General features: G+C 33.1%; 1 protein-coding gene and 2 long non-coding RNA genes across 6 annotated transcripts; 1 reads left to right on the plus strand and 2 right to left on the minus strand.

Annotated features, from left to right (window-relative positions):
- The first annotated feature begins 21065 nt into the window (after positions 1 to 21065).
- On the plus strand, positions 21066 to 42870 carry LOC135092657 (uncharacterized). Of its 4 annotated transcripts, none has more exons than XR_010262978.1 (3): positions 21066 to 21220; positions 23193 to 23305; positions 42532 to 42870. It is a non-coding gene; the product is annotated as an uncharacterized LOC135092657 (long non-coding RNA). The 4 variants fall into 4 exon arrangements; XR_010262974.1 differs by having other exon boundaries at positions 23193 to 23299; positions 42532 to 42859; XR_010262979.1 differs by lacking the exon at positions 42532 to 42870 and adding an exon at positions 26282 to 26753.
- On the minus strand, positions 21360 to 26288 carry LOC135092665 (uncharacterized). Its single transcript, XR_010262991.1, has 2 exons — positions 25943 to 26288; positions 21360 to 22016 (listed from the first exon to the last, which is right to left on the minus strand). It is a non-coding gene; the product is annotated as an uncharacterized LOC135092665 (long non-coding RNA).
- Positions 42871 to 43203: 333 nt separating the features above from the next.
- Positions 43204 to 45609, minus strand: LOC135092670 (uncharacterized). Its single transcript, XM_063991278.1, has 2 exons — positions 45243 to 45609; positions 43204 to 43539 (listed from the first exon to the last, which is right to left on the minus strand). The coding sequence occupies exons 1-2, from the start codon at positions 45291 to 45293 to the stop codon at positions 43261 to 43263; spliced, it is 330 nt and encodes a 109-aa protein (XP_063847348.1). The 5' UTR covers positions 45294 to 45609; the 3' UTR covers positions 43204 to 43260.
- Positions 45610 to 62345: the final 16736 nt, after the last annotated feature.

The following is a 62345-nucleotide window of genomic DNA, read 5'->3' on the forward strand; positions in this document are numbered from 1 at the left end:
TTTGCATGCAATTTGGGGTTTTGGTAACTAAGATACTAAAATGCTGAAACTCCTGAATAACACTCTAAATTGAGAAACAGAACAACATTACTAAATGCGTGTGTTTTGAGTGTTTTTCAAATTCTTAGTTACCAAAACCACAGATTTTATGTGAAAGTAGCTTTATGTGGGAAAAAAAATGACATTACCAGGAAAGTGTCTTTTAAGTGTTTTTTTTTTTTTTTTTTTTTAGCATGATAGGCAATAAAGCACTAAAAAGCAGGGCAATCATATTACATGGGATTAAAACTAACTTTTACTAACAACTTGCCTTTAAGTGTTTTTGAGCTCCTTACATACCAAATCGCTAAAACGAATGCAAAACACCCTTTATGGAGAAACAGAATAACATTTCCAAAAACATGTATTTTGAGTGTTTTTGATCATGTTACCTATAAAAACTCTTAAATACATGCAAAGAACCTTATGTTTGGGAAATTAAAGGGCATTTCCAGAAACATGCATTACGAGTGTTTTTAAGTTCTTTAAGTATCATTTAGCTAAAACCCATAAATAACACTGTTATAGAAAAATAAATAAATAAATGAATAAAAAGATAGGAATTTATTTATTTTTTTTGTTATTCATCTTCATAGGTACCAAGATGCCAAAATTCTGGCAAAATTCAGGAAAATTTTGTGAAAAAAGAAAATTATGAAAAAAATTTAATTTTAGCTTTTTTTTCGGACTGTTATGTACCAAACTCTAAAGTGCACGCAAAGCCACCTATATGAGGAAATTAAACGACTTTACCAGAAACCTGTCTTTTGAGTGTTTTTCAGCATGTTAGGCACCAAAACGATATATAATATGGAAGTCACTCAATATGGGAATCTATCACAAAATTACTGAAAAAGTGTCTTTTCAGTGTTTTACGTAGAAAAACGCTAAAACGGATGCAAACCAACGAATATGAAGAAATAGAATAACATTAGCAAAAAAGGTATATTTTCAGTGTTTTTGAGCTTCCTATCTACAAAAAACGCGAAAATGGATAGAAAGCACTCTATATTGAGTTACAAAAGGACATTATGAGAAACTTGTTAAATGAGTGTTTTATAGTTTCACAAGAACCACAAGGAAAAAAACGGAAAAACTCGTGTACGAGTATATGGATAAGTTTCTTACATACCAAAATGCTGAAACTGAGAAATAACACTCTTAATTGAGAATACAGAACAACCTTACGATATGCGTGTATTTTGACTGTTTTTGACATTCTTAGTTACCAAAACCCTAAATTGCATGCAAAACTAGCTTTATGTGGTAAAAAAATGACATTACCAGAAAAGTGTCTTTTGAGTGTTTTTGAGCGTGTTAGGCAATAAAGCACTAAAAAGGAGGGCAATCACATTACATGGGAATAAAACCATCTTTTACCAAGAACTTGCCTTTAAGTGTTTTTGAGCTCCTTATATACCAAAACGCTAAAACGCATGCAAAACACCCTTAATGGAGAAACAGATTAACATTACCAAAAACATGTATTTTGAGAGTTTTTGATCATGTTACCACTAATAACGCTCTAATACATGCAAAAAACCCTATGTCTGGGAAACGAAAGGACATTAGGAGAAACGTGTATTATGAGTGTTTTTAAGTTCTATATGTACAAAAAAGCTAAAACCTCTTTAAAGAGAAAAAACAAGTAAATAAATAAATAGGATTTTTTTTGTTTTGTTATTCTTCTTCATAGTTACCGAGATCACAAAATTCTGGCAAAATTCAGGGATTATATGAAAAAAGAACATTATCAAAAAAGTTAATTTTAGCTTTTTTTTCGGACTATTATGCACAAAACCCTAAAGTGCATGCAAAGCCATCTATAAGGGGAAATTAAACGACTTTACAAGAAACCTATGTTTCTAGTGTTTTTCAGCATGTTAGTCACCAAAATAATTAACAATATGGAATTCATTCTATTTGGGAATCCAAAACAAAATACTGAAAACGTGTCTTTTCCGTGTTTTAAGTAGAAAAATGCTAAAACGGATGCAAACCAGCCAACATAAAAAAAAAAGAATAAGATTACCAAAAAGGTATATTTTGAGTATTTTTGAGCTTTTTACAAAAAAAAAAAAAAAAAAACGCGAAAATGGATGGAAAGCTCTCTATATTGGTTAACAAAAGGACATTACAAGAAACGTGTATAATGAGTGTTTTATAGATTCTCAAGAAGCACAAGGCAAAAAAACGCAAAAACTCGTATATATCGAGAAGTTTCTTAGATACCAAAATGGTGAAACTCCTGAATAACACTCTTAATTGAGAAACAGAACAACCTTACCAAATGCGTGTATTTTGAGTGTTTTTCACATTCTTAGTTACCAAAACCCCAAATTGCATGTGAAAGTAGTTTTACGTGGAAAAAAAATGACATTACCAGAAAAGTGTCCTTTAAGTGTTTTTTTTTTTTTTAGCATGATAGGCAATAAAGCACTAAAAAGCTGGGCAATCATATTACATGGGAATAAAATTAACTTTTACCAAGTGTTTTTTCTAAGTGTTTTGAGCCCCTTATATACCAAAACGCTAAAAAGCATGCAAAACACCCTTTATTTAGAAACAGAATAACATTACCAAAAACATGTATTTTGAGTGTTTTTGATCATGGTACCTATAAAAACGCTTAAATACATGCAAGGAATCTTATCTTTGGGAAACAAAAGGACATTTCGAGAAACGTGTATTATGAGTGTTTTTAAGTTCTTTAAGTACCAAATAGCTAAAACCCACAAATAACACTCTTTAAAGAGAAAAAAATAAATAAAAACAATAAGATTTTTTTTTTTATTTATCTTCATAGGTACCGAGATGCTAAAATTCTGCCAAAATTCAAGAAAATTATGTGAAAAAAGAACATAGCGAAAAAGTTAATTTTAGCTTTTTTCTAGGACTGTTATGTACAAAACCCTAAAGTGCATGCAAAGCCACCTATATGGGGAAATTAAACGACCTTACCAGAAACCTGTCTTTTGTGGTTTTTTTCAGCTTGTTAGGCTCCAAAATGATAAATAATATGAAAGTCACTAAATGTGGGAATCCATCACAAAAATACTGAAGAAAGTGTCTTTTCAGTGTGTTATGTAGAAAAACGCTAAATCGGATGCAAACCAACGAATATGGAGAAATAGAATAACATTACCAAAATGTATATTTTGAGTGTTTTTGACCTTATAACCTTCAAAAAACGCGAAAATGGATGGAAAGCACTCTATATTGGGATACAAAAGGACATTACGAGAAACGTGTATAATGAGTGTTTTATAGTTTCACAACAACCACAAGGCAAAAATCGCAAAACTCGGTGTATATGGAGAAGTTTCTTAGATACCAAAATGCTCAAACTCAGAAATAACACTCTTAATTAAGAATACAGAACAACCTTACCAAATGCATGTATTTTGAGTGCTTTTCACATTCTTAGTTACCAAAACCAAAAATTGCATGCGAAACTAGCTTTGTGTGGGAAAAAAAATGACATTACCAAAAAAGTTCCTTTTGAGTGTTTTTGAGCTTGATAGGCACTAAAGCACTAAAAAGGAGGGTAATCACATTATATGGGAATAAAACCAGCTTTTACCAAGAACCTGCCTTTACGTGTTTTTCAGCTTCTTACATACCAAAACGCTAAAACGCATGCAAAACACCCTTTATGGAGAAACAGAATAACATTACCAGAAACATGTATTTTAAGTGTTTTTGATCGTGTTACCTATAAAAATGCCTAAATACATGCAAAGAACCCTATGTTTGGAAAATGAAAGGACATTACGAAAATCGTATATTATGAGTGTTTTTAAGTTCCTTAAGTACCAAAAAGCTAAAACCCACAAATAACTCTTCATAGAGAGAAAAAAAAAATTGTTATTCATCTTCAGAGGTACCAAGATGCCAAAATTCTGTCAAAATTAATTGTAAAAAAAAAATCATTATAAAAAAATAATTTTAGCTTTTTTCCGGAGTTATGTACAAACTCTGAAGTGCATGCAAATCCACGTCAATGGGGAAATTACACGACTTTACCAGAAACCTGTCTTTTCAGTGTTTTTCTGCAATCTCAACAATATTATTTAAAACGTGTCTTTTCAGTGATTTTCGTAGAAAAACGCTAAAAGGCATGCAAACCAACCAATATGAAGAAATAGAATAACATTACTAAAAAGATATATTTTGATGTGTTTTTGAGCTTGTTACCTACAAAAAATGGAAAAATGGATGGAAAGCACTGTATATTGGCAAAGAAGAGGACATTACGAGAAACGTGTATGAGTGTTTTACAGTTTGACAAGAACCACAAGCTAAAATACTCAAAAACTCGTATACATAAAGAAGTTTCTTACATACCAAAAATCTGAAACTCATTAATAACACTTTTATTTTTGAAACAGAAATACTTTACAAATGTGTGTGTTAGAATAGTTTCTTACATACCAAAATGCTGAAACTCATGAATAACACTTTTAATTAAGTTACCAAAACCCCATATTCCATGCAAAACTAGCTTCACGTGGGAAAAAAAAAAAAGATATTACCAGAAAAGTGTCTTTTGAGTGTTTTTGAGCGTGTTAGGCAATAAAGCACTAAAAAGCAGAGGAATCAGATTACATGGGAATAAAAAAAACTTTTACTAAGAACTTGCCTTTAAGTGTTTTTGAGGTAATTACATACCAAAACGCTAAAACGCATGCAAAACACCTTTTATGGAGAAAGAGAATAAAATTACCAAAAACATATATTTTGAGTGCTTTTGATCATGTATCTATAAAAACGCTTAAATACATGCAAAAAAAACTTATGTTTAAAAAACGAAAGGACATTACGAGAAATGTGTATTATAAGTGTTTTTAAGTTCCTTAAGTACCAAGAAGCTAAAACCCACAAATAACACTCTTTATTTAGAAAAAAAAAGTAAGAAAATAAAAAAATAGTTTTTTTTTTTTTGTTATTCATCTTCATAGGTACCGAGATCCCAAAATTCTGGGAAAATTCAGGGCTATTATATGTTTAAACAAAAATTATCAAAAAAGTAAATTTTTTGTTTTTTTTTTTGGACTGTTTTGTACCAAACCCTAAAGGGCATTCAAAGACTCCTATATGAGGAAATTAAACGACCTTACCAGAAATCTGTTTTTTGAGTGTTTTTCAGCATGTTAGGCACCAAAACGAGAAATAATAAGGAACTCACTCTATAGAATCCAAAACAAAATTGCTGAAAACGTGTTTTTTTCTTTCTTTTACGTAGAAAAACGCTAAAACGGATGCAAACCTACCAATATCAAAAAATAGAAAAAAACATTACCAAAAAAGATATATTTGGAATGTTTTTGAGTTTGTTACCTACAAAAAACGCGAAAATTGATGCAAAGCACTCTATATTAGAAAACAAAAGGATTTTGCAAGAAAAGTGTATAATGAGTTTTTTTTTATAGTTCAAAAGAACCAAATGCAAAAAACACAAAAACTCGTGTATATGGAGAAGGTTCCTAGATACCAAAATGCTGAAACTTATGAATAACACTCTTAATTGAGAAACAGAACAACCTTACTAAATGCGTGTATTTTCAGTGCTTTTCACATTCTTAGTTAACAAAACCCCAAATTGCATGCGAAACAACCTTTTGTGAGAAAAAAATGACATTACCAGAAAAGTGTCTTTTAAGTGTTTTTGAGCGTAATAAGCAATAAAGCACTAAAAGCAAGGCAATCATATTACATTGGAATAACACCAATTTATACCAAAAACTTGCCTTTAAGTGTTTTTGAGGTCCTTATATACCAAACCGCTAAAACAAACTTTATTTATTTATTAAAGTTACATTTAACGCTGGTCAGACTTCATCTAGACTACGCAGTCCTATTCTGGTCACCACATCACAGGAAGGATAAAGGTCTTTTAGAATCACTTCAAAGGAGAATGACTAAAAGGATACAGGGGATGAGGAGTATTCCTTACGAAGCGAGATTCAAGCTGTTAAATTTACATTCTTTTAGAGAGACGTAGGTTAAGAGTGGATCTGATAGAAGTCTTTAAGTGGTATATGGGTAGGGGAACATAAGGAGAATTCTTAGAATCTGTAACCATGATAGAACAAGAAAAATAGAACATCAAGTTTTCAGGCTTGAGCCTGAAAATTGATGTTCAAAAAGGAAACAGGAAGGAATTGGTTTTCAAATACAGTAGTAGATGATTGGAACGGACTTAGTAATCAAGCTGTTAGTGCTGAGGCATTTGGCAACTGTAAGAGAAAATTACACATTTATAGATGGGGATGATAGTGGAAATACGTAGGCATACTTCATACAAGTACTGCCACGTGTAGGACTGATGCCTTCTTGCATATTTACTTATTTCTTATGTTCTTATGTTCTTATTACCAAAAGCGTGTATTTTCAGTGTTTTTCAGCTATTCCGTGAAAAATAAAATGTCAAAATGCATGCAAAGCACCCTAAATGACGAAAAAAAGGGACATTACGAGAAACGTGCATTATAAGTGTTTAAGAGATTCTTAGATTCCAAAACCTTGAAACTCATGAATAACACTCTTAATTGAGAAACAGAACAACCTTACCAAATGCGTGTATTTTGAGTGTTTTTCACATTCTTGGTTACCAAAACCCCAAATTGCATACGAAACTAGCTTTATGTGGAGAGAAAAAAAAAAGACATTTCCCGAAAAGTGTCTTTTGAGTGTTTTTGAGCATGTTAGGCACCAAAACAGTAAATAATATGGAAGTCACTCTATATGGGAATCCAAAACAAAATCACTTAACACTTGATATTTCAGTGTTTTACGTAGAAACACGCTAAAACGGATGCAAACAAACCAATATGAAGAAATTGCCAAAAAGGTATATTTTAAGTGTTTTTGAGCCGGTTACCTACAAGAAAACGCGAAAATGGATGCAAAGCACTCTATATTGGGAAACAAAAGGACATTACGAGAAACCTATATAATGAGTGTTTTATAGTTTTACAACAACCACAAGGCAAAAGTTTCTTAGATACCAAAATGCTGAAACTCATGAATAACACTTTTGATTGAGATACAACAACCTTACCAAATGCGTGTATTTTGAGTGTTTTTCACATTCTTAGTCACCAAAACACGAAATTGCATGCGAAACTAGGTTTATGTGTGGAAAAAATTATATTGCCAGAAAATGTCTTTTGAGTGTTTATGAGCGTGTTAGGCAATAAAGTACTTAAAAGAAGGGCAATCACATTACATGTGAATAAAACAAACTTTTACCAAGAACTTGCCGTTAAATATTTTTGAGCTCCTTACATACCAAAACGCTAAAACGAATGCAAAAAATCCTTTATGGAGAAACACAATAACATTAAAAAAAAACATGTATTTTGAGTGTTTTTGATCATGTTACCTATAAAAACGCTTAAATACATGCAAAGAATCCTATGTTTGGGAAACGAAAGGACATTACGAGAAACGTGTATTATAAGTGTTTTTTTAGTTACTTAAGTACCAAAAAGCTAAAACCCACAAATAACACTCTTTATGAAGAAACAAAAAAAGAAAAAGAAAAATAAAAATAAATAAATGAAATAAAAGAAAATATTTTTTTTTTTTTTTTTTTTTTTTGTTATTCATCTTCATAGGTACCGAGATGCCAAAATTCTGTTAAAATTCAGGGAAATTATGTGGATAAAAGAACATTATCGTAAAAGTTAATTTTAGTTTTTTTTTTCGGACTCTTATGTACCAAACCCTAAAGTGCATGCAAAGCCATCTATATGAGGAAATTAAACGACTTTACAAGAAAACTGTCTTTTGAGTGTTTTTCAGCATGTTAGGCACCAAACCGATAAATAATATGGAAGTCACTCAATATGGGAATCCAAAACAAAATTATTGAAAACGTGTCTTCTCAGTGTTTTACGTAAAAAAACGCTAAAACGGATGGATGCAAACAGACCGATATGAAGAAATAGAATATTACCAAAAAGGTATATTTTAAGTATTTTTGAGCTTGCAACCAACAAAAAAAATACGCGAAAATGGATGCAAAGCACTCTATATTGGGAAATAAAAAGACATTACGAGAAACGTGTATAATCAGTATTTTATAGTTTCACAAGAACCACGATGCAAAAAACGCAAAAACTAGTGTATATGGAGAAGGTTCATAGATACCAAAATGCTGAAACTCCTGAATAACACTCTTAATTAAGAAACAGAATAACATTACTAAATGCGTGTATTTTGAGTGTTTTTTCACAATCTTAATTACTAGAAACCTAAATTGCATGCAAAACTAACTTTATGTGGGGAAAAAAAATATTACCAGAAAAGTGTCTTTTGAGGGTTTTTGAGAGAGTTAGGCAATAAAGCACTAAAAAGGAGAGCAATCACATTACATGGGAATAAAACCAACTTTTATCCACAACTTGCCTTTAAGTGTTTTTTAACTCCTTATATACCAAAACGCTAAAAGACATGCAAAACACCCTTTATGGAGAAACAGATTAACATTACCAAAAACATGTATTTTGAGTGTTTTTGATCATGTTACCTCTAAAAACGCTTAAATACATGCAAAGAATCTTATGTTTGGGAAACGAAAGGACATTTCGAGAAACGTGTATTATGAGTGTTTTTAAGTTCTTTAAGTACCAAAAAGCTAAAACCCACAAATAACACTCTTTATAAAGAAAAAAAATTAAAGAAAAAATAGGATTTTTTTTTATTCATCTTCATAGGTACCGAGATGCCAAAATTCTGCCAAAATTCAGGGAAATTATGTGAAAAAAGAACATTATGAAAAAAGTTTTTAGCTTTTTTTCGGACTGTTATGTACCAAACCCTAAAGGCACCAAAACCATAAATAATATGGAAGTCACTCAATGTGAGAATCCATCACAAAATTACTGAAAAAGTGTCTTTTCAGTGTTTTACTTAGAAAAACGCTAAAACGGATGCAAACCAACGAATATGGAGAAATAGAATATTACCAAAAAGGTATATTTTAAGTGTTTTTGAGCTTCTTACCTTCAAAAAACGCGAAAATGGATGGAAAGCACTCTATATTGGAATACAAAAGGACATTACGCGAAACGTGTATCATGAGTGTTTTATAGTTTCACAACAACCACAAGGCAAAAATAGCAAAAACTCGGTGTATATGGAGAAGTTTCTTAGATACCAAAATGCTCAAACTCAGAAATAACACTCTTAATTAAGAATACAGAACAACCTTACCAAATGCATGTATTTTGAGTGCTTTTCACATTCTTCGTTACCAAAACCAAAAATTGCATCCGAAACTAGCTTTATGTGGGAAAAAAATTACAATACAAGAAAAGTGTCTTTTGAGTGTTTTTGAGCGTGATAGGCACTAAAGCACTAAAAAGGAAGGCAATCACATTATATGGGATTAAACCAACTTTTACCAAGAACATGCCTTTACGTGTTTTTGAGCTTCTTACATACCAAAACGCTAAAACGCATGCAAAACACCCTTTATGGAGAAACAGAATAACATTACCAGAAACATGTATTTTGAATATTTTTTATCATGTTACCTATAAAAACGCCTAAATACATGCAAAGAACCCTATGTTTGGAAAATAAAAGGGCATTACGAAAATCGTGTATTATTAGTGTTTTTAAGTTCCTTAAGTACCAAAAAGCTAAAACCCACAAATAACTCTTTAAAGAGAGAAAAATTTTTTTTTCTTTGTTATTCATCTTCATAGGTACCGAGATGCCAAAATTCTGGGAAAATTCAGGGCTATTATATGATAAAACAAAAATTATCAAAAAAGTTAATTTTAGTTTTTTTTTTTCGGACTCTTATGTACCAAACCCTAAAGTGCATCCATCCTATATGAGGAAATTAAACGACCTTACCAGAAATCTGTTTTTTGAGTTTTTTTCAGCATGTTAGGCACCAAAACGATAAATAATAAGGAACTCACTCTATATGAGAATCCAAAACAAAATTGCTGAAAACGTGTTTTTTCTTTGTTTTACGTAGAAAAACGCTAAAACGGATACAAACCTACCAATATCAAGAAATAGAAAAACATTACCAAAAAGGTATATTTTGAGAGTTTTTCAGCTTGTTACCTATAAAAAAACGCGAAAATTGATGCAAAGCACTCTATATTAGAAAACAAAAGGACTTTGCAAGAAAAGTGTTTAATGAGTTCTTTTTTATAGTTCAAAAGAACCAAAAGGGAAAAAACACAAAAACTCGTGTATATGGAGAAGGTTCCAAGATACCAAAATGCTCAAACTCATGAATAACACTCTTAATTGAGAAACAGAACAACCTTACTAAATGCGTGTATTTTGAGTGCTTTTCACATTCTTAATTACCAAAATCCCAAATTGCATGCGAAACCACCTTTATGTGAGAAAAAAAATTACATTACCAGAAAAGTGTCTTTTAAGTGTTTTTGAGCGTGATAGGCAATAAAGCACTAAAAAGCAGGGTAATCATATTATATTGGAATAACACCAGTTTATACCAAAAACTTGCCTTTAAGTGTTTTTGAGCTCTTTATATACCAAACAGCTAAAACGCATGCAAAACAAACTTTATGGAGAAACAGAATAACATTACCAAAAACATGTATTTTGAGTGTTTTTGATCATTTTATCTATAAAAACGCTTAAATACATGCATAGAACATTATGTTTGGGAAACAAAAGGACATTACGAGAAACGTGTATTATGAGTGTTTTTTTTTAAGTTCCTTAAGTACCAAAAGCTAAAACCCACAAATAACACTATTTAGAAAATAAAAAATTAAAAAATTAAAAAAATAGGAATTTTATTTATTTATTTATTTATTTATTTTTTTTTATTATTCATATTCATAGGTACCGAGATGCCAAAATTCTGTGAAAATTCAGGGCAATCATATGATAAAAGAATATTATCAAAAAAGTTAATTTCAGCTTTTTTTTCGGACTGTTATGTACCAAACCCTAAATTGCATGCAAAGACAAAATTAAACGACCTTACCAGAAATATGTGTATTGAGTGTTTTTTTTTAGCATGTTAGGCACAAAAACGATAAATAATAAGGAACTCATTCTATATGGAAATCCAAAAAAAAGTTGCAAAGCAACCAATATCAAGAAATAGAAAAACGTTACTAAAAAGGTATATTTTGAGTGTTTTTCAGCTTGTTACCTACAAAAAACGCGAAAATTTATGCAAAGCACTCTATATTGGTAAACAAAAGGACATTGCAAGAAAAGTGTATAATGAGTGTTTTATAGTTCAAAACAACCACAAGGCAAAAAACGAAAAATCTCGTCTATATGGAGAGGTTTCCTAGTTACAAAAATGCTAAAACTCATGTATAACACTCCTAATTGAGAAACAGAACAACCTTAATAAATGCGTGTATTTTGAGTGCTTTTCACATTCTTAGTTAACAAAACCCCAAATTGCATGCGAAAATAGATTTGTGGGAAAAAAAAGACTACCAGAAAAGTGTCTTTGGAGTGTTTTTGAGCGTGATAGAAAATAAAGCACTAAAAAGGAGGGCAATCACATTACATTGGAGGAAAACGAATTTTTGCCAAGAACTTGCTTTTAAGTGTTTTTGAGCTGCTTATATACCAAAACACTAAAACGCATGCAAAACACTTTATGGTGAAACAGAATAACATTACCAAAAACAGGTATTTTAAGTGTTTTTGATCATGTTACCAATAAAAAAGCTTAAATAAATGCAAAGAACACTCTTTTTGAGAAACGAAAAGAGATTACGAGAAACGTGTATTATGAGTGTTTTTAAGTTCATTAATTACCAAAAAGCTAAAAGCCACAAATAACACTCTTTATTAAGAAACTATAAATAAATAAAAAAAATAAAATATTTTTTTCTTTCTTATTCATCTTCACAGGAACCGAAATGCCAAAATTCTACAAGCCAAAAAACGCAAAAACTCGTGTATATAGAGAAGTTTCTTACATTCCAAAATGCTGAAACTCTGGAACAACACTCTTCATATAGAAACAGAACAATCTTACTAAATGCGTGTATTTTGAGTGCTTTTCACATCCTTAGTTACCAAAACCCCAAATTGCATGCGAAACCAGCTTTATGTGGGGAAAAAATGACATTACCAGAAAAATGTCTTTTGAGTGTTTTTGAGCGTGTTAGGCAATAAAGCACTAAAAAGCAAGGCAATCACATTACATTGGAATAAAACAAATTTTTAACAAGAACTTGCCTTTAAGTGTATTTGAGCTCCTTATATACCAAAACTCTAAAATGCATGCAAAATACACTTTATGGTGAAACAGAATAACAGTACCAAAAACATGTATTTTGAGTGTTTTTGATTATGTTAACAATAAAAACGCTTAAATACATGCAAAGAACCGTATTTTGGGGAAATGAAAGGACATTACGAGAAACGTGTATTATGAGTGTTTTTAAGTTCATTAAGTACGAAAAAGCTAAAAGCCTCAAATTACATTCTTTATTGAGAAAAAAAAAAATAAATAAATAAAAAAATACGATTTTTTTTTCATTCTTATTCATCTTCACAGGTAACGATGTGCCAAAATTCGGGCAAAGTTCAGGAAATTATATGAAATAAGAACATTATCAAAAAAGTTAAATTTAGCTTTTTTTTCGGACTGTTATGTATCAAACCCCTAAAGTGCATGCAAAGCCACCTATAAGGGGAAATTAAACGTCTTTGCCAGAAAACTGTCTTATGAGTGTTTTTCAGCATGTTAGGAACCAACACGATAAAACCCAAGAAAGTCAATCTATATGGGAATCCAAAAACAAAATTACTGAAAAGGTGTCTTTTCTATGTTTTACGTAGAAAACGCTAAAACGGATGCAAACCAACCAAAATGAAGAAATAGAATAACATTACCAAAAAGGTATATTTTGAGTGTTTTTGAAATTGTTACCTACAAAAAACGCGAAAATGGATGGAAAGCACTCTATATTGGGAAGCAAAAGGCACCAAAAAGCATGTTAGGCACCAAAACGATATATAATATGAAAGTCACTCTATAAAATTAAAATAAAATTAAAACAAAATTACTGGAAACGTGTGTTTTAAAAGATTTACGTAGAAAAACGCTAAAACGGATGCAAACCAACCAATATGAAGAAATAGAATAACATTACCAAAAAAGTATATTTTGTGTGATTTTGAGCTTGTTACATAAAAAGAAACGCGAAAATGGATGCAAAGCACTCTATATAAGGAAAAAAAAGGACATAAAAAACGTGTATAATGAGTGTTTTATAGTTTCACCAGAATCACAAGGCAAAAAACACAAAAACTCGACTGTATGCAGAAGTTTCTAAGATACCAAAATACTGAAACTCATGAATAACACTCTTAATGAAGAAACATAACAACCTTACTAAATGCGTGTATTTTGAGTGTTCTTTACATTCTTAGTTACCAAAACCCCAAATTCCATGCGAAACTAGCTTTATGTGAGAAAAAAAAATGACATTACCAGAAAAGTGTCTTTGAGTGTTTTTGAGCGTGTTAGGCAATAAAGCACTAAAAAGCAGGGCAATCACATTACATGGGAATAAAACCAATTTTTACGAAGAACTTGCCTTTTAGGGTTTTTGACACGCATTTAGTAAGGTTGCTCTGTTTCTCAATTAAGAGTTTTATTCATGAGTTTCAGCATATACACGAGTTTTTGCGTTTTTTGCCTTGTGTTTTTTTTTTTTTTTTGAACTATAAAACATTCATTATACATTTTTCTCGCAATGTCCCTTTCTTTCCCAATATAGAGTGCTTTGTATCCATTTTCGCGTTTTTTTGTAACAAGCTCAAAAACACTCAAAATATACATTTTTGGTAATGTTTTTCTGCTTCTAGATATTGGTTGGTTTGTATCAGTTTTAGCGTTTTTTTCTACGTAAAACACTGAGAAGACACGTTTTCAGTAATTTTCTTTTGGATTCCCACATAGAGTGAGTTCCTTATTATTCATCGTTTTGGTGCCTAACATGCTGAAAAACACTTAAAAGACAGATTTCTGGTAAGGTCTTTAATTTCCTCATATGGGAGGCTTTTCATGTCTTTTCAGTGTTTTTGAGCGTGTTACACAATAAAGCACTAAATGCCAGGGCAATCACATTACATGGGAATAAAACCAAATTTTACCAAGAATTTGCCGTTAAGTGTTTTTGACCTTACATATCAAAACGCTAAAACGCATGCAAAATACATTTTATAGAGAAACAGAATAACATTACCAAATACATGTATTTTGAGTGTTTTTGATCATGTTATCTAAAAAAAACGCTTAAATACATGCAAAGAGCCTTATATTTGGGAAACGAAAGAACATTACGAGAAACGTGTATTATGAGTGATTTTTAAGTTCCTTCAGTACCAAAAAAGCTAAAACCCACAAATAACAGTCTTTAGAGAAAAAATGATAAATAAAAAAATTTAAAAATGGGATTTTTTTTTTTTTTTTTTTGTTATTCATCTTCATAGGTACCGAGATGCCAAAATTCTGCCAAAATTCAGGGAATTTATGTGGAAAAAAGAACATTATCATAAAAGTTAATTATACCTTTTTATTTCGGATTGTTATGTACCAAACCCTAAAGTGCATGCAAAGCCACCTATATAGGGAAGTTAAACGACTTTACCAGAAACCTGTCTTTTCAGTGTTTTTCAGCATGTTAGGCACCAAAACGATAAATGATATGGAAGTCAGTCAATATGTGAATCCAAAAGAAAATTACTGAAAACGTGTCTTTTCAGTGTTTTACGTAGAAAAACGCTAAAGCGGATACAAACCATCCTATATGAAGAAATAGAATAACATTACCAAAAAGAAATATTTTGAGTGTTTTTGAGCTTGTTACCTACAAAAAATGCAAAAAATGGATGTAAAACAAAAATGGATGTAAAGGACATTACGAGAAACGTGTATAATGAGTGTTTTATAGTTTTAAAAGAACCACAAGGCAATAAACGCAAAAACTCGTGTATATAGAGAAATTTTTTACATACCAAAATGAATAAATGCATGAATAACACTTTTAATCGATAAACAGAACTACCTTACCAAATTGTGTATTTTGAGTGTTTTTCACATTCTTAGTTATGAAAATGCCAAATTACATGCGAAACTATCTTCATGCGGGAAAAAAAAATGACATTAGAAAAATGTCTTTTGATTGTTTTTCAGCGTGATATGCAACAAAACACTAAAAAGCAGAACGATCACATTACATGGGAATAAAACCAACTTTTACGAAGAATTTGCCTTTAAGTATTTTTTAACCCCTTATATACCCAACCGCTAAAACGCATGCAAAACAAACTTTATGGAGAAACAGAATAACATTACCAAAAACATGTATTTTGAGTGTTTTTGATCATGTTATCTATAAAAACGCTTAAGTACATGCAAAGAACATTATGTTTGGGAAACAAAAGGACATTACGAGAAACGTGTATTATGAGTGTTTTTTTTTTTTTTTAAGTTCCTTAAGTACCAAAAAGCTGAAACCCACAAATAACACTCTTTATTTAGAAAATAAAAAAAAAATAAAATAAATAAAAAATATGATTTTTTTTTTTTTTTGTTATTCATCTTCATAGGTACCGAGATGCTAAAATTCTGGGAAAATTCAGGGCAATTATGTGATAAAAGAATATTATCAAAAAAGTTAATTTCAGCTCTTTTTTTTCGGACTGTTATGTACCAAACCCTAAAGAGCATGGAAAGCCTCCAATATGAGGAAATTAAACGACCTTACCAGAAATCTGTGTTTTGAGTGTTTTTAGCATGTTAGGCACCAAAACGATAAATAATAAGGAATTCACTCTATATGGGAATCCAAAACAAAGTTACTGAAAACGTGTCTTCTCAGTGTTTTACGTAGAAAAACGTTTAAACAGATGGAAACCAACCAATATCAAGAAATATAAAAACGTTACCAAAAAGGTATATTTTGAGTGTTTTTGAGCTTTTTACCTACAAAAAACTTGAAAATTGATGCAAAGCACTCTATATTGGGAAACAAAAGGACATTGCAAGAAAAGTGTATAATGAGTGTTTTATAGTTCAAAAGAACCACAAAGCAAAAAACGCAAAAAACTCGTGTATATGGAGAAATTTCCTAGATACCAAAATGCTGAAACTCATGAATAACACTCTTAATTGAGAAACAGAACAACCTTACTAAATGCGTGTATTTTGAGTGCTTTTCACATTCTTAGTTACCAAAACCCCAAATTGCATGCGAAACCACCTTTATGTGAGAAAAAAATGACATTACCAGAAAAGTGTCTTTTAAGTGTTTTTAAGCATGATAGGCAATAAAGCACTAAAATGCAGGGAATCATATTACATTGGAATAACACCAATTTATACCAAAAACTTGCCTTTAAGTGTTTTTGAGCTCCTTATAATACAAAACTGCTAAAACGCATGGAAAACACACTTTATGGAGAAAAAGAATAACATTACCAAAAACATGTATTTTCAGTGTTTTTCATCATGTTATCTATAAAAACGCTTAAATACATGCAAAGAACATTATGTTTGGGAAACAAAAGGACATAACGAGAAACGTGTATTATGAGTGTTTTTTAAGTTCCTTAAGTACCAAAAAGCTAAAACCCACAAATAACACTCTTTATTTAGAAAATATAAAAAAAAAATTAAAAAATTAAAAAATAGGAATTTTCTTTTTTTTTTTTTTTGTTATTCATCTTCATAGGTACCGAGATGCCAAAATTCTGGGGAAATTCAGGGCAATCATATGATAAAACAATATTATCAAAAAAGTTAATTTCAGCTTTTTTTCGGACTGTTATGTACCAAACCCTAAAGTGCATGCAAAGCCTCCTATATGAGGAAATTAAACGACCTTACCAGAAATCTGTTTTGAGTGTTTTTTAGCATGTTAGGCACCAAAACGATAAATAATAAGGAACTCACTCTATATGGGAATCTAAAACAAATTTACTGAAAACGTGTCTTCTCAGTGTTTTACATAGAAAAACGCTAAAACGGATGCAAAGCAACCAATATCAAGAAATAGAAAAACGTTACTAAAAAGGTATATTTTGAGTGTTTTTGAGCTTGTTACCTACAAAAAAACGCAAAAATTGATACAAAGCACTCTATATTTTAAAACAAAAGGACATTGCAAGAAAAGTGTATAATGAGTGTTTTATAGTTCAAAAGAACCACAAAGCAAAAAACGCAAAATCTCGTGTATATGGAGAGGTTTCCTAGATACCAAAATGCTAAAACTCATGTATAACACTCTTAATTGAGAAACAGAAAAACCTTACTAAATGCGTGTATTTTGAGTGCTTTTAACATTCTTAGTTACCAAAACCCCAAATTGCATGCGAAAATAGATTTGTGGGAAAAAAAAATGATTTACCAGAAAAGTGTCTTTTGAGTGTTTTTGAGCGTGTTAGGCAATAAAGCACTAAAAACCAAGGCAAACACATTACACTGGAATAAAACCAATTTTTAACAAGAACTTGCCTTTAAGTGTTTTTGAGTTCCTTATATACCAAAACACTAAAACGCATGCAAAATACACTTCATGGTGAAACAGAAGAACATTACCAAAAACAAGTATTTTGAGTGTTTTTGATCATGTTACTAATGAAAACGCTTAAATACATGCAAAGAACACTATTTTTTGGGAAACGAAAGGACATTATGAGAAACGTGTATTATGAGTGTTTTTAAGTTCATTAAGTACCAAAAAAGCTAAAACCCACAAATAACACTCTTTATAGAGAATAAAAAAAAAGAAAAGAAAATATAATCTTTTTTTTTTTTTTTTTTTTTATTTATCTTCATAGGTACTAGGATGCTTCTCCATAAAGGAGTTTTTTTTCATGCGTTTTAGCGTTTTGGTTTGTAAGGAGGTCAAAAACACTTCAAGGCAAGTTCTTGGTAAAAGTTGATTTTATTCCCATGTAATGTGATTGCCCTGTTTTTTTTCTGATTTATTGCCTAACACGCTCAAAAACACTCAAAAGACACTTCTAGTAATGTCATTTTTTTCCAACATAGTTTCGCGTGCTATTTGGGGTTTTGCTAAGAATGTGAAAAACACTCAAAATATACGCATTTTTGTAAGGTTGTTCTGTTTCTCAATTAATATTGTTATTCATGAGTTTCAGCATTTTGGTATCTCAGAAACTTGTTTATATACACGAGTATTTGCGTTTTTTGCCTTGTGGTTCTTGTGAACCACAAGTTCTTTTCCTCAAAAATAATGGCACTCATTATACACCTTTCTCGTTATGTCTTTTTGTTTTCCAATAGGGAGTGCTTTGCATCTATTTTCACGTTTTTTTGTAGGTAACAAGCTCAAAAACACTCAAAATATACCTTTTTGGTAATGTTATTTTATTTCTTCTTATTGGTTGGTTTGCATCCGTTTTAGCATTTTTCTACGTAAAACACCGAAAAGACACTTTTTCAGTAATTTTGTTTTAGATTCCCATATAGAGTGACTTGCATGTTATTTACCGTTAGGGTGCCTAACAAGCTGAAAAACACTCATAAGACAGTTTTCTGGCAAAGACGTTTAATTTCCCGATATAGGTGGCTTTGCATGCACTTTTAGGCATCTTGGTACCTATGAAGATAAATAAAGAAAAATAAAAAAAACTATTTTTTAATTTTTTATTTATTTGTTTATTTTTTCTCAATAAAGAGCGTTATTTGTGGGATTTACCTTTTTGGTACTTAAGGAACTAAAAAACACTCATAATACACGTTTCTCGTAATGTCCTTTCGTTTCCCAAACATAAGGTTCTTTGCATGTATTTAAGCGTTTTTATAGATAACATGATCAAAAACACTCAAAATACAAGGTTTTGGTAATATTATTCTGTTTCTCCATAAAGTGTGTTTTGCATGCGTTTTAGCAGTTTTGTATATAAGGAGCTGAAAAACACTTAAAGGCAAGTTCTTGGTAAAAAATGGTTTTATTCCAATGTAATGTGATTGTCCTGCTTTTGAGTGGTTTATTACCTATCACGTTGAAAAACACTCAAAAGACACTTTTCTGGTAAAGTCTTTTTTTTTCCCCACAAAGCTATTTTCGCATGTAATTTGGGGTTTTTGGTAACTAAGAATGTGAAAAGCACTCAAAATACACACATTTAGTAAGGTTGTTCTGTTTTTCAATTAAGAGTGTTATTCATGAGTTTCAGCATTTTGGTATCTAAGAAATCTCTCCATATACACGAGTTTTTGCGTTGTTTGCTTTGTGGTTCTTTTGAACTATAAAACACTCATTATACACTTTTCTTGCAATGTCCTTTTGTTTCCCAATATAGAGTGCTTTGCATCAATTTTCGCGTTTTTGTAGGTAAAAAGCTCAAAAACACCCAAAATATACCTTTTTGGTAACGTTTTTCTATTTCTTAATATTGGTTGGTTTGCATCCGTTTTAACGTTTTTCTACGTAAAACACTGAGAAGACACGTTTTCAGTAACTTTATTTTGGATTCCCATATAGAGTGAGTTCCTTATTATATATCGTTTTGGTGCCTAACATGCTTAAAAACACACAAAACACAGATTTCTGGTAAGGTCGTTTAATTTCCTCATATTGGAGGCTTTGCATGCACTTTAGCGTTTAGTACTTAACAGTTCGAAAAAAAAAAAAGCTGAAATTAACTTTTTTGATAATATTCTCTTATCACATAATTGCCCTGAATTTTCCCAGAATTTTGGCATCTCGGTACCTATGAAGATGAATAACAAAAAAAAAAAATCCTATTTATTTTATCTTTTTATTTCTTATTGTCTAAATAAAGTGTTATTTGTGGGTTTTAGCTTTTTGGTACTTAAGGAACTTATAAAAACACTCATAATACACGTTTCTCGTAATGTCCTTTTGTTTCCCAAACATAATGTTCTTTGCATGTACTTAAGCGTTTTTATAGATCACATGATCAAAAACACTCAAAATACATGTTTTTGGTAATGTTATTCTGTTTCTCCATAAAGTTTGTTTTGCATGCGTTTTAGCGGTTTGGTATACAAGGGGTTAAAAAATACTTAAAGGCAAGTTCTTCGTAAAAGTGATGAAATTATTCCTTTGAAAGTATTGATGGCTGATCTCTTTCTATAGGTGAGGGTTAGTGTTCTCTACTGTACCAAATACTGAACTATATTTTTTACTATTTCTCCATCTGTATCCTACCCAGTAATGGTAATAGACTGAGGAACTCCCCACCTTTGTTAATTTTTACTAAGTATTGTCCTAGTGGTAATCAGCTGCAGCATTGATTTGTTTAGGAGTTGGATATCTGAGAATGAGTGGTTATTGGCACCAAGTGCAGCTCAGTTGTGGGTAACTCCAGTTGTTGGGAACATTCCATGGTACACAGATGGTGGGATAGTCTTGCCTTGGACTCTTGCAAATGTGTACTATGTCCCAGTGAGTTTTTTTTTTTTTTGACATGAATCCCAAGTTTATTTAGGCATTTCAGGGACTTATTGTGGGTGATGGAGATCTCCACAGCACTCTTCTCTTGGTTGGTGGGTAGCTGTTGAAAAATTCATATAAATAGAGATGTCAGATGTAGGTAAAATAGAGAAATGTTGATTTGATTGTGAACTAAATCCCACAACTTATATTATCTTTGATAAGAAAGGTTTCGTTTAGACCATGAAAATTGGATAAATGAAGCTGAGCATTATTTTACTGCAACAAGAAGGCACACAAAGTGAAGGAGATCGCATACTTGACTTTAGTTTGTTGTTCCTTTGATGGGGAACTTGTATCATTGTTAAAAGCTTAAAACCTGTAAAATAGCATGGATCCATCTGAATCTTTATTCAGTCAAAAGTTTATATGATGTGTAGACTATTCAAGCTTGCCAGCCTGGAGCCTGGAGCCTGCTTGTTGTAGAGTTGTCCTATGTTCTGTAGATTTGCTTGATATTATAAACAATTATGATAAAATTTTTGTAAACAATTTTGTTCTTTATTTCTTTCAGTATCAGATTCAGTATTTTCTCCATCTTATGGCAGCATATATTTTCAACACAGAGTGAGGGCAGTGTCATTCCTCCTGTCCACTACCCCAACTTCTACTCCCAACACTACCACAACAATGAGCGGTCTGGTGTGGTGGCTGAGGATTCTTTTGAAGAGGACAATGCTTCTGCTTCATCTGAGCAGGTCAGAAGGTGGATAGCAGCAGTACTAGTAGCAGACTGGTGTTACCTTGATGCTACTGCTACATTGCATTATTTGCATAGTTTTTTCAGTTATCATGGACTTTGTGTAATATGTATAAAAGTATATGAAGCTCAAGAAACTTGTTGATAAGGTTTATGTTCAGCATACAAATTGTAGGATGCAAAGACAAGGATTGAAATATCATTGCCACAATTCCTGACAAAGCATTTGGTGCCACAGAATATTCAGCAATGTAATGTTTGTTTGGCAAACAAACCAGTTTCCCTGAATGATAGCTTTATTTCTGCAGGTTAATACAGTCTCTCTATGGGGGAGAGTTTGGAGACAAAGCCAAGCATATATATATATATATATATATATATATATATATATATATATATATATATATATATATATATATATATATATATATATATATATATATATATATATATATATATATATATATATATATATATATATATATATATATATGTGGTTTGTGAGCCAAGCATACTGATCATTACACTATCATGTGTAGTTTTAATATGTAATTTAGATCAAGGACAGTGCAGTGATAGAGGAAAAATTATTCACTAGATTTTTTCAGAGAAGTTTTATGACATAAAGGATTAAATGAACGATCAGTATATATATTGGCTCACTAGCTGCATCTCTTTAACACAGAAAGCTTTCACTAATTATCTCGGCCCAATTCATTAAGTGCATCGCTGTTGTGGGAGGGAAGATATGCAGTGTTTCCTTGCCATCTGTGGGAGTTACATTCCAGAGCCTCCTGCAAATAATTAAAATCTGTGAATATGGGAAACCATTCTTATAAGGATCAGAACTACCTATATTTATAGTTTAAACCTTAAACTATGCATCTCACATTTACTAAGCAATTCACTTTAAGACAATAAAAAACAGTTATTATATGTATAGTACATGATATTTTAATTAAAATACAGTGCACTATATAATAAAAGGGGAATAAGTTGATATGTACAATAAACCCTTGATATAATGAACTTCTATTTACCAAATTTCAGGTATAACAACCTATTTAAGGCTGCTGTCTCCTACCTCTCTCTCTCTCTCTCTCTCTCTCTCTCTCTCTCTCTCTCTCTCTCTCTCTCTCTCTCTCTCTCTCTATACACATATATAGCAAATTTTCATCTCAAATGACCCACTCTCCCCCCATATGTGTTCGTTATATCTTGGGTTACTGTAATTTATAACTGAAAGAATAATTTGGGCTCTTTGGACTGAAAGACTGATCTGGTGGTGACAGCTGGCAACTCTGAAAACTCCCCATTAGTTAGGTTAGGTTAGGGAAAACTCTGCAAATATGCAAAACCATGAATATGTGAGGGAACGCTGATATATGCTATCTCTTATTTGTTGTAGATGTATTCCATTCTATTGGCATAGAACGATAGGAAAATGGCATCAAGGAAGTAGGGATGCCACCAAACTTTATGAGACTAGACATAACCTTGCACATAGAATTGCTGAACATAAAGGTATTTCTCCTTGAACTAATAATCAACCAGCTGTTCCATCATTTTCAGCAATAAGTCCCCATTCACATGAACATGATCATCCCTTTTTGTGACAAAGTTTTTAGAATACTACACAAGACAGAGTCCAATATGGATACAAAATTATTAGAGGCAATATATATTAAACACATAAATCCAGTACTGAATAATAACTTAACATCAAGTCAATCACATATTGTAAGATAATGTTTCGGAGGCCCGTTCCAATACCATTATCATAGTGTTAGGAACCCAACTTTTTCAGTCCCTCTCTCATTGCCATACAGGCAAGATGTGTGTGGATACTTATTGTTTTCTGTCAATCCAGTTTATAATCTTGGTGCTTGTAGTGTTTTGTTTTTTGTGTGTAGTGTCATATGATGTGAATTTTATACAACTTTTACATAGTATTTTATTGTTTTTTCTAGCTTGAAGCTGCCTGCAGAAATAGGCAAAACAGCAACTGACGAAAGAATAAAGTTGAAGGAAACTGGAGTTTCCCTGCAAAACAAGCTATCAAGAAGACCTATACAATGTGTGTGTATATATATATATATATATATATATATATATATATATATATATATATATATATATATATATATATATATATATATATATATATATATATATATATATATATATATATATATATCCTTGTCTTCATAATGCTCTTCATTGGCACTTGAAGCATGCATCACACTTTTGTATGATTGATCGTATAATTTTTCCTGAGTGGCCCAATCACCCACACTATCACATTCACTATCCAAGTCCTTCCTTCAGCCTTGACACATGCACTGTAATGATGGAACAGTATTTTTCTGTATGTCACAACTAGATAAGTGTAATCAACTAGGTTAACACACACACACATACAGGTATTTTTGAGGGCTTCAAGGAAGAGGATCTCAATGTAACTCATACAAATACATGAATGTGGATAACTAAAGAAGAAAATGTGAAAATACAAGAAGCTTAACAGCGATGATAAAGGCATGGAAGGAAGAAACAGAAGTGGGTGGCGACAATGTAAAAAAGATATCCAATGATATAATAGAGATGGAAAGGGAAAAAGAAAACAAAGAACTGAGAAGAGGTGACAAAAATAGTGGACTTAAATAAGAAATACTGTGAAGAGATTAAGAAACTCAAGAAAGAGAATGAAGAATTAAAGAAAACTTTGCAAGAGAGGTTAGGGTTGGAGGAGTGAGAGTTAGTTACAGAGGAAGTCAAAGGTTGGAAAGAGAGAGAACAGCAAAAGGTGGACATGGAGGACATAACAAGGCAACAGCAACAGAAACAACAAGGATATGGAAAAGCAAGTGATTAAAATAATAAAGGAAAAAAGTAATCTTGTGAGAGACACAGTACAGAGAAAGATGTGTATGGTGGTATTTGGGGTCAAGGAAAAGAACCTACCCATGAAAACAGCTAGAGAGAAAGAAGTGAAAAGAACTAAGGAAATTATAGCAGAAGTGGCAGAGGAAGGAGAGGGGAGAGTCGAACAAATTGAAGAGGTTTACAGGATCGGAAAGTATGACAAAAATAGAACAAAGCCAATGTAAAACAAGAATCATGTCACAAACAGCAGCAGAACATGTCTTGCAAAGAACAGGAAAATTGGCAAAAGCAAAAGGATTGAAGGAAATATGGATAAAAAGAGACATGAACGAAGAATAGAGAAGTAAACTAAAAGTCAAAAAATGAATAGAGAACACAGGAAAGTTGTGGACATGAAAGTGAGGAAATGGTGGCACAAAGATGCCACACAAGACCACCAAACAGAAGTTTAAAGATTATGTATACTAATGTAGATGGTTTGGTGTCCAGCCTACTGGAACTTGAAGACTATTTAAAGAACAATAAACCAGATGTGGTATGTTTAACAGGAACCAAACTAGAAGAGGAAATAAAGTTGGGATTTGCAAAGGAAGGATACAGTACATGGAAGAGGGACAGAAAAGGAAAGGGAAGAGAAGTGATGATATTGGTAAGAAAAGGATATTGTTGTTGAGGAAGTGGAATATGGTGATGGAATGGTAGAAACAATGAGTGTTGTGATTAAGATCAAAAGATGTGAAAAAAGGAAAATCATTGTGAAATACATACCACCAAAAACTAATGCATGGTAGACTAATAAATTCAAAAGTATGCAACTAGAAACAAAAAAATAGTATGGAGGAAATGATAAGGAAAGGTAACAAAGTACTCTTAGTAGGTGACTTCAACACTAAAAGAATTAACTGAGAGGAGATGGAAGTAACAGAAAATGTTGGGTCATGGAGTGAAGAACTTATGCAAACCATGATGATGAATACAACGAGACAGTGGGTGAATGAGCCTATAAGATGTAGAAGAGAAGAAGAACCATCACAGCTGGATTTAATGTTTATGAAAACCCCAGAAAGTAGACCAAGTATACATTGTCTGAGTTCAATGGGAAGAAGTGATCATGTGACAATAGAGATAGTACTACAGGAGGAAACAGTGTTGCACAGGAAAGAACAATACAGAAATTGGAGACAGAACTATGCTAAGGCAAACTTTGCAGAGCTTAGTAAGTTTTATTGAAAAATTAAATGGAAAGAGCAATTTGAAGGTAAAGTAGTGCAAGAAAAATATGAGATATTTTTGAGCAAGTATAGAGAGAGGATGCAACAGTTTGTACGGTTATAAAATGAAAATTGGGAAACAAGAACGGTATAATGGCAGGTGTGTAGAAGCAAATAAGAAAAAGGACAGGACATGGAAGAAAATGGCTATGGCCTGTTTTAAGACTATACAAGTGGAAATACCCTGGTCTGAGGCAATTTTCTCTCTCTCTCTCTCTCTCTCTCTCTCTCTCTCTCTCTCTCTCTCTCTCTCTCCTCTCTCTCTCTCTCTCTCAAACAAAAAATAAAAAAGGTGGAGAAACAAGGGGAAAGGGAGATGAATGAACAGAAGGTAGCCAAAATCAAATTTGTACATTTGTGTGTGTTTGCATTTGTTTCTTATTTGTATTTTCACAGATTGACCCAAATCTAAATTACCATTTTTAATGAGAGAGAGAGAGAGAGAGAGAGAGAGAGAGAGAGAGAGAGAGAGAGAGAGAGAGAGAGAGAGAGAGAGAGAGAGAGAGAGAGAGAGAGAGAGAGAGAGAGAGAGAGAGAGAGAGAAATCACAAATACCTACTAACCTGGAAAGTGGAGTCCTTGATGATAAATTGGCTGGGATCAGCAGGGTGAACTGTGGCAGAAGTTTGGTGCATGGCAAATATGGCTTCAGGATGAGTAAATGGAGAGGCAGGAGGGAGTGATGGTTGTGGGGGAGATGATGAGTGAGCAGAAGGTGAGAAGGATGAGGAGAAAAAAGGTGATGGTGCAGAGAATGATGAGGAATGGACTAATGGGGAAGGGGAAATGTGAGATAATTTTGAGGACTCAAAGGCAGTAATAACAGGTGGTGTAGTGCTGAGGTGAGTATGGTCTGAGGCATGGCCAGGAGCTGCTGTATGACCAGATTTCTGAATTTCCAGTCAAAGTGTCTGGCTAAGAGTTGGAGATCTGGCAGAGAAGCTGTGGCCAGAGGAAGGAGGCTTGGCTGCTGCACCAGACCCATAGACCACATCTTTGGAGTGGCTTTGGCCTTGAGGTGCAGCCAGGTAGCTGTAGCTCACCACCTGCCAGAGAAAAGCTTTTTTAACCTCACTGCCTGCCAGGGAAGAGCTTTTTTAATTTCCATTTTAATCTTACATGATTAAGGTCATATGATTAATAGTTATACCATCTTCTGTATATCTAGCCTGGAGGTTGAGATGTGATGGAATGATTCCAAATGTGAATGTATACCATATTAAATCCTTGTCTCTACTTTCCTCCAAATGAGATCCATGGGCCTTGTAAAAAAAAGTTGGGAGTCCAATCTTTTAAAACTAGTAACTCTAATATTAGAGATTTGAGAGACAGAATGAAGCATAATTAAAGCTTTGATAAGCATTTATAAATCTGTACATTCTTTCAATTTTTTTTCACCATTTTTGAATGGCATATTGGAGTGATTTGAGTCAGAAATAACAATTTTGAACACTTTTGTTTCTATTTGTTGGTAATGTGTAATACCACTGATGAGAGACAAACTTTGTGCTTGGAAGGAAAGAACTGACACCCTTTCTCTATAAATTCTGCTTCACTGCATGCCACAAGTTTTATAATTTATATCAGAACTATTTCTAGACTAACCACTTCATAAGCATAATCATTTTGTCATCACAGTTTTCACTATGCTGCCTTATCACCATTGTGCTACAGTGATCTCAGATGCTTCTGATTTCATAATGAAAGTTAGGGTTCACTTTAAAACCAGTTGACAACTGATAGTCTAAATTCCAATCCAAGAAATGAATTTTGTATCATCAATGAATGAAAGTGCTTGATTGTTCTACAAGTTTGGTGAGGATTGAGGTTGCTGGTTAGTTCTGGGGAGTAGATTAGTAAAATTCTGAAGAAGTATTTTTTAACTGTCTTCACCCAGGAAAACATGCAGGAAATGCTGGATAGTGAAATTTTTAGAGCAGAAGAGAATGAGAAGCTGAAAGATATTACCATAATTAAGGAGATAGTGGAACAGGTGATAGATAGGCTAAGAAAGTTCAAGACACCAAGACCAGATGAAATATATCCCAGAGTAGTTGGGTTTAGGAAGGGGGATAAAAACCCAGGGAGGAGGTAGGATTCTTTTAATCTCTAACGTTTCAGCTGAATAGCCATCCTCAGAGAGACTGATTTACATGAGTGAAAACACATTATTTATAACAACAAACAAAATTTTCTCATATGACATTCGTACAGAGTATTGCCATCCTGGCGTGTACCTCACCTAATTTTATTTTCCTAGTCAGGTGGCATTATTCGCCTACGTGACGAGCCTTTACTGGGGATTTTCCTTGTACCTGACCTGAGGGCCAATCTGGCGGAATTACCCGCCCACCTGATAAAACCTTCTCTGTGGTTAATGACTTCCCTAGTTGTTATGAGGGCTGCCTCTATAGCTTTTCTCATTCTTTTCTTCAATCCAACTTTAATTTCTTTAGCCTCTTCCCATTTTGGTAGGTGATTACATTTTTCTATGTTCAATACAAGGGAGTTTGATGTGTTGTGTTTTAAAACATCTTTCCTATGCTCTGCTATTCTTGTTTTAAGTCCCCTGCCTGTTTCTCCTATGTACTGCTTTGTACAACCTTTGCATGGTATGCTGTACACTACGCTGTTATTATTAACAAGTCCGGTCTCTTTAGTCCTCGTTAGCTCACCAATTTTCTCTCCCGCTAATGTTGCTATTTTTAATCCTGTTCTAGACAAATATTTATTAATTATGGAAGCCTTGTCCGAATTTGGTACACATGTATAACTCTCTCTTTTGCTGGTTGTACAGAGATCTTTATTCTCTTTGTTTTCAGTTGTTATTTTCTTTGCCTTATTCTTAAGCCTAACAAGGAGCCCTTCAGGATAACCCAGCTTTTTGAAAGTTGATATGATATATCATATTTCTTGCTCTAGGAAGTTGTTGCTGCAAATTCTGAACGCTCTTAAGTAAAAACCAATAATCACATCAGATTTGACTCTCATGCTGTGGGCTGAAAGGTAGTGAATGAAATCGTCCTTATTGGACATTCATTCACTTGTTAATAATAACAGCGTAGTGTACAGCATACCATGCAAAGGTTGTACAAAGCAGTACATAGGAGAAACAGGCAGGGGACTTAAAACAAGAATAGCAGAGCATAGGAAAGATGTTTTAAAATGCAACACATCAAACTCCCTTGTATTGCACATAGAAAAATGTAAACACCTACCAAAATGGGAAGAGGCTAAGAAATTAAAGTTGGATTGAAGAAAAGAATAAGAAAAGCTATAGAGGCAGCCCTCATAACAACTAGGGGAGTCATTAACCACAGAGAAGGTTTTATCAGGTGGGCGGGTAATTCCGCCAGATTGGCCCTCAGGTCAGGTACAAGGAAAATCCCCAGTAAAGGCTCGTCACGTAGGCGGATAATGCCACCTGACTAGGAAAATAAAATTAGGTGAGGTACACGCCAGGATGGCAATACTCTGTACGAATGTCAAATGAGAAAATTTTGTATGTTGTTATAAATAGTGTGTTTTCACTCATGTAAATCAGTCTCTCTGAGGATGGCTATTCAGCCAAAATGTTAGAGATTAAAAGAATCCTAACTCCTCCCTGGGTTTTTATCCCCCTTCCTAAACCCAACTACTTGTCAACATGAACAGTTCATATCCCAGAGTACTTAAGGAATGCAAAGAAGTTATTAGTGAACTGTTAGTTTCTGCCTTTAGGAAATCACTTGAGATACCGGTAATGTGGAGGCAAGTTTAAGCTTTAAGAAAGGAGATTTAAGCTTAACTTCTGTTGTAGATAAAATAATGAAGTCTGTAATAGTAAAGAACATTAGGGAACATTTAGACAAACATAACTTGATAAATTGGTCACAGCATAGCTTCACAAAGGGGAAGTCTTACCTGACAAACTTGTCAAGATTTTACTGTAAAGTTTACATGGCAGGAGATAATGCTGATAGTTATGACATCCTATATCTGGACTTCAGTGAAGTGTTTGACAAGGTACCCCATCAGAGGCTCCTGAGAAAGGTTAGGGCACACGGAATAGATGGGAAGGTGTTAGGGTGGATAAGGTTGTGGCTAAGTGACAGGCGACAGAGTCGTAATAAACAGCTCTAAATCGGAGTGGGATTAAGTAATTAGTGGGGTGCCACAGGGATCAGTATAAGGGCCATTGATGTTTTTAATATACATCAGTGACTTGGATAGTGGAATTAGTTGTGACGTTAGTAAATTTGAGGATGACACGAAGATAGGTAGATTAATTAGATTAGAATTGGATGCCATTCCCTTGCAGGCAGATTTGGATAGGATGAACGAATGGACAGACAGATGGCAAATGCAGTTTAATATAAAAAAATGTAAAGTACTTAGCATAAGTAGAGGAAATCCACACAGAAGGTACACAATAAACAATGAACCTCTGGTAGGTTTAGGGTACAAAAAAGATTTAGAATTTATAGTTAGCTCTAAATTCCATATAAGAAAGCAATGCATAGAGGCCAGAAACAGGGCAAATAGGATATTAGGATTTATTTTTAAGAGTGTTAAAAGTAGAAGTCCCGAAGTAATATTAAAGTTATATTTGGTGCTGGTCAGACCTCATCTATATTATGCTGTGCAGTTCTGGTCCCCCATATTACAGGAAGTATATAGGTCTTTTAGAATCAATACAAAGGAGAATGGCTAAAAGGATACAAGGAGTGAGGAGTATTCCTTACAAAGAGAGATTGAAGCTGTTAAATTTACATTAAGAGAGATGTAGGTTAAGAGGGGACCTGATAGAAGTCTTTAAATGCTATAAGGGTTACAACACAGGGGATGTAAGCAAAATTCTTAGGATTAGTAACCAGGATAGAACAACAAATAACAGTTTTAAGCTTGAAAAATTTAGTTTAAAAAAGAGATAGGAAGGAATCAGTTCTCAAATAGAGTGGTAGATGAATGGAACGGACTCAGTAATCAGGTTGTTGGTGCTGGGTCATTAGGAAGCTTTAAGAGAAAATTAGAGATTTATGGATGGGGATTGATAGGTGGAAATAGGTAAGTATATTTCATACAGGAACTGCCACATGTATGCCTGATGGTTTCTTGCAGCTTCCATTTTTTATGTTCTTATATTCTTATGAGTATGTATCTTGAACCTGAGATATTATGCTTGTCTTATTATCACAGGGATATTGATCATAGAAAAGAAACACTCATCTTTTGTACTTACATTTTTTTTTTTTTTTTTGTGAATGTGAAAGAAAATGCCCTGACAGAATTAATTTTTCTTTTTAAGGAACATAATGAAAAAAGTTATATTTGCAATTGTCATGTTTGGGTTAACTATAATTAGCCTTAGTTTGTGTTGGCTACACACACTGGATCATGTGTGTTGCTGCTGTGATTATTAATGAGTGTAATTTCCAGAAATGTGATTTCAGTACTCTCCTAGCAAGTCAGTTAAACACACATGATTTATTCAAAGCAAAAGACTATTCAGTGTGTTTGAAGACTACTTGATATTGATAATAAAACCCATCTTAATGCTTACTTTCAGGTTTTTTTTCTGATTTTATTTTCAGACAAGGATATGTTCACATTGTTGTTGTTGTTGAGGAGAAACTGTTGTTCTTAGTGAGCTATGAAAGCCCTGACCCATTCATAGCTATGAATGTTCCATGGTTCTTAGTTGCGAATGATTTTGCTTTAAAAAATTACCAGCACTAAGATGTTCATAGCCCACTAAGATAAATCTTAGAAACATCTGGGAATGTGGCTTCTGGCTCCTCAGGGGTATGTTGTTGTCCGTCATAATAATGAAAGGCTTATGTGTTGTGTAAAAGTAAAATTAAGATAGCAGCCTGTTATTTATGGATAGCAAGCAGGCTGGAGGGAGGGAGAGTGTGAAGTGTGTGGGTGTCGTGGTGGGGAAGTGTCTCAGTGTGACACGTGAATCACTGCACGAGCTGTCATTGGCTGACTCTTCTCGTGCTGCTGTGGCGAGGGAGTTATTCTCTCTGGCCCCAGCAACTGATAGCTATCACTCAAGCGTGACAAAAAGGTTCTGTGGATAATTTCACTTGGATGGATTTTGACCCTAATGTGGGGTCCATTCTGATGTCTGCACTCTCTCTCGTCACGTTAGGAAGGTTGGGGATGACAATGCAATAAAATAGTAATTTTGACCACAAGGGCACTTAGATCACTCTGGCTCTGGGAACCTCATATAATATCTGATGCAATATGATCATAGGATAGTGCAATTAATTTTTTTTTTCCCCCTTCCCCCCTTTTTTCTTTTTTCTTTTTTTTTTACCTAGGAGGGACACTGGCCATGGGCAACAAAAATCCAATAAAAAAAAAGCCCACTGTGATGCTAGTTCCAGAAAAGGGTCCAAACCGGTAGTCAAAAATTAAAGGATAAGTGTCTTGAAACCTCCTCCCTCTTGAAGGAATTCAAGTCATAAGAAGGTGGAAATACAGAAGCAGGTAGGAAGTTCCAGAATTTACCAGAGAAAGGGATGAATGATTGAGAATACCAGTTAACTCTTGCATTAGAGAGGTGGACAGAATAGGGGTGAGAGAATGAAGAAAGTCTTATGCAGCAAGGCTGCAGGAGGAGGAGAGGCATGCAGTTAGCAAGATCAGAAGAGCAGCTAGCTTGAAAACTGCAGTAGAAGATAGCTAGAGATGCAATATTGCAGCGATGAACAGAGGCTGAAGACAGTCAGCTGGAAGAGAGGAGTTGATGACACGAAAAGCTTTTGATTCCACCCTGTCTAGAAGAGCAGTAATAGTAGAACCTCCCAGACGTGTGAAGCATACTCCATACATGCACGGATAAGGCCCTTGTACAGAGTTAGCAGTGTGGGGGTGGGTGAGAAAAACTGGCAGAGATGTCTCAGAACACCTAACTTCATAGAAGCTGTTTTTAGCTAGAGATGAGATGTGAAGTTTCCAGTTCAGATTATAAGTAAAGGACAGACCGAGGATGTTCAGTGTAGAAGAGGGACAGTTGAGTGTCACTGAAGAAGAGGGGATAGTTGTCTGGAAGGTTGTGTCGAGTTGATGGATGGAGGAATTGAGTTTTGAGACAATAAACAATACCAAGTTTGCTCTGCCCCAATCAGAAATTTTAGAAAGATCAGAACTCAGGTGTTCTGTGGCTTCCCTGCGTGAAATGTTTACTTCTTGAAGGGTTGGATGTCTATAAAAAGATGTGGAGAAGTGCTGGATGGTATCATCAGTGTAGGAGTGGATAGGACAAGAAGTTTGGTTTAGAAGGTCATTGATGAATAATAAGAAGAGAGTGGGTGCCAGGACAGAATCCTGAGGAACACCACTGTTAATAGATTTAGGAAAAAACAGTGACCATCTACCACAGCAGCAACAGAATGGTCAGAAAGGAAACTTGAGATGAAGTTACAGAGAGAAGGACACAAGCCATAGGAAGGTAGTTTGGAAATCAAAGCTTTGTGCCACACTCTATCAAAAGCTTTTGATATATCCAAGGCAACAGCAAAAGGTTCACCAAAATCTCTAAAAGAGATGACTGAGACTCAGTAAGGAAACCCAGAAGATCACCAGTAGAGCGGCCTTGACAGAACCCATACGGTGATCAGATAGAAGGTTGTGAAGTGACAGATGTTTAAGAATCTTCCTCTTGAGGAAGATTGATTCAAAAACTTTAGATAGGCAGGAAATTAAAGCAATAGGACGGTAGTTTGAGGGATTAGAACAGTCTTCCTTTTTAGGAACAGGCTGAATGTAGGCAAACTTCCAGCAAGAAGGAAAGGTAGATGTTGACAGAGTTGAAAGAGTTTGACTAGGCAAGGTGCAAGCACGGAGGCACAGTTTTGGAGAACAATAGGAGGGATCCCATCAGGCAACCTTTCAAATCAATAATTAATTAGAAAGTTATTATAATATCTGTACCACTATTTCTTACCATAGATAGTATACATTTAGTTCAGATAATACTCCATTCTTGGCATCACACTTATTGAAACATCACACAACATCTCTATAATGGTCAGAAACAAGTCCATGTAGCCATGCACGGTGTGCACTGTGTTGTGTATTTACCTAGGTGTAATTTACAGGGCCCGAGCTACACTCAAGTGGTCCCATCTCCATACCTATACATGTCTAATTTTTCCTTTAGTTTGTGTACACTTGTTGCCAAAACTATACATATCTTCTTTTAGTCCATTCCAAACTTCAGTGTGTCTTTGTGGAAAACTATTCTTTGTGTTGTTTAGACATCTTCTTTTCCCTACTTATGTGAGTGTCCCATTCTACTGTCATGACTGCTTGTCTCTTTTAGTAATGGTTTTGTCATTACCAACTTCCATTTTGTTTGCCAACTTGTAGATAGTTATCAAATCTCTTTCTCTCCTTTGTTCCAGTATTGGTAAGTATATTTTTTCTAATCTTTCTTCATAACTTAATTCCTCAAATTCTGCCACCATTTTTGTTCCTATTGTTTGTATTCTTCCTAGCTTGTTTACATGCTTCTTACATAGAGACTACACAACTGCTGCATATTCCAATCTAGGTCTTATTATCATAGGGATTATTTTTCTCATCTTACTTTTGTTCATGAGGTGAGAAGCTGTACTATGTTTCATAGTAATCTGTAAATGTTCCTCATATTCTACCTATATGCTTCTCTGGTTGGAAGTTATCTGGCTTTACTACTCCTAGATCCTTTTCTTCCTGGATCCTTTTAATATATTTGTTTTCTACCTTGTATGTCCAATGTGGTCTTCTATTCACTTCTGCACATCTCCATCATATGACATTTGCTTACATCGAATTTAACTTCCCATTTTTTGCTCCATTCACAAATTTTATTGGTAATTTTGTAGATATTCACAGTCTTTGCAACTTTTTATTTCTTTCTGTAATTTAGCATTATCTGCAAATAGGCTGTTGTAGCTATCAATTTTTTCAAGAATATCATTTATATAAACAATGAACAATACCATATTGGTGATAGTACTGACCCTTGTGGCACACCACTCTTTACTGTTTTCCAAACCAACTTTTCATCATTAGCTACTGTTCTCATTTCTCATCATTTTAAGTAATTTTCCATCCACTTTATACTTGTCCCATGTAGTCTCTTAATATTTTCAAGTTTCCACATAAGTCTTTCATGGGGGAACCTTGTCAAAAGCTTTTTATCAGATCTAGTTATATACAGTCCACAAATGCTTCTCTTTCCTACATGATGTCATCACTCTTGAGCTGAAGCTTAATAGATTTGTTACACATGATTTTCTTTTCCTGGAGCCATATTGTTTGTCTGTTATTATTCCTTCTTTTATAAGAATTCTGCTGCCCATTGTGTGTGTGTGTGTGTGTGTGTGTGTGTGGGGAGGGGGACAGAATTTGATGACACTGACATTACAGTGTCCCTTCATAATGTGCAATTAGTGATTGGGTGCCAATTATACCAGAGACACTCTTCAGTGAATTCTTTCACTCATAATACCCCATAATCAATGATCTAGTGCCTCTAAATATTACAGTAATAAAATTATTTTGTAATCACCTTTCAACAAGCATTACCTACTCAGCTAGACTACCAGTATGCAGAAACTTCTGCTAGCCCCTAAGCAACGGGTTTTTTGTGCAGAAACCTCTTCTTGTAATGAGTTTTTAGAGAAAAATAACTCTTATTCCTAGTTATATCTCATTTAGTACAGATTCTAGAATAATGAAACTTACAGCATAAGAAGCACCTATCCTTCTCCATTCTAGTGGTACTTTTGTCTGACTCATTATTTTAGTTCAACAGGAAGTAAAGGTGTGTTCATTATGCTGGATATAGTACTGGCTACAGCTCACTTGCCCCACCTGCCCTCACTGCTTTCCCCACATATCAAAAGGAATGTTCTTCCACTGTGACTCCTTGTTTAACAGCACTTAATGGGAGTGGATGAGGTTAGCTTGCATTTGCACTTAGCCATTCATTAGGATGAGGGCAGATCACCTCCTTCCATGATACTTGCCTTGTATAGAATACCAGATGGCAAGTCACTAAAAGTGGTAGGGAGCAGCTTTGTAAATGTTGCTAAGTAATGTTCAAAATATCTCTCTCCCACTTTCATTTTGATTTAAGGATTGAAAATCATGAGGCACATACATTCATTACCCATCAGAGCCCTGAAATGCACACCACTGTGTTGCTTGTTGCTCAGGGGGTTAAAATTATTGATACCTGTGAGATGTTACTCTAAAAACTGGAAAAATAAATAACAGGCAGCTCTAAATAAATTATATACTGTCGACAAATAACAACAGTAGCTTATGTAAAAAGGAACATAAATGCTTGGTACACATTTTTAGACCTCAGCTAGGATGTGAAAACATGAGCTAAAGCTAAACTAGATGTGATGTACTTTATGATTATGTCAGCTAAAGGCTTGTCCTTTAAGCTTGTCAGATCTGGTTTCAATCCCTGGTCACATCCACTTCCCATGTTTATACATTTTTTTTTTCATAATTTTTAATTTTGTAATAGGAAATGTATTTCTTTGTTTAACTATGACATTGGCAACATGGTGGTGGGATGGTCTTAAAAGATTTCATATAGGGGAAAGAATAAAGCCTAGTATGAACTTATGATGGCATTGTTTTGTTGCGTCAAACAGGAAATGAGTGTCCCACCCAAAAAAGGGAGAAAACATGAATGGAGCAGGGGCTTCCTAGTGAATACTCTGGTAAACCTTGCAAGACCAGAACCACACTTCCCAGACACACACTTTGGATTGTTTGGATACTTATTGTACCACATTAAATTAATGAAACATCAGAAATTAACCTAGAAGGAAGAGCCATGTAATGCAGTGATAGGACACAAATATGAGCCAAAGCTAGATTAGCTGTGAGGTACCTCATGGTCCAGTTAGTTAAGGCTTGGTATTCTGGTATGTTCATTCCTGGTTCAGTCCCTGATCACATCTACCTCCCTTTTTTTTTCTTTTTTTCCCCTTCATGTAGGAGTGGCACAGGCCAAGGGAAACAAAAATTCCAGCAAAAAAAAAAAAAAAAAACAGCCACTGAGGTGCCAGTCCCCAAACAGTCAAAAATGTTAGTCAAAAATACAAGTTAAGTGTCTTGAAACCTCACTCTTGAAAGAGTTCAAGTCATAGGAAGGTGGAAATACAGAGGCAGGCAGGGAGTTCCAAGGTTTACTAGAGAAAGGGATGAATGATTGAGAATACTGGTTAACTTGCATTAGAGAAGTGGACAGAATAGGGATGAGAGAAAAAAGAAAGTCTTATGCAGCAAAACCAAGGGAGGAGGGGAGGCATGCACTTCACAAGATAAGAAGAGCAGTTGGCATGAAAATAGCAGTAGAAGATAGCAAGAGATGCAACATTGCAGCAATGAGAATGAGGCTGAAGACGGTCAGTTAGAGGAAAGGAGTTGATGAGATGGAAAACTTTTGATTACACCCTATCTAAAAGATAGCATACTACATACATGGACGGATAAGGAGGGGTGGGGGTGAGAAAAACTGGTGAAGAAGACTGATGCCTAACTTCACAGAAACTGTTTTAGCTAGAGATGAGATGTGAAGTTTCCAGTTTAGATTATGATTAAAGGACAGAGGACAGACTGAGGATGTTCAGTGTAGAGAAAGGGGACGGTTGAGTGTCACTGAAGAAGAGGGGATAGTTGTCTGGAAGGTTGTGTCGAGTTGATAGACGGAGGAATTGAATTCTTGGGACACTGAACAATACTAAGTTCACTCTCCCCCAGTCAGAAATTTTGGAGAGATCAGAAGTCAGGAATTCTGTGGCTTCCTTGTGTGAACTGTTTACTTCCTGAAGGGTTGGACGTCTACAAAAAGACGCGGAAAAGTGCAGGGTGGTATCATCAGCATAGGAATGGATAGGACAAAAGTTTGGTTTAGAAGGTCATTGATGAATAATAGGAAGAGAGTGGGTGACAGGACAAAACCCTGAGGAACACCATTGTCAATAGATTTAGGAGAAGAACAGTGACCATCTACCACAGTACCAATAGAATGGTCAGAAAAGAAACTCGAGATCAAGTTACCAAGAGAAGGATAGAGGCTGTAGGAGGGTAATTTGGAAATCAAAGCTTTGTGCCACTCTATCAAAAGCTTTTGATATGTCTAAGGCATCAGCAAAAGATTCACCAAAATCTCTAAAAGAGGATAATCAAGACTCAGTAAGGAAAGCCGGATCACCAGTAGAGTGGCATTGACGGAACCCATACTGTTGATCAGATAGAAGGTTGTGAAGTGATAGATGTTTAAGAATCTTCCTGTTGATGCATCAAAAACTTCAGATAAGCAGGAAATTACAGCAACAGGATGGTTATTTGAGGGATTAGAACGGTCACGCTTTTTAGGAATAGGCTGAATGTAGGCAAGCTTCCAGCAAGAAGAAAAGATAGATGTTGATAGACAAAGATGAAAGAGTTTGACTAGGCAAGGTGCAAGCACAGAGGAGCAGTTTTGGAGAACAATAGGAGGGACCCCATCAGGTCCATAAGCCTTCCGAGGGTTTAGGCCAGCAAGGGCATGGAAAACATCATTGTGAAGAATTTTAATAGGTAGCATGGAGGATGGAGGAGAGGGAGGAACAAGCCCTGAATTGTCCAAGGTAGAGTTTTTAGCAAAGGTTTGAGCAAAGAGTTCAGCTTTAGAGATAGATATGATAACAGTGGTACTATCTGGTTGAAATAAAGGAGGGAAAGAAGAAGCAAAGTTATTGGAGATGTTTTTGGCTAGGTGCCAGAGATCACGAGGGGAGTTAGATCTTGAAAGATTTTGACACTCTATTAATGAAGGAGTTTTGGCTAGTTGGAGAACAGACTTGGCATGGTTCCGGACAGAAATATAAAGTGCAAGAGATTCTAGTAATGGAAGGCTCAGGTACCTTTAGTGAGCTACCTCTCTATCATGAATAGCAGGAGAACAGGCTGTGTTAAACCAAGGTTTGGAAGGTTTAGGTATGGGCAGAAATATAAAGTGCAAGAGATTCTGGTAATGGAAGGCTCAAGTACCTTTTGTGAGCTACCTCTCTATCATGAATAACAGGAGAACAGGCTGTGTTAAACCAAGGTTTGGAAGGTTTAGGTCGAGAAAAAGAGTGAGGAATGTAGGGCCCGATGCCAGACACTATCACCTCCGTTATGCGCTCGGCACACAGTCTCTGGCACAGAAGCAGTAGTCATTCCAAGGAAATTCAGCAAAATACCTCCTCAGTTCCCCCCAACTAGCAGAGGCAAAACACCAGAGGCACCTCTCCTTAGGAGATCCTGAGGATGGATTGGAGCAATAGGACAAGATACAGATATGAGATTGTGATTGGAGGAGCCCAATGGAGAAGATAGGGTAACAGCATAAGCAGAAGGATTAGAGGTTAGGAAAAGGTCAAGAATATTGGGTGTATCACTTAAACACTTAAACACTTAAACACTTTATTATAGCCTAGGTTTATACATTTCATTATTGGATAGGTATACATTATTGGCCAGCCTATGTATAAGCTTGATGCTTTTCAGGCAAATGAAAAATTTAAAAGTACATTACTTAAAGTAAACACAATAGACAACTTAAAATCGAAAAATCTATCATGAAGATAAATAAAAACATAATATGATAAGGTTTATACAGAATAATATATATCTATATTGTTATAAAGTTGAGTATGAAGATGGATGGGATGACACATAGGGTTAGGTGATATAAATTGATACATATATGAGACTGAAATCATATAGATGTGTTTAAAAATAAAGTACAGGAAAGATGATAAAGTTTTGTAGGGTTAGTTTTGTAAGATCAGGGGGGAAGTAATATAAGGTATGAGTGTAGGAAGTGACTGATTAGTATGCATCTCTAAAACGGTCAAGGATATGAGCAGGGTGTTGCACCAATTGGAGGATAGCAAAGTTGAAGGCTAGTTCACCATGATGGTCAGTGAAGGGAGAGGAAACCCAAAGCTGGTGGTGAACATTGAAGTCTCCAAGAATGGAGGTCTCTGCAAAAGGGAAGTGAGTCAGAATGTGCTCCACTTTGGAGGTTAAGTAGTCAAAGAATTTCTTATAGTCTGAGGAGTTAGGTGAGAGGTATACAGCACAGATAAATTTAGTTTGAGAGTGACTCTGTAATAGTAGCCAGATGGTGAAAAACTCGGAATATTCAAGAGTGTGGGCACAACAGCAGGTTAAGTCATTGCGCACATAAACGCAACATTCAGCTTTGGATTGAAAATGAGAATAAAGAAAGTAGGAGGGAACAGAAAAGGGGCTATTGTAAGTTGCCTCAGACACCTATGTTTCAGTGAGGAAAAGAAGATAAGGTTTAGTAGAGGAGAGATTGTGTTCTAGAAATTGAAAACTAGATCTAAGACTGTGAATGTTGCAGAAATTAATGAAGAAAAAGTTGAGGGGGGGGTCTCAAGAGACTTAGGGTTGATACCAGAAGACACTAGCCTTGATGAGCATCATCAACAGGACCCATCAAGTAAATTTTAAGTTGGTTTTTACCTAATTATTTTTTATTATTTTATTCATAATACTGTACATGCATATCATAAATAAAGATGAGGTTTACTAGAGGAGAGGTGATGTTGTACAGATAGAAAATTATATCTAAGACAGCAAATGTTACACAATTTAATGAAGAAAAGTTATAATATACCAGTAAAATGCCTTGGAAGGCAATTAACGAGCAAAGATGTCAGTAATGCATCAGTGGAAGGGGTATTTCAAGAAGAGAGAGAGAGAGAGAGAGAGAGAGAGAGAGAGAGAGAGAGAGAGAGAGAGAGAGAGAGAGAGAGAGAGAGAGAGAGAGAGAGAGAGAGAGAGAGAGAGAGAGAGAGAGAGAGAGAGAGAGAGAGAGAGAGAGAGAGAGAGAGAGAGAGAGAGAGAGAGAGAGAGAGAGAGAGAGAGAGAGAGAGAGAGAGAGAGAGAGAGAGAGAGAGAGAGGGCAACTTCAGGCACCCCACACTTGCCTAATATTCAAATCACTCTAGCTCAAAACTCTGCAAGAGCCCAGTGGTTGTGCTATATACCACTTGATAGGAAATTTCATTTTGTGTTCAGTGGTATCTATCCGCTCTCATTGAGACAAAAGAAAATTGGTGAAAATTGCAGAAAACTGATGGTCACTTTACAAAAAGTTTTGTATTGTATTTTGCATATGCACAGTAGTATTGCAAATTTCATATGATTTTTCATTATAACTTGTATTACTCTTATTACCAACAAAAATTTGAGCTTGATCAGTTAATTACTTAAAAAGTTGTAATTTTGACTTTGTGCATGTACAGTGCTACTTCAAAGTTGACGTAAGGAATTTTATTAAAATTATAACATGACACCTCTTAAGTTTCATTAAAACTGGTTGAGTAGTTTTTGAGAAATCCCATTTCTGACACCCTTCTACTTTTAGTAAGTTAACTTCACCCAATAGAAGAGATGAAAGCTATATCATATAAAATTGATAGAGGTGTGCTATCATATGATGCTAATTTTGTTACGATCAGCCACATAGTTCTGGAGATATTAGCGATTGAATAGGGTTATGGTCAGACTGAGCCAGGCCCCTCAAAACGAAACAACAACCTCCATAGTAAACTTTGTTTTGCTCATAATTAATTTCTCACTCTTTCATAAAAGAGAACATAGGTATCCATTTAATCATGATGAGTTTCCCTTCAATACAGGGACTGTAATATATATACCTCCCATATTTATAATATATGAATTTCTCACTCTTTCATAAAAGAGAACATAGTTATCCATTCAATCATGATGATTTCCCCTTCAATACAGGGACTGTAATATATATACCTCCCATATTTATAATATATGAATTTCTCACTCTTTCATAAAAGAGAACATAGTTATCCATTCAATCATGATGATTTCCCCTTCAATACAGGGACTGTAATATATATACCTCCCATATTTATAATATATGAATTTCTCACTCTTTCATAAAAGAGAACATAGTTATCCATTCAATCATGATGATTTCCCCTTCAATACAGGGACTGTAATATATATACCTCCCATATTTATAATATATTAATTTCTCACTCTTTCATGAAAGAGAACATAGTTATCCATTCAATCATGATGATTTCCCCTTCAATACAGGGACTGTAATATATATACCTCCCATATTTATAATATATTAATTTCTCACTCTTTCATAAAGGAGAACATAGAGTTCTTTGTTTAATCATGATTAGTTCCTTTTCATTACATGGACTGTACTAAATACATATTTTTCTTAAGCTACTTTTTTAGAATACTTTTGGCTTAAGTTGAGAACTTGACCGCCCTGATTTGAGGAATGGTGAAGTGGAGCCACCAGGCACAATATCTACCAATTCACAAAACAGAGCAATGACTAAATTTTGACTTCTCTATTTCCTTAGTTTGGTGGCATTCCTACTTCCTTGATGCCATTTTCCTATCATTCTATGCCAATAGAATGGAATACATCTACAACAAATAAGAGATAGCATATATCAGCGTTCCCTCACATATTCATGGTTTTGCATATTTGCAGAGTTTTCCCTAACCTAACCTATAACTAATGGGGAGTTTTTAGAGTTGCCAGGTGTCACCACCAGCTCAGTCTTTCAGCCCAAAGAGCCCAAATTATTCTTTCAGTTATAAATTACAGTAACCCAAGATATAACGAACACATATGGGGGGAGAGTGGGTCACTTGAGATGAAAATTTGCTATATATGTGTATAGAGAGAGAGAGAGAGAGAGAGAGAGAGAGAGAGAGAGAGAGAGAGAGAGAGAGAGAGAGAGAGAGAGAGAGAGAGAGAGAGAGAGAGAGAGAGAGAGAGAGAGGCAGCAGACAGCAGCCTTAAATAGGATGTTATACCTGAAATTTGGTAAATAGAAGTTCATTATATCAAGGGTTTATTGTACATATCAACTTATTCCCCTTTTATTTTATAGTGCACTGTATTTTTTAATTAAAATATCATGTATTATACATATAAGAACTGTTTTTTTATTGTCTAAAAGTGAATTGCTTAGTAAATGTGAGATGCATAGTTTAAGATTTAAACTATAAATATAGGTAGTTCTGATCCTTATAAGGATGGTTTCCCATATTCACAGATTTTAACTATTTGCAGGAGGTTCTGGAATGTAACTCCCACAGATGGCAGGGAAACACTGCATATCTTCCCTCCCACAACAGCGATGCACTTAATGAATTGGGCCAAGATAATTAGTGAAAGCTTTCTGTGTTAAAGAGATGCAGCTAGTGAGCCAATATATATACTGATCGTTCAATTAATCCTTTATGTCATAAAACTTCTCTGAAAAAATCTAGTGAATAATTTTTCCTCTCTCACTGCACTGTCCTTGATCTAAATTACATATTAAAACTACACATGATAGTGTAATGATCAGTATGCTTGGCTCACAAACCATATATATATATATATATATATATATATATATATATATATATATATATATATATATATATATATATATATATATATATATATATATATATATATATATATATATATATATATATATATATATATATATATATATATATATATATATATATATATATATATATATATATATATATATATATATATATATATATATATATATATATATATATATATATATATGCTTGGCTTTGTCTCCAAACTCTCCCCCATAGAGAGACTGTATTAACCTGCAGAAATAAAGCTATCATTCAGGGGAACTGGTTTGTTTGCCAAACAAACATTACATTGCTGAATATTCTGTGGCACCAAATGCTTTGTCAGGAATTGTGGCAATGATATTTCAATCCTTGTCTTTGCATCCTACAATTTGTATGCTGAACATAAACCTTATCAACAAGTTTCTTGAGCTTCATATACTTTTATACATATTACACAAAGTCCATGACAACTGAAAAAACTATGCAAATAATGCAATGTAGCAGCAGCATCAAGGTAACACCAGTCTGCTACTAGTACTGCTGCTATCCACCTTCTGACCTGCTCAGATGAAGCAGAAGCATTGTCCTCTTCAAAAGAATCCTCAGCCACCACACCAGACCGCTCTTTGCTGTGGTAGTGTTGGGAGTAGAAGTTGGGGTAGTGGACAGGAGGAATGACACTGCCCTCACTCTGTGTTGAAAATATATGCTGCCATAAGATGGAGAAAATACTGAATCTGATACTGACAGAAATAAAGAACAAAATTGTTTACAAAAATTTTACCATAATTGTTTATAATATCAAGCAAATCTACAGAACATAGGACAACTCTACAACAAGCAGGCTCCAGGCTCCAGGCTGGCAAGCTTGAATAGTCTACACATCATATAAACTTTTGACTGAATAAAGATTCAGATGGATCCATGCTATTTTACAGGATTTAAGCTTTTAACAATGATACAAGTTCCCCATCAAAGGGACAACAAACTAAAGACAAGTATGCAATCTCCTTCACTTTGTGTGCCTTCTTGTTGCAGTAAAATAATGCTCAGCTTCATTTATCCAATTTTCATGGTTTAAACGAAACCTTTCTTATCAAAGATAATATAAGTTGTGGGATTTAGTTCACAATCAAATCAACATTTTTCTATTTTACCTACATCTGACATCTCTATTCATATGAATTTTTCAACAGCTACCCACCCACCAAGAGAAGAGTGCTGTGGAGATCTCCATCACCCACAATAAGTCCCTGAAATGCCTAAATAAACTTGGGATTCATGTCAAATAAAAACAAAACTCACTGGGACATAGTACACATTTGCAAGAGTCCAAGGCAAGACTATCCCACCATCTGTGTACCATGGAATGCTCCCAACAACTGGAGTTACCCACAACTGAGCTGCACTTGGTGCCAATAACCACTCATTCTCAGATACCCAACTCCTAAGCAAATCAATGCTGCATCTGATTACCACTAGGACAATACTTAGTAAAAATTAACAAAGGTGGGGAGTTCCTCAGTCTATTACCATTACTGGGTAGGATACAGATGGAGAAATAGTACAAAAGACAGTTCAGTATTTGGTACAGTAGAGAACACTAACCCTCACCTATAGAAAGAGATCAGCCATCAATACTTTCAAAGGAATAATTTCATCACTGTAATCAGTTTCAGGTCCCTTCAATAAACCTTGCATGTCACTAGGTCATGGACCATGCTTCTATGAAAAGGCACAGATCAATGCCTCTTATGAAAGAGCACAGAGTTGATCAGGAATGAAAAAAGAAAAACTTAACTGACTTTGGAATCAAATATCTAAACTACATCTCTGTAAAAAAGATAGGGAGACTGAAAGAAATTTAATTGGAAAACATTCTATACAACATGGACAACCAAGGTCATGTGACCTTCTTAACATAATTCCTCCTATCAAATCACAATCTAAAAGCTTAAACACCTGATACGTTGAGGCTCCTACACACATTATGAACAAATGGTTCCCAGCCTTTTTTAGGAGATTAGTACAATGCCATGTTAACCTTCACATTATCATCCAAACATCAATTTAAAAAGCTAAATACTTATCAAGTGAATTTACACATGCTTCAACACTCAAATGCAGAATCCTGCACACAAACTTGACATGCCTTTGACAACTTTTTTATTGTCATATAAGAGAAATAATAAATCACCACCTCATTTCCTTCCCTCTTATGTTGCTTAGTGTTTTGAGAACATGCTGCCATACATACATACTCGTAGCACAACACAAGTACAAAAATTAAGAGTGAAACATTGTGAAAACAAGGAATAAATATGTTTCATGTGACAGCATAGGAAGTGAAGCACAAGAAGTACAAGTGGCTAGGTGTACAGGCCACACACCTACCTGGCTTGGTCTCAGGTTCAACACCCGGGCTTGGCGGGGCACGGCGGCCATGCCTGCTGCTAATGACCTGGCCTGTACCTGGTTGATTCGGGCTTCATCCTCAGCCGTCAAAAGCTTGTTGTTGATAATTCTGTGCCATCACCAGGGAATGGAACAGAAGGGAAGGGGAGGTGAAGAGAAAAAAGACAGTGGGTAAGGATATAAGAACTTCTGAAAATATGCAATAAAGGGAGAATGGAAAAAGGAAGATGAAAATGAAATTTAGGAGATTACAAGGAGGTTGGTGGGTTCCCCTTGTTACTAATACTGTACATACTGTATATGGATGAATAAAGCTACAAAATATCTTTTATCTTGCCTCCTTAAAAAAAAGTTAATACTGACCTTCATTAGCATCCTTAAAAATTTCATCAGATACAAAACAAAACTGCTGTTATAGTGACTTAAACACTCCATATCATCTGTCAGCCCCTGCAGGCTCCACACTGAATAAAAGGGTCACACCTGTCAGTACAGCAGTCATGTGAACCTTTATGACTTGTCTCACAGTACTTGCACACAACCAAAATATATAAATGACCACATATTTTACACTTCCCTCAGCTTGTTAAGTGTGGTTCAACAGCCCCCACAACAAATGATCTGTCTCATTGTAGCAACAGCATGTCTTTATCAACTGCACACACACACACACACACACACACACACACACACACACACTAGCTCTAATTTTGTATATCATTTTATGTAAATTATATGCTAAATGACCAAAGAAAATATATGTCTGTAAATGATGCTACAGTCATGAAGATAATCATGCAAAATGAAAAGTGGAGAATTATCACAAAATTCTGAATATAATGGAGCCAATCTGATTATTAACATGAATATGACGGAGTCAAGATTGATAAATGGAGCTAAGAAATAGCATATGTTGGAAATGGGACAAGAGGATAAAGAAACAAAGATGGGTGGTCGTAGAATAAAGTGATAGAGTGAGAGAAACTTGGAAGTAGCACTAGAGAAATTAATATGATTACTTCAAGAACTAAATATATATATATATATATATATATATATATATATATATATATATATATATATATATATATATATATATATATATATATATATATATATATATATATATATATATATATATATATATATATATATATATATATATATATATATATATATATATATATATATATATATATATATATATATATATATATATATATATATATATATATATATATATATATATATATATATATATATATATATATATATATATATATATATATATATATATATATATATATATATATATATATATATATATATATATATATATATATATATATATATATATATATATATATATATATATATATATATATATATATATATATATATATATATATATATATATACACACATTTAGTAAGATTGTTCTTTTTCTCAATTAAGAGTGTTGTTCATGAGTTTCAGCATTTTGGTATCTACGAAACTTCTTCATATACACTAGTTTTTGCATTTTTTGCCTTGTGGTTCTTTTGAACTATAATACACTCATTATACACTTTTCTTGCAATGTCCTTTTCTTTCCCATTATAGAGTGCTTTGCATCAATTTTCGTGTTTTTTATAGGTAACAAGCTGTAAAACACTCATTGTTATCGGTGGTATAGGAATTTTAGATTTATAAATTTATCAGTTATTGGTTATTGGGCAATAAATTTATTGCCAATTATCAGTCATCACTGATAAGGTTATTGTTACCGATTTATCAGTTATCATGATCAATTTTTTTTGTCATCACAACCAGCTATATATATATATATATATATATATATATATATATATATATATATATATATATATATATATATATATATATATATATATATATATATATATATATATATATATATAAATATAAATATATATATATATATATATATATATATATATATATATATATATATATATATATATATATATATATATATATATATATATATATATATATATATATATATATATATATATAGCTGGTTGTGATGACAAAAAAAATTGATCATGATAACTGATAAATCGGTAACAATAACCTTATCAGTGATGACTGATAATTGGCAATAAATTTATTGCCCAATAACCAATAACTGATAAATTTATAAATCTAAAATTCCTATACCACCGATAACAATGAGTGTTTTAGAGCTTGTTACCTATAAAAAACACGAAAATTGATGCAAAGCACTCTATAATTGGAAAGAAAAGGACATTGCAAGAAAAGTGTATAATGAGTGTTTTATAGTTCAAAAGAACCACAAGGCAAAAAATGCAAAAACTAGTGTATATGAAGAAGTTTCGTAGATACCAAAATGCTGAAACTCATGAACAACACTCTTAATTGAGAAAAAGAACAATCTTACTAAATGTGTGTATTTTGAGTGCTTTTCACATTCTTAGTTACCAAAACCCCAAATTGCATGCGAAACCAGCTGAATGTGGGAAAAAAATGACATTACCAGAAAAAAAATTTCTTTTGAGTGTTTTTGAGCGTGTTAGGCAATAAAGCACTAAAAAGGGGGCCAATCACATTACATTGGAATAAAACCAATTTTTAATAAGAACTTGCCTTTAAGTCTTTTTGAGCTCCTTATATACCAAAACACTAAAACGCATGCAAAATACACTTTATGGTGAAACAGAATAACATTACCAAAGACATGTGTTTTTAGTGTTTTTGATCATGTTACCAATAAAAACGCTTAAATGACATTATCAGAAAAACGTCTTTTAAGTGTTTTTGAGCGTGATATGCAACAAAGCACTAAAAACCAGAAAAATCACATAACTTGGGAATAAAACCAACTTTTACGAAGAACTTGCCTTTAAGTGTTTTTTTAACTCCTTACATACCAAAACGCTAAAACGCATGTAAAACACCCTTTATGGAGAAACAGAATAACTACCAAAAATATGTATTTTGAGTGTTTTTGATCATGTTACTTATAAAAACGCTTAAATACATGTAAAGAACCCTATGTTTCTATAAGAAAAGGACATTAAGAAAATCGTGTATTATGAGTGTTTTTAAGTTCCTTAAGTACTAAAAAGCTAAAACACACAAATAACACTTTATAGAGAGAGAAAAAAAAAAATTGTTATTCATCTTCATAGGTACCAAAATTCTGGAAAAATTCAGGGAAATTTTGTAAAAGAAATTCATTATAAAAAAATAATTTTAGCTTTCTTCCGGAGTTATGTACCAAACCCTGAACTGCATGCAAAGCCACCTATATGGAGAAATTACTCGACTTTACCAGAAACCTGTCTTTTGAGTGTTTGTTTTTTTCAGCAATTTCAACAATATTATTGAAAACGTGTCTTTTCAGTGATTTACGTAGAAAAACGCTAAAACGGATGCAAACCAACCAATATGAAGAAATAGAATAACATTACCAAAAAGATATATTTTGATGTGTTTTTGAGCTTGTCACCTACAAAAAAATGCGAAAATGGATGAAACGCACTCTATATTAGGAAAGAAAAGGACATTACGAGAAACGTGTATAATGAGTGTTTTATAGTTTCACAAGAACCACAAGGCAAAAAACTCAAAAACTCGTGTACATAAAGAAGTTTCTTACATACCAAAATGCTGAATCTCATGAATAACCCTTTTAATTAAGAAACAGAACAACCTTACTAAATGCCTGTATTTTGAGTGTTTTTCACATTTTTAGTTTATAAGTGTTTTCAGCATGTTAGGAACCAACACGATAAATAAAATGCAAGTCAATCTATATGGGAATCCAAAACAAAATTACTAAAAACGTGTCTTTTCGTTGTTTTACGTAGAAAAACGCTAAAACGGATGTAAACCAACTAATATGAAAAAATAAAATAACATTACCAAAAAGGTATATTTAAAGTGTTTTTGAAATTGTTACCTGCAAAAAACGCAAAAATGGATGGAAAGCACTCAATATTGGGAAGCAAAAGGACATTACAAGAAACACGTATAATGAGTAATTTATAGTTTCACAAGAACTACAAGGCAAAAAACGCAAAAACTCGTGTATATAGAGAAGTTTCTTACATTCCAAAATGCTAAAACTCTGGAACAACACTCTTAATTGAGAAACAGAACAATCTGACTAAATGCGTGTATTTTGAGTGCTTTTCACATCCTTAGTTACCAAAACCCAAATTGCATGCGAAACCAGCTTTTTGTGGGAAAAAAATGACATTACCAGAAAAATGTCTTTTGAGTGTTTTTTAGCGTGTTAAAGCAGTAAAAATAAAGCAGTAAAAAGCAGGTCAATCACATTACATTGGAATAGAACCAATTTTTAACAATAACTTGCCTTTAAGTGTATTTGATCTCCTTATATACCAAAACACTAAAATGCATGCAAAATACACTTGATGGTGAAACATAATAATATTACCAAAAACATGTATTTTGAGTGTTTTTGATCATGTTATTAATAAAAACTCTTAAATACATGCAAAGAACCGTATTTTTGGGAAATGAAAGGACATTACGAGAAACGTGTATTATGAATGTTTTTAAGTTTATTAAGTACGAAAAAGCTAAAAGCCACAAATTACACTCTTTATTGAGAAAAAAATAAATAAAAAAATAAGAATTTTTTTCATCATTCTTATTCATCTTCACTGGTAACGAGATGCCAAAATTCGTGCAAAGTTCAGGAAATTATATGAAATAAGAAAATTATCAAAAAAGTTAAATTTAGCTTTTTTTTCGGACCTTTATGTACCAAATCCCTAAAGTGCATGAAAAGCCACCTATATGGGAAAATTAAACGTCTTTGCCAGAAAACTGTTTTATGAGTGTTTTTCAGCATGTTCGAAACCAACATGATAAAACCCAAGGAAGTCAATCTATATGGGAATCCAAAACAAAATTACTGAAAACATGTCTTTTCGGTGTTTTACGTACAAAACGCTAAAACGGATGCAAACTAACCAAAATTAAGAAATTGAATAACATTACCGAAAAGGTATATTTTGAGTGTTTTTGAAATTGTTACGTACAAAAAACGCGAAAATGGATGGAAAGCACTGTATATTGGGAAGCAAAAGGCACCAAAAAGCATGTTAGGCACCAAAGCGATAAATAATATGAAAGTCACTCTATATGGAAATCCAAAACAAAATAACAGGAAACGTGTCTTTCAAAAGATTTACGTAGAAAAACGCTAAAACGGAGGCAAACCAACCAATATGAAGGAATAGAATAACATTACCAAAAAAGTATATTTTGTGTGTTTTTGAGCTTGTTACATAAAAAGAAAATCGAAAATGGATGCAAAGCACTCTATATAAAGAAAAAAAAGGACATAATGAGAAACGTGTATAATGAGTGTTTTATAGTTCACCAGAATCACAAGGCAAAAAACGCAAAAACTCGACTGTATGGAGAATTTTCTAAGATACCAAAATACTGAAACCCATGAATAACCCTTTTAATTAAGAAACAGAACAACCTTACTAAATGCATGTATTTTGAGTGTTTTTTTTACATTCTTAGTTACCAAAACCCCAAATTCCATGCGAAACTAGCTTTATGTGAAAAAAATGACATTACCAGAAAAGTGTCTTTGAGTGTTTTTGAGCGTGTTAGGCAATAAAGCACTAAAAAGCAGGGCAATCACATTACATGGGAATAAAACCAACTTTTACGAAGAACTTGCCTTTTAGTGTTTTTGACACGCATTTAGTAAGGTTGCTCTGTTTCTCTATTAAGAGTGTTATTCAAGAGTTTCAGCATTTACACGAGTTTTTGTGTTTTTTGCCTTGTGAATTTTTTGAAGTATAAAACATTCATTATACATTTTTCTCGAAATGTTTCCTACGTAAAACACTGAGAAAACACGTTTTCAGTAATTTTCTTTTGGATTCCCACATAGAGTGAGTTCCTTATTATTCATCGTTTTGGTGCCTAACATGCTGAAAAACACTTAAAAGACAGATTTCTGGTAACGTCTTTAATTTCCTCATATGAGAGGCTTTGCATGTCTTTTCAGTGTTTTTGAGAGTGTTACGCAATAAAGCACTAAAAGCCGGGGCAATCACATTACATGGGAATAAAACCAAATTTTACCAAGAACTGGCCTTTAAGTGTTTTTGAGCTCCTTACATACCAAAATGCTAAAACGCATGCACAATACATTTTATGGAGAAACAGAACAACATTACCATTTGATCATGTTATCTAAAAAAAAAAAACGCTTAAATACATGCAAAGAACCTTATGTTTGGGAAACGAAAGGACATTACTAGAAACGTGTATTATGAGTGATTTTCAAGTTCCTTCAGTACCAAAAAAGGTAAAACCCACAAATAACACTCTTTAGAAAAAAAAAAATAAATAAATAAATAAAATTAAAAAATAGGAATTTTTGTTTTTTTTTGTTTTTCATCTTCATAGGTACCGAATTGCCAAAATTCTGCCAAAATTCAGGGAATTTATGTGAAAAAAAGAACATTATCATAAAAGTTATTTATAGCTTTTTTTTTCTGATTGTTATGTACCAAAACCTAAAGTGCATGCAAAGCCACCTATATAGGGAAGTTAAACGACTTTACCAGAAACCTGTCTTTTCAATGTTTTTCAGCATGTCAGGCACCAATACGATAAATAATATGAAAATCAGTCAATATGTGAATCCAAAACAAAATTACTAAAAACGTGTCTTTTTCAGTGTTTTACGTAGAAAACCGCTAAAGCGGGTACAAACCATCCTATATTAAGAAATAGAATAACATTACCAAAAAGATATATTTTGAGTGTTTTTCAGCTTGTTACCTACAAAAAATGCAAAAATGGATGTAAAGCACTCTATATTAGGAAACAAAAGGACATTACGAGAAACGTGTATAATGAGTGTTTTATAGTTTTAAAAGAACCACACAGCAATAAACGCAAAAACTCATGTATATAAAGAAATTTTTACATACCAAAATGAAGAAATGCATGAATAACACTTTTAATCGATAAACAGAACTACCTTACCAAATTGTGTATTTTAAGTGTTTTTCACATTCTTAGTTACAAAAATGTTAAATTACATGCGAAACTAGCTTCATTAGGGAAAAAAAATGACTTTACCAGAAAAATGTCTTTTGAGTGTTTTTGAGCGTGATATGTAACAAAGCACTAAAAAGCAGAACGATCACATTACATGAGAATAAATCCAAATTGTACGAAGAATTTGCCTTTAAGTGTTTTTTAACCCCTTATATACCAAACTGCTAAAACGCATAAAAAAAAAAAACTTTATGGAGAAACAGAATAACATTACCAAAAACGTATATTTTGAGTGTTTTTGATCATGTTATCTATGAAAACGCTTAAGTACATGCAAAGAACATTGTTTGAGAAACAAAAGGGCATTACGAGAAACGTGTATTATGAGTGTTTTTATAAGTTCCTTCAGTACCAAAAAGCTAAAACTCACAAATAACACTCTTTATTTAGAAAATGAAAAATAAAAAAATAAAATAAATAGGATATTTTTTTTTTGTTATTCATCTTCATAGGTACCGAGATGCCAAAATTCTGGGAAAATTCAGGGCAATTATGTGATAAAAGAATATTATCAAAAAAGTTAATTTCAGCTTTTTTTTTTTCGGACTTATGTACCAAACCCTAAAGTGCATGCAAAGCCTCCAATATAAGGAAATTAAACGACCTTACCAGAAATCTGTGTTTTCTGTGTTTTTCAGCATGTTAGGCACCAAAACGATAAATAATAAGGAACTCACTCTATATGGGAATCCAAAACAAAGTTACTCAAAACGTGTCTTCTCAGTATTTTACGTAGAAAAACGTTAAAACGGATGCAAACCAACCAATATCAAGAAATAGAAAAACGTTACCAAAAAGGTATATTTTGAGTGTTTTTAAGCTTTTTATCTACAAAAACTCGAAAATTGATGCAAAGCATTCTATATTGGGAAACAAAAGGACATTGCAAGGAAAGTGTAAAATGATTGTTTTATAGTTCAAAAGAACCACAAAGCAAACAACGCAAAAACTCGTGTATATGGAGAGTTAATTTCAGCTTTTTTTTTTCGGACTTTTATGTACCAAACCCTAAAGTGCATGCAAAGCCTCCAATATGAGGAAATTAAACGACCTTACCAGAAATCTGTGTTTTGTGTGTTTTTTTTTTAGCATGTTAGGCACCAAAACGATAAATAATAAGGATCTCACTCTATATGGGAATCCAAAAAAAAGTTACTAAAAACGTGTCTTCTCAGTGTTTTACGTAGAAAAACGTTAAAACGGATGGAAACTAACCAATATCAAGAAATAGAAAAACGTTACCAAAAATGTATATTTTGAGTGTTTTTTGAGCTTTTTACCTACAAAAACGCGAAAATTGATGCAAAGCACTCTATATTGGGAAACAAAAGGATATTGCAAGAAAAGTGTATACTGAGTGTTTTATAGTTCAAAAGAACCACAAAGCAAACAACGCAAAAACTCGTGTATATGGAGAGATTTCTTAGATACCAAAATGCTGAAACTCATGAATAACACTCTTAATTGAGAAACAGAACAACCATACCAAATGCATGTATTTTGAGTGCTTTTCACATTCTTAGTTACCAAAACCAAAAATTGCATGCGAAACTAGCTTTATGTGGGAAAAGAATGACCTTACCAGAAAAGTGTCTTTTGAGTGTTTTTGAACGTGATAGGCACTAAAGCACTAAAAAAGAGGGCAATCATATTATATGGGAATAAAACCAACTTTTACCAAGAACCTGCCTTTACGTGTTTTTGAGCTTCTTACATACCAAAACGCTAAAACGCATGCGAAACACCCTTTATGGAGAAACAGAATAACATTACAAGAAACATGTATTTTGAGTGTTGTTGATCATGGTACCCATAAAAATGTCTAAATACATGCAAAGAACCCTATGATTGGAAAATGAAAGGACATTACGAAAATCGTGTATTATGAGTGCTTTTAAGTTCCTTAACTACCAAAAAACTAAAACCCACAAATAACTCTTTATAGAGAGAAAATTTTTTTTTTCTTCATGGCTACCGAGATGCCAAAATTCTGGCAAAATTCATGGAAATTTTGTAAAAAAAAAATCATTATAAAAAAATGATTTTAGGTTTTTTCCGGAGTTATGTACAAACTCTAAAGTGCATGCAGATCCACCTATACGGGGAAATTGCACAACTTTATTAGAAACCTGTCTTTTGAGTGTTTTTCAGCAATTTCAACAATATTACTTAAAACGTGTCTTTTCAGTGATTTACGTAGAAAAACGCAAAAAACGGATGGAAACCAACCAATATGAAGAAATAGAATAACATTACCAAAAAAATATATTTTGATGAGTTTTTGAGCTTGTTACCTACTAAAAATGCAAAAATGGATAGAAAGCACTTTATATTGGCAAAGAAGAGGACATTACGAGAAACGAGTATGAGTGTTTTATAGTTTCACAAGAACCACAAGGTAAAATACTCAAAAACTCGTGTACATAAAGAAGTTTCTTACATACCAAAAAGCTGAAACTCATGAATAACACTTTTGATTTTGAAACACAAATACCTAACCAAATGTGTGTATTAGAAAAGTTTCTTACATACCAAAATGCTGAAACTCATGAATAACACTTTTAATTAAGAAATAGAACACCTTACTAATTGCCTGTGTTTTGAGTTTTTTTTTCACATTCTTAGTTACCAAAACCTCAAATTCCATGCAAAACTAGCTTTATGTGGGAAAAAAAATGATATTTCCAAAAAGTGTCTTTTGAGTGTTTTTGAGCGTGGTAGGCAATAAAGCACTAAAAAGCAGGACAATCATACTACATGGGAATTAAAACAACTTTTACCAAGAACTTGCCTTTAAGTGTTTTTGAACTCATTACATACCAAAACGCTAAAACGCATGCAAAACACCATTTATGGAGAAACAGAATAAAATTACCAAAAACATATATTTTAAGTGTTTTTGATCATGTTATCTATAAAAACGCTTAAATAAATGCAAAAAAACCTTATGTTTGCGAAACGAAAGGACATTACGAGAAACGTGTATTATCAGTGTTTTTAAGTTCCTTAAGTACCAAAAAGCTAAAACCCACAAATAACGCTCTTTATTTACAAAAAAAAAGTAAGAAAATAAGAAAATTGGATTTTTTTTTGTTATTAATCTTCATAGATACCGAAATGCCAAAATTCTGGGAAAATTCAGGGCTATTATATCATAAAACAAAAATGATCAAAAAAGTAAATTTTAGCTTTTTTTTTTCGGACTGTTATATACCAAACCCTAAAGTGCATCTAAAGACTCCTACATGAGGAAATTAAACGACATTACCAGAAATCTGTTTTTTGAGTTTTTTTCAGCATGTTAGGCACCAAAACGATAAATAATAAGGAACTCACTCTATATGAGAATCCAAAACAAAATTGCTGAAAACGTGTTTTTTCTTTGTTTTACGTAGAAAAACGCTAAAACGGATACAAACCTACCAATATCAAGAAATAGAAAAACATTACCAAAAAGGTATATTTTGAGAGTTTTTCAGCTTGTTACCTATAAAAAACGCGAAAATTGATGCAACGCACTCTATATTTGAAAACAAAACGACTTTGCAAGAAAAGTGTATAATGAGTTTTTTATAGTTCAAAAGAACCAAAAGGCAAAAATCACAAAAACTCGTGTATATGGAGAAGGTTCCTAGATACCAAAATGCTGAAACTCTTAATTACAAATCTTAAACAATCTTAATTGAGAAACAGAACAACCTTAATAAATGCGTGTATTTTGAGTGCTTTTCACATTCTTAGTTACCAAAACCCCAAATTCCATGCGAAACCACCTTTATGTGAGGAAAAAATGAAATTACCAGAAAAGTATCTTTTAAGTGTTTTTGAGCGTGATAGGCAATAAAGCACTAAAAAGCAGGGATATCATATTATATTGGAATAACACCAATTTATACCAAAAACTTGCCTTTAAGTGTTTTTGAGCTCCTTATATACCAAACCGCTAAAACGCATGGAAAACACTCTTTATGGTGAAACAATAACATTACCAAAAACATGTATTTTGAGTGTTTCTGATCATGTTACCAATAAAAACGCTTAAATAAATGCCAAGAACACTATTTTTGGGAAACGAAAAGAAATTACGAGAAACGTGTATTATGAGTGTTTTTTTAAGTTCATTAATTACCAAAAAGTTAAAAGCCACAAATAACACTCTTTATTAAGAAACAATAAATAAATAAAAAAAAATACAATATTTTTTGTTCTTTCTTATTCATCTTCACAGGTAACGAAATGCCAAAATTCGGGCAAAAATTCAGGAAATTATGTGAAATAAAAACATTATCAAAAAAGTTAAATTTAGCTTTTTTTTCGGACTGTTATGTACCAAACCCCTAAAGTGCATGGAAAGCCACCTATACGGGTAAATTAAACGTTTTTGACAGAAAACGGTCTTATGAGTGTTTTTCAGCATGTTAGGAACCAACACGATAAATAACATGGCAGTCAATCTATATGGGAATGTAAAACAAAATTACTAATAACGTGTCTTTACGGTGTTTTACGTAAAATAACTTTAAAACGGATGTAAAACAACCAATATGAAGAAATGAAATAGCATTACCAAAAATGTATATTTTAAGTGTTTTTGAAATTGTTACCTACAAAAAACGCGAAAATGGATAGAAAGCACTCTATATTAGAAAGCAAAAAGACATTACGAGAAACGTGTATAATGAGTGTTTTATAGTTTCACAAGAAATACAAGGCAAAAAACGCAAAAATTCGTTTATATAGAGAAGTTTCTTACATTCCAAAATGCTGAAACTCTGGAACAACACTCTTAATTGAGAAACAGAACAATCTTACTAAATGCATGTATTTGGAGTGCTTTTCACATCCTTAGTTACCAAAACCCCAAATTGCATGCGAAACCATGTTTATGTGGGACAAAAATGACATTACCAGAAAAATGTTTTATGAGTGTTTTTTAGCGTGTTAGGCAATAAAGCACTAAAAAGCAGGGCAATCACATTACATTGGAATAAAACCAATTTTTAACAAGAACTTGCCTTTAAGTGTATTTGAGCTCCTTATATACAAAAACACTAAAATGCATGCAAAATGTTACCAATAAAAACATCATGTTACCAATAAAAACGCTTAAATACATGCAAAGAACCGTATTTTTGGGAAATGAAAGGACACTACGAGAAACGTGTATTATGAGTGTTTTTAAGTTCATTAAGTACGAAAAAGCTAAAAGCCACAAATTTCACTCTTTATTGAGAAAAATAACTAAATAAATGAAAAAATACATTTTTTTTTAAAATTCTTATTCATCTTCACAGGTAACGATTTGCCAAAATTCGGGCAAAGTTCAGGAAATTATATGAAATAAGAACATTATCACAAAAGTTAAATTTAGCTTTTTTTTTTAGGACTGTTATGTACCAAACCCCTAAAGTGCATCCAAAGCAACCTATATGGGGAAATTAAACGTCTTTGCCAGAAAACTGTCTTATGAGTATTTTTCAGCATGTTAGGAACCAACACGATAAAACACAAGGAAGTCAATCTAAATGGGAATCCAAAACAAAATTACTGAAAACGTGTCTTTTCGGTGTTTTACGTAGAAAACTCTAAAACGCATGCAAACTAACCAAAATGAAGAAATAGAATAACATTACCAAAAAAGTATATTTTGTGTCTTTTTGAGCTTGTTATATTAAAAGAAACGCGAAAATGGATGCAAAGCACTCTATATAAGGAAAAAAAAGGACATAACGAGAAACGTGTATAATGAGTGTTTTATAGTTTCACCAGAATCACAAGGCAAAAAAACGCAAAAACTCGACTGTATGGAGAAGTTTCTAAGATACCAAAATACTGAAACTCATGAATAACACTCAAAATCAAGAAACAGAACAACCTTACTAAATGCGTGTATTTTGAGTGTTTTTTTTACTTTCTTAGTTACCAAAACCCCAAATTCCATGCGAAACTAGCTTTATGTGGGAAAAAAAATGACATTACCAGAAAAGTGTCTTTGAGTGTTTTTGAGCGTGTTAGGCAATAAAGCACTAAAAAGCATGGCAATCACATTATATGGGAATAAAACCAACTTTTACAAAGAACTTGCCTTTTAGTGTTTTTGAAACGCATTTAGTAAGGTTGCTCTGTTTCTCAATTAAGAGTGTTATTTATGAGTTTCAGCATTAACACGAGTTTTTGCGTTTTTTGCCTTGTGGTTTTTTTTGAACTATAAATCATTCATTATACATTTTTCTCGCAATGTCCCTTTGTTTCCCTATATAGAGAGCTTTGTATCCATTTTCGCTTTTTTTTTTTTGTAACAAGCTCAAAAACACCCAAAATATACATTTTTGGTAATGTTTTTCTGCTTCTTGATATTGGTTGGTTTGTATCAGTTTTAGCGTTTTTGTACGTAAAACACTGAGAAGACACGTTTTCAGTAATTTTCTTTTAGATTCCCATATAGAGTGAGTTCCTTATTATTTATCGTTTTGGAGCCTAACATGCTGAAAAACACTCAAAAGACAGATTTCTGGTAAAGTTTTAATTTCCTCATATGGGAGGCTTTGCATGTCTTTACAGTGTTTTCGAGCGTGTTACGCAATAAAGCACTAAAAACCAGAGCAATCATAGGAATAAAACCAAATTTTACCAATAACTGGCCTTTAAGTGTTTTTGAGCTCCTTACATACCAAAACGGTAAAACTCATGCAAAATACATTTTATGGAGAAACAGAATAACATTACCAAATACATGTATTTTGAGTGTTTTTGATCATGTTATCTAAAAAAAACGCTTAAATACATGCAAAGAACCTTGTGTTTGGGAAACGAAAGAACATTACGAGAAACGTGTATTATGAGTGATTTTTAAGTTCCTTCGGTACCAAAAAAGCTAAAACTCAAAAATAACACTCTTTAGAAAAAAAAAAAAAATGGGATTTTTTTTTTTTTTGTTATTCATCTTCATAGGTATCGAGATGCCAAAATTATGCAAAAATTCAGGGAATTTATGTGGAAAAAAGAACATTATCATAAAAGTTAATTATAGGATTGTTATGTACCAAACACTAAAGTGCATGCAAAGCCACCTATATAAGGAAGTTAAACGACTTTACCAGAAACGTGTCTTTTTAATGTTTTTCAGCATGTTAGGCACCAAAACGATAAATAATATGGAAGTCAGTCACTATGTGAATCCAAAAGAAAATTACTGAAAACGTGTCTTTTCAGTGTTTTACGTAGAAAAACGCTAAAGCGGATGCAAACCATCCTATATGAAGAAATAGAATGACATTATCAAAAAAGATATATTTTAAGTGTTTTGAGCTTGTTACCTACAAGAATGCAAAAAAAGAATGTAAAGCACTCTATATTAGGAAACAAAAGGACATTACGAGAAACGTGTATAATGAGTGTTTTATAGTTTTAAAAGAACCACAAGGCAATAAACGCAAAAACTCGTGTATATAGAGAAATTTCTTATATATCAAAATGAATAAATGCATAAATCGATAAACAGAACTACCTTACCAAATTGTGTATTTTGAGTGTTTTTCACATTCTTATTTATGAAAATGCCAAATTACATGCGAAACTAGCTTCATGTGGCAAAAAAAAAAAAGAAGACATTAGAAAAGTGTCTTTTGAGTGTTTTTTAGCGTGATATGCACCAAAGCACTAAAAAGCAGAACTATCACATTACATGAGAATAAAACCAACTTTTACGAAGAATTTGCCTTTAAGTGTTTTTTAACCCCTTATAGACCAAACCGCTAAAATGCATGCAAAACAAACTCTATGGAAAAACAGAATAACATTACCATAAACAAGTATGTTAATTGTTTTTGATAATGTTATCTATAAAAACGCTTAAGTATATGCAAAGAACATTATGTTTGGGAAACAAAAGGACATTACGAGAAACGTGTATTATGAGTGTTTTTTTTTTTCTTAAAATTGAAAAAGCTAAAACCCACAAATAACTCTTTATTTAGAAAATAAAAAAATTTAAAAAATAAAAATTATGATTTTTTTTTTTTGTTATTCATCTTCATAGGTACCGAGATGCCAAAATTCTGGGGATATTCAGGGAATTATGTGATAAAAGAATATTATCAAAAAAGTTAATTTCAGCTCTTTTTTTTTCGGACTGTTATGTACCAAAGACTAGAGTGCATGGAAAGCCTCCAATATGAGGAAATTAAACGACCTTACCAGAAATCTGTGTTTTGATTGTTTTTTAGCATGTTAGGCACCAAAACGATAAATAATAAGGAACTCACTCTATATGGGAATCCATAACAAAGTTACTGAAAACATGTCTTCTCAATGTTTTACATAGAAAAACGCTAAAACAGATGCAAAGCAACCAATATCAAGAAATAGAACAACGTTACTAAAAAAGTATATTTTGAGTGTTTTTGAGCTTGTTACCTACAAAAAACGCGAAAATTGATGCAAAGCACTCTATATTGGGAAACAAAAGGACATTGAGAGAAAAGTGTATAATGAGTGTTTTATAGTTCAAAGGAACCACAAGGCAAAAAACGCAAAATCTCGTGTATATGGAGAGGTTTCCTAGATAATAAAATGCAAAAACTCATGTATAACACTCCTAATTGAGAAACAGAACAACCTTACTAAATGCGTGTATTTTGAATGCTTTTAACATTCTTAGTTACCAAAACCCCAAATTGCATGCGAAAATAGATTTCTGGGAAAAAAAAAAATGATTTACCAGAAAAGTGTCTTTTGAGTGCTTTTGAGCGTGATAGGCAATAAAGTATTAAAAAGGAGGGCAATCACATTACATTGGAGTAAAACGAATTTTTATCAAGAATTTGCCTTTTAGTGTTTTTGAGCTCCTTATATACCAAAACACTAAAACGCATGCAAAACACACTTTATTGTGAAACAGAATAACATTACCAAAAACATGTATTTTGAGTGTTTTTGATCACGTTACCAATAAAAACGCTTAAATACATGCAAAGAACACTATTTTTGGGAAACGAAAGGAGATTCTGAGAAACGTGTATTATGAGTGTTTTTAAGTTCATTAATTACCAAAAAGCAAAAAGCCACAAGTAAAACTCTTTATTGAGAAAACAAAAAATAAATAAATATAAATACAATATTTTTTTTCTTTCTTATTCATCTTCACAGGTACCGATATGGCAAAATTCGGGCAAAATTCAGAAAATTATGTGAAATAAGAACATTATCAAAAAGTTAAACTTAGCTTTTTTTCGGACTGTTATGTACCAAACCCGTAAAGTGCATGCAAAGCCACCTATAACGGTAAATTAAACGTCTTTGCCAGAAAACGGTCTTATGAGTGTTTTTCAGCATCTTAGGAACCAACACGATAAATAACATGGAAGTCAATCTATATGGGAATCTAAAACAAAATTACTAAAAACGTGTCTTTTCCGTGTTTTATGTAGAAAAACGCTAAAACGGATGCAAACCAACCAATATGAAGAAATAAAATAACATTACCAAAAAGGTATATTTTGAGTGTTTTTAAATTTGTTACCTACAAAAAAACGCGAAAATGGATAGAAAGCACTTTATATTCGGAAGCAAAAGGACATTACAAGAAACGTATATAATGAGTGTTTTATAGTTTCACAAGAACTACAAGGCAAAAAACGTAAAAACACGTGTATATAGAGAAGTTTTTTACATTCTAAAATGCTGAAACTCTGGAACAACACTTAATTGAGAAACAGAACAATCTTACTAAATGCGTGTATTTTAAGTGTTTTTCACATTCTTAGTTACCAAAATCCCAAATTGCATGCGAAACCAGCTTTATGTGGGTAAAAAATGACATTACTATGAAAAATGTCTTTTGAGTGTTTTTGTGAGTGTTAGGCAATAAAGCACTAAAAAGTAGGGCAAACACATTACATTTGAATAAAACCAATTTTTAACAAGAACTTGCCTTTAAGTGTTTTTGAGCTCTTTATGTACCAAAACACT

This window comes from Scylla paramamosain, chromosome 3, assembly GCF_035594125.1.
Source record: "Scylla paramamosain isolate STU-SP2022 chromosome 3, ASM3559412v1, whole genome shotgun sequence".
NCBI classification, from domain to species: Eukaryota; Metazoa; Arthropoda; class Malacostraca; order Decapoda; family Portunidae; genus Scylla; species Scylla paramamosain.

Excerpts from the sequence above, each read along its gene's own strand:
- LOC135092670 (XM_063991278.1), bottom strand. The coding sequence starts at position 45,293 with ATGGCCGCCGTGCCCCGCCAAGCCCGGGTGTTGAACCTGAGACCAAGC. Across the intron at positions 43,540-45,242 it reads TGAACCTGAGACCAAGCCAG|AGTGAGGGCAGTGTCATTCC; the intron begins GTAGGTGTGTGG and ends TTTTCAACACAG.